Source organism: Carya illinoinensis, chromosome 7 (genome assembly GCF_018687715.1).
Source record: "Carya illinoinensis cultivar Pawnee chromosome 7, C.illinoinensisPawnee_v1, whole genome shotgun sequence".
In the NCBI taxonomy this organism is placed as follows: Eukaryota; Viridiplantae; Streptophyta; class Magnoliopsida; order Fagales; family Juglandaceae; genus Carya; species Carya illinoinensis.
In genome coordinates, this window is record NC_056758.1 from 34,700,660 (window position 1) to 34,769,728 (window position 69,069).

Genomic DNA, 69,069 nt, shown 5'->3' on the forward strand with positions numbered 1-69,069 from the left:
CTATCTTTTCTCAATGGCTTCTCATGTTGAAGGCGAGGTTTCTAAGAGCCCCTTCGCGATCCCGGAGGGCACAGTCTTTGCTGGGTACTGGTGGCGTTCATGCCTCCGAGAGAAAAATCTTCCCACGATTCGGGAGGACTATCGTATTCCTGAGACCGTCATCTTGGGCCTTCCTGAGCATGGGGTTTGTGATAGCGAGGGCTTTGCCCCTAGAGTGGCTATCACTATTTCTCACTTGCAGCACGGGTTGAGGCTCCCTTTCTGCCGCCCTCTCCGCAACATTTTGGATCTTCTCAACCTCGCTCCCTCTCAAATGCATCATTTCACGTTGAGGACATTCCTCTACGCCTGTATAGTGTTTTGCATGGCTTTGGAGCCTCTCGGGGACCCTTACCTTGATCAAACCACTCGGGAGTTTTTGTACTTTTATGGCCTGAGGGAAGCTTCCAAGGGCAATGTCCTTGCCTTCCGTAGGAAAGATGATGGGCAGACGTTGGCCCGGTACGAGACTCGCTACTCCAACGCCAAGGCGTGGACCACTAGGTTCTTTTACATCTCCGGCCAAAATTGGGAATACCCTAATGCGGAAGAAGTTTTTCATGATTTCCCAATAATAACGATATGGCATCCTCTTCCCGATGAGAAGGATCTATGGCGTAAGATGCCAGCCCTGTCACGTCGTGAACTAGGTCGAATCACGGCAGTTGATTTTTGGGCCAAAGCTAATCCAGAGGCCCTCTGGATTGACAATTTTCTGAACACCGTCCACATCGATCGGTTTTTGAAGTCTCCCAACTGGTCTTTTGTTCAAGGGCGCGACTTCATGATTATAGACACCATTCCTCCTCCCCTGTCGAAATTCACTGATAAAACCGCGAGGTCTGAACCCTATAAGCGGAAGAAGCATTCGGGAGAGGAGGAAGAAGAGACTGCTGAGAAGAGGGAAAAAAGGAGCAAAAAGAAGAACGATGGAGAAAGGGAGGTGGCCGCCGAAAGGAGAGAGAATAGGACCAAGAAGAAAAATGAAGCGGGCGGTCACCAGACGAAAGTTCGCTCTAGAAGTCCCTATCCGCCTTCTTTTGCTCTACAGGAGATTCTGGCACCCTCAAGGGGTGCCCAAGACCTGATGCCTCAGGAAGGCACCCTTCTTTTGGGTCTTTGCAGCTGGTCGCCGCCGAGCCCCTATCGCCCCAACCGGAGGTCCTTGCAATATCTTCAGAGGAGGGCCACATCCAGGGCTCTACCTCGCCTAGTACCACTGGGCCCTCCTTGCCGCCGTCATCCCTATCGCCGCCACATTCCAACAGCCTGAGGGACGTGGAGAGTCTAGCCGGCATGGCTCTTTTTGGCCTGTCTTCCTCCCCCCAGGCCGTGTCTGGGACACAACAGTCGGCCCCAACATCTGCTCCTGCCTTCGAGTTTCCAATGTTGGCGGGGCGGGCGAGTCAGTTTGGGTTAAGCGCCAGAGTGGTTGCGGCCCTCAATTTTGACTCAATCACTTCAGTGGGAGCTTGCTCGCCCCCTTCCACTAGTGCTGCCTCTGCAGAGGCAACCACTGTTTTGCCCCCCGGTGGCCATGGGGAAACGCTAGGTGCTTTTCTAGTGGATGAGGTGGAAGGCGCCACAAGGGACGTCCCTCCACGCCCAAATGAGACAGGCACCACAAGGGAAACGCTACGCGCCCTTTTTCATGGCACCACAAGCTGCTAAGGTTTGCCTTTGGTGTTTAAGGTAGGCGTGGTCTGAGGACCTACATGCCCTTTTTTACGGTACCACAAGCTGCTAAGGCTTGCCTTTGGTGTTTAGGGTTAGTGTGGTCTGAGGATCTACGTGCCCTTTTTCACGTCACCATAAGCTGCTAAGGCTTGCCTTTGGTGTTTAGGGTCGGCGTGGTCTGAGAACCTACGCGCCCTTTTTCACAGCATCACAAGCTGCTAAGATTTACTTTTGGTGTTTAGGATTGGCATGGTCTGAGGACCTACGCACCATTTTTCACAGCACCACAAGCTGCTAAGGCTTGCATTTGGTGTTTAGGGTCGGCGTGGTCTGAGGACCTAAGCGCCCTTTTTCACGGCACCACAAGCTGCTAAAGCTTGCCTTTGATGTTTAGGGTCAGTGTGGTCTAAGGACCTACGTGCCCTTTTTCATGGCACCACAAGCTGCTAAGGCTTACCTTTGGTGTTTAGGGTCGGCGTGGTCTAAGGACCTATGTGTCCTTTTTCACGGCACCACAAACTGTTAAGGCTTGAATTTGGTGTTTAGGGTCGGCGTGGTCTGAGGATCTACGCGCCCTTTTTCACGGCACTACAAGCTGCTAAGGCTTGCCTTTAGTGTTTAGGGTCAGCGTGGTCTGAGGACCTACGTGCACTTTTTCATAGCACCACAAGCTGCTAAAACTTGCTTTTGGTGTTTAGGGTAGGCGTGGTCTGAGGACCTACGCGCCCTTTTTCACAGCACCACAAGCTGCTAAGGCTTGCCTTTGGTGTTTAGGGTCGGCGTGGTCTGAGGACCTACGCACCATTTTTCACGACACCACAAGCTGCTAAGACTTGCCTTTGGTGTTTAGGGTCAGCGTGGTCTGAGGACCTACACGCCCATTTTTCATGGCACCACAAGCTGCTAAGACTTACTTTTGGTGTTTAGGATTTGAGTGGTCTGAGGACCTACGCGCCCCTTTTTTTTTCTTGGTGATGATATGTTCCCCTAAGAACGTTCTTCTTTGTACAAAACTTTTTAATGAATGAAATAGAATATATTCATAAATAGTGAAGTGTCAATCATCCAGACAGGAATAAAGATATAGAACTTTAAATCAATAAGTACTACAAAAATTATTGATAAAATTTCTTCAAATGCTCTGCTTTCCATGGGTGCGGTAGGTCCTTGCCCTCGCTATCTTTCAATCTGCACGATCCAGGCCGATTGTTAGCTACAACTACATAAGGACCTTCCCACTGGGGCCCCATTTTTCCTTCGCCTCGGGTAGTTACCCCACTTTTCTTCAAAACCAAGTCGCCCACTTTAAAGGTCCTAGGTCTCACTCTTTTGTTGAAGTTCTGTGCGGCTTTCCTCTTTTCTTGCAGCATTCGAGGCTCGGCTATCTCCCTTTCTTCTTCAAGTAAGTTGAGGTATTCTTCTATCTTTTTTTCACTCTGAGCACCCGAGAAATGGCTTGTTCTGTAGGTTGGCAGCCCTACTTTTGCTACTGTAACCGCCTCGCACCCGTACGCCAGCGTAAACGGGGATTCTCCTGTTGGAGTCTTTGTTGTAGTTATGTATGCCCAAAGTACCCTTGGCTACTCGTCCGCCCAATCCCCTTTCTTCTCCACGACCTTTTTCTTGAGGATTGAGAGTAACGCCTTATTTATTGCCTCAACCTGACCATTTGCTTGGGGGTGGCCTGGGGATGAGTACTTTGCCTTGATCCTTAACTCCGCGCACCATTCTCTATAGTGATCTGAGTCCAATTGGCGTCCATTATTAGTTATAATACTCTGGAAAATTCCAAACCTGTAGAAGACATTCTTCCACAAGAACTTTGTCACGGTTTTGCCTGTGATTGTTGCTAACGGCTCAGCTTCTGCCCATTTTGTAAAATAGTCGACGACAACTATCATGAATTTAACACTGCATTTTCTTGGCGGGAAGGATCCCACTAGATCCACCTTCCACTGGGCAAAAAGCCATGGTGCTGTTACTGATGCTAACTCCTCTGGAGGAGCGTGCGGTACAGGTGCATAAGTCTGGCATTTTGCACACCTTTTAGTGAACTCCCATGCGTCCCTCAGAGCATTAGGCCAATAATAGCCCGTCCGGACCACTTTCCTGGCCAAGGTTCTTCCCCCATTGTCGTTTTCACATATCCCTTCGTGTATCTCAGCCAGGATATACTGTACTTCTTTTGCGGAGATGCATCACAATAAAGGAATAGAGAAACCTCTTTTATAAAAGATTCTATTGATGAGTAAGAACCTGGCCGCCCTTTTCTTTATCTTTTTTGTCTCCTCTCTTACTTCTGGTAATTTTCCTCCATCCAAGTACTCCACTATACTGCTCGCCCAGTCTGGGGTACTTGACCCCAGAAATCCTACTTCGATGCCCACAGCTGGGACCTCGATGACCATTCTCTCGACTGGCCATGGCAGGAGTACTTCCTCTCCTCCTGATGCCGCTCGTGCCAATCTGTCTGCGACCTCGCTGTCCGCCCTGGGTAGTTTAGTTATTGCAAAGTATGAGAAGAGATCACGTATTTCCCAAACTCGTGCCAGATATTTCTTCAACTTTTCGCCCTTCGCAGCGTACACGCCCAAAACTTGATTCACTACTACTTGTGAATCCGACCTGGCGTCTACTTCAGTTGCCCCGATCTGGGCGGCCATAGACAAACCCGCTATCAATGCTTCATACTCAGCTTCGTTGTTTGTTACTTTGAACGCCAGAGTGACCATGTAATACCGTTCCTTACCGTTAGGGCTCAGCAAATTTATTCCCATTCCTCCACCTTTTTGGCAGGACGACCCATCTATAAACAGTACCCAGGGCTTTCCTGTCGGTGCCATCACCTCTTCCTAGGGAAAATCTGAGAATTCTGCTACAAAATTCGTCATTGCTTGCCTTTTATGGCTTTCCTTGGCTCGTAATCTATATCGAACTCACTCAGCTTGATCGACCAACCTATCAGCCTCCCTGTACAATCTGGCTTCCTTAGTATTTTCGCCAATGGTGTTTCTGTCAGTACCTTCACTGCGTGGGCCTGGAAATAAGGACAGAGCTTCCTAGCCGCCACTACCAAGGCAAATGCCAATAACTCGATTCGAGGGTATATGGCCTCTACTCCTCTGAGTGCTCGACTCACATAATATACCGAATGCTGCACGACTTCTTCTTCTTTCACAAGGACGATGGATACAGCGTGCAGAGAGACTGCTAGATATGCATAGAGTACATCTCCGTTCTCTAGTCGCTTTAAAAGAGGCAAACTGGCCAGATACTGTTTTAACTTCTCGAACGCTTCATTGCACTATTCATTCCAAGGATGTAGCTTTCACAGTACTTGGAAAAAGGGAAGGCACTTGTCTGTTGACCTGCCTATGAACCTTCCCAGGGTTGCCACTCTACCCGCCAGTCATTGAGTCTCGTTCAGATTCTTTGGCTGCTTCATATTGCTTAGAGCCTCTATCTTGTCTGTAGAAGCTTCAATCCCTCTCTCCGATACGATGAAACCTAAGAATTTCCCTGACTGGACCCCGAAAGCACACTTTGATGGGTTCAGTCTCATATTGTAAAGATGTAAGACTCCAAACGCCATTCACAAATCCTCAAGGTACTGGGCGGGCTCTTTGCTTTTTACTAGTAGGTCATCCACGTAAACCTTCATAGATTTCTCAATCTGTTCCCTGAGCATCCGGTTTACCAGCCTTGGGTAGGTCGCCCCTACATTCTTCAGTCCAAAGGGCATGACCTGGTAGCAGTACCGCCCTTGGTCTGTGATAAAGATGTATTTTCTTCATCCACCTCGTTCATCCATATCTGGTTGTAACCTGAGTATATGTCCTTGAAGCTCAACATATGATGCCCCGCTGTAGCATCTACAATGACGTCGATGCGTGGTAAGAGGAAGTTATCCTTCGGGCAAGCTTTGTTTAAATCTATGAAGTCTACGCACATTCTCCACTTCTCATTCACCTTTTTCATCATGACAACGTTGGATAACCATTCTGGGTAATGGGGACTCTCTGATGAAGCCGGCCGCAAGCAATTCTTCAACCTCTTTACTAATGGCAGCATACTTCTCTGAACTGAACGATCTCCTCTTCTATCTCACTGCCTTGTGTGACGGGTCCACACCTAAGCAATGCTCAATGATGTCGTTGTCTATACCAGGCATTTCTTCATGACTCCATGCGAAGACATCTCTGTGTTCTATTAATAACTTTACCAGGGCTTCTTTATATGTTGGAGGGACTTATGTCCCAATTCGGGTAGTTGTCCAGGGGCGGTCAGGGTGCAACATCACGAGTTCCAGAGGTTCGTTGACTTCCGCATGTTGTTGAGCCCGGTCATCCCTGACTTTTATATCTCTCTCGTAGGTTACCGACACAGGTGGCGGTAGAGGTGGCAAGGCCCCATCCTGTCCTGCGACCGCACAGACTTCCTTCTTGACTTTCTTTAATTCCTGCACATAACATTCTTGAGCTAGGGCTTTCTCGCCTCTCCCATGCCGCCATCTGTCAGGAACTTCATTTTGAGGTGGTAGGTGGACGTTCCTGCCCTCAAATGGTTGAGGGTTGGTCTGCCCAGTATGGCATTGTAGGAGGAATGAGCTTTCACTACTAAGAAGTCGGTCATTGTGGTTGCTGTTCGCACCCCCGTGCCTGCAGTTACCGGGAGCGTGATCGCCCTACTGGCTGGATGGTATCCCCTGAGAAACCCTTTAACGGCATAGGGGAGAGCCTCAGTTTTCCCACATCAATCCCCATTTTGACAAATGCCTCCCAGAACAGTATATCAGCCGAGCTCCTATTGTCTACTAGTACCCGCCTTGTAGTGTAATTAGCTATTAAGAGTGTTATCACCAGAGCATCGTCATGTGGATATATGATTCGTTCCCTGTTCGCCCCGTCGAAAGATATCACCATTCGCTCATTGCCGAGCTTTGGTTGTTTGTGTACTCTATCTGCCACGAACACCTCTTCATATCTTCCCTTTTGTGCATACGCCTTTCGGCTGGATGTGGAAATACCACCCCCAGCAAAACCTCTGACTATGGTCTTTATTTTCCCTATGGGCGCCCTATTCAGATCACTTCTTGGGGGCGACCTCGCCCTCCTATCCTGGCGATTATTGGCCTGGTGCCTTCTTTCTGGACTAAAACTCCGCTTTGCTTTTTGCCTAGCCTCCTGACGCCTTTTAGGTTTTGACCGCTCTATGACCATTCACTCCAACTCGCCAGTTCCTGCTAACTTAGAGACTTTCTTTCTCATGGTCGTGCAGTCCTCAGTCCAATGCGAGCTCATCTGATGGTACTTGCAGTATCGACCGTCTGTTTTGACAAGGCGCTGGCTTTCCTTTTCTCTTTCTCCTTCCTGTACGCCTAACTTATTGTGTACTAATTCGAGGTTGCGATCTGATCGCCCTTCCCTCGCTCTTTCTCGCCTACTAGGATTACCTTTCTTGTCAGCCCGCTTGTTTCTCCGCTCTACCCGAGTATCTTCTTTAGAAGGGTCCACCAAGACCTGCAAAGTATCTTCTGCATTGACAAAATCATCCGCCCTGTCCATGAACTCCCTAAGGGTGGAAGGAGTCCTCCGGGCTAACTCGACCATGAAGGGACTGCGTGGCCATACCCCTTCTAAGAGGGCAGCCAGAGTGATCTTCTCATCTTGGTCATTTGTCGTCAATCACTCCTTGTTGAAGCGGGCTAAGTAGGCTTTTAAATTCTCATCTTCCCTTTGTTTAACCGTTAACAGGTAGGCGGCTGGGTGTCGACGTCTTCGGCTAGGTATGAACTGAGTCAAGAACTGTTTTGCCAGTTCCTCAAAACTATCTATCGACCTTGGTCTAAGGGTTCCAAACCATCCTCGAGCGATCCCTTTCAGGGTTAGAGGGAAAGTCTAGCATGCAATCTCCCCTTGGAAACCGTGAAGCGTGATGTGAGCTTTAAAGTTTTCCAGATGATCTACCGGGTCCTTGGATCCTTCGTACATATCGATCTGGACAACTTTGAACTTTGGCGAGAGCGGTACAGCCATAATACGGGCATTGTACGGCAAGTCTGTTTGGTAGAGCAGACTTTCCACCAAGGAAGAACCGCCCATCTTCTTCGCCATCTCTTCATATTTCCCCGCTAACTCTTTCAACTCATCATGCATCCTTTCTTTTTCTTCACGTTCAACATCCTTTTTGACCCTGCATTGTGCTTCTTGCTCACCTTACTCACTGTGAGCGGGCACATCTTCATTATGAGAATTGGCATTCCTTCACCTCAGGTTGTCGTTCTCTTTCTGCAAGACTCTCATGGCCTCCAGAGCTTGTTTCAACTTCTCCTCTGCTATTGCTAGTCGCGCTTCCACATATGATAGTCCGGTGTCCATCGTTCGGCTTGCTACTGAGCGTGTTACAATTGGCATGTGAGAATCACGCTGAATCACAAGATCCCACAGATGGCGCCAACTGTTTAGGACGTGTCTCACTTCCAATCTCCCACAGTACAGCCGTTCTTCTTTGTCGAAACTCAAGGGAGCTCCTCCTGCAAACACTCCGATACCAAAATCAGTTTTTCAAGATTATCCTCCTCAAACCTTTAAAGATTATCTGTATATATAGGCTCGTTTGATACACATATCTTTTTCAGGATTTATTGGAACTGATTAGGATTTTGAATAATCCTATCACTTCTTACTGTTTTTATCATTCCGTTAAAGGTGGCGCCATGCATGTTTCTTTTTGAACTCTTTTTAACCATCCCTTCTGATGTTCGGGCTCATGCTGGACCTAAACTCTGGGCTTCTTAGTGTTTAATGTATTATGAGCTTTTTTTTATATGCTCCAGGGCCCTCCGGTTGGAATGGTCCCTCCACATATATCAGATGGGCCTTGGTGGTGGAGAAATTGAAGAACAAAGCTAGCCACCCAGGTTGAAACAGTAATTATATATTTAGAAGAAGAAAAAGACAGTTTCCCAACTGCGCATATATGCATGCAGCTTGTCTGCTTCGCAACTTGCTGATCCCGACACTTAATTAGGTTAAAGAGAAAATATCTTAGAAATTAAAACCTAAAGGATATGTATTGTCCACAAAAAATCTGTTTATCTATATATTAAACTAGCTCACTTTTCAATGCATAGATCGATAAAACATGAGATGAAATGCAAAATGATGTTACATTTCTAAATGAATTGCTCAGAAAATAAAGCAAATAATTGAATGAGATTGTTTTAGAATAATATATATTACGTATTACACCTTCATCTCACTATGATGCTTGGTTCTTATAATTAATGCATGTGGGCCTCCGGATTAATACCCGCTAACCTCCAACTATTTGTGCAGCTAGCTAGTGTATAAGTATCTATCATATATAATTATATATATAGAGAAATGGGTACTTGTTTTCATCCAAAATAATCCTTTTGATTGTAAAATTTTAATCGCAAAAATTCATTTTTCTTATAGTAAGTACTATATTTAATGGATACCTTTCAACAATGGAACTACATAACATAACCTCCTACCATCTGTAAAAGCAAGAGGCTTTAAATTATATGAGACTGATTACTGAAATTAAATTAAATGAAAAACAGTTTTTCTCTCTTTTATGATTAAGTCAAAAGTCTTCTCAGATGTGAGTTAAACATGCATTCACTTAGCTTAACGAGTGAACTTTTTTCTTTTCTTTTCTATTTTTTTAAAGGAGGACGGTATCTTAATTTTATTGATAGTTTTAACTTGTGGTGGAGAAAAATTAGGGGTGTCAAATCGTGTTAACGAGTCGTGTTAAAGCATGTATATTATACTATATAGATTAATCTTAACCAGACCAGTTAACCTTATCGTGTCAAAATCTCAAACCCTAATACGACCCATTAATATAACTGGTCATGTCCTGTCAACTTGTTTTGACCCATTAGTAAATATTATAAAATAAGTTAACGTGACACAATACGATCCGTTTCAAACTGTTTATATAAATGGGTTGAATAGGCCCAAAATTAACTCGTTTGACCTGATTAAATTTAGTATAATTTTATATAAATGTTAAAATCATAATATTTATAAAAAATTATAAAACTAACTACTAGTCCAAAATTACAATCCAAATTATAAAAATATCGAAATTAAAATTCTAACAATTTTACTTTTAGGTATAAAGCCAGTATAATTATAACTTTAACTTTATTAATGTGTCGTAACGAGTTATAACGTGTCAAAACAAGTTGACACATTATCAAACAATTAAGTAATCGTGTCTTAACGAGTCAATCCATTTTGACCCGAACCCGTTAAGACTAAATCCTAACCCGCTATTATCGTGTTGGCTTAACGAGTCGTGTAACAAATTGCCGCTCCTAAAAAAAAAACCATGGTTATAGCCAGATACCTGGAAGTTACGTATACTCATAATGAGTGACTCAATACATAGAATATCCTATTAAATTAGGGGTGAAGAGCCATGAAGTCAGAATATGAATTTGGAAACTCTCACGCTTGGCTGGTATCATGCATGTTAAGTCAATTGTCCAGTACTTAATATTCTAGCCTTTTATCTTTACATGCATGACCTTCGATTATAGTAAAGAAACGCGGTACGTACAACGTCCAGATTATCTTTTTCCTGTCGGTCTTTAATTTATACATAGGAAAGAACATGACACACACATATATATAAGATGGGATCTTAAATTATATATTTGTGTGAATACAAATAATACATCATCATGTATTCGCACGAATGAAAATAGAAAATCGCCGTTGAACTTTAGGGAAAGTGAAAATGCCGGACCAATAGAAAACTGAGTACTGAAGTAGCTTTGGTATAAATAATCTTGAAGAAACTTAGCGCAGTTCATGAATTTCAATTAGGTCAGCTGCATGCATGCCTCAGAAGAAGCTAGGGAGATACTTTTGGAGGATTTGATCAATAAGGGTCTTGTATGCTGCTTCCGTGGGATGATAACTATCCCAAAAAACATAATTGGAAGCATTTGTACAGGTGGCAGACGCTTGGTTACAAAGCACAGCTACCTCTATATCCCCTGTACCGCAGCACCCTTTATCCACAAACTCAAACCCTGCGCGCATTATTATATTATATAAATGATTAAAATAAATGGAGTACTAAGAAATTAAATTAATAAAAAAAGGAGATTAATTACGAAAAAAATGATAATTAATGGTTAATTAATTTACCATATTTTTTAGGGTTTTCAATTAGGTCAAGTAGAGAATTGTAAGCATCAATATAGACAAATCTGCTGTTGTGTAGGCTGCTGTTAAGGGAACTGAGTGTCGAAGACAGTTTAGTATTGAACAACTTTGCTGCTTGGTTGTGCTTTTCTGAACACTGTCTCAGTATTCCACCAGCCAGAGTTCTTTGCGACGGCACACATCCAATGGGCGGTGCACCCAATACTCCGATCCTTCGTGCCCCCAGCTCATATATTTCCTTCAAAACACATTGCATTAATTATTTAGCTGATTTTATTTCCTTCAAGTTTTAAATCGTTTTTTTTTTAATAAAAGTGAACGTACGTACTGATCATATACACTAATTCCTCCCCCATTGATTTGTTATTATTTACCTTGGCTCTAATCTTAATTTGGTTTAACAATTAGTACGTGAAAAGTAATAATACAGGACGGAAAACGAACTTATACCTTCAAGAAAATGGCAGCCTGGTCGACCATAAGATCAGCGTAGGAAGGAACATCGTACTGCAATTCCCGTACACGAGCAAGGAAATACGTATTAGCAATGTCGTCGCTGCCGGCCACCACTAGAAAAATACTTTTGGCCAGTATGAAGTTTGTCCTCTCTTCTCCAACAATTCCTTTCAGCTTCGCTATGTATTCTTTGAACATTTCTAATTGATCGGACAATGATATAGCTGACTGTTTTTCTTTTCATATGTTAGAAAAAAGTAGATCGAATGGTGTGTATATATATATATATATATATAACCCCCCCAAAAAAAAGAAAAGAAAAGAGAAAAGAAAAAGTACGTACGTACCACTATTTTTGGTGTCAAGGGATCATAACCTGAGCCACCTGAAGCGAAAGTTACGCCTGTGATCAAGTCTTGAGGAAGCAGAAGTGGATCCAAATATGCTGGCACAATATCTTTAACTCCCAATTCCTCAGCTGAAAAGTGCATGACACACTTAGTTTATTGCATGTAACTTTAATCTAGACAAGGACATCTCGATCTTATATAACTTGGTGTGTTTCTTGCATGAGCACTGATCTTACATCCACAAATTAAGGAATTATCCCACAAACTAATATTATAGTTTCATCTGATCCGATAGATCTATTTTATGATAAAAATAATTTTATAATCTGACAAATTATATTAAGCCATATCAATTGTAAAATTATTTTTATGTAATTACTTTAAAACTATAATATTTTCTTCTTATATATATATATACACACAGCAGGCCGCCACTAAGAGATGCATGCATGCATTAAGATTAATTGGATCCACCATATGTTTAAGATTCGTGGAGTTAAAGGTCATTCTACTGTCTGTAAAGTCAAGTAATTGATTGAAGGTATTAAAAAATGGAAAGAAGAAAATCAAATAAAAGGGAAAAAAAAAAAGACAGAAATTAGTATTTTTTTTTATTTAGATAAATTGACGTGTGGTACGTCATAAAAAATAATGGTACACGTAATGAAGGAGAACACGTAAAGGATCGATAACATATTATATAATATTGGTACTAAAAAGGAAGGGGTGAGACATTTAGGTTAGGTTTGGAAGTATTTTCAAACATAATATTCTTTATCATATCCCATTATTATAATTTTTTTAAATTTTTATATAAAATATAATAAATAATTCAACTTTTTAAATTTTAAAATAATAATAATATTAAAAAATAATATTTTATTTAACTTTTAACTCTCATCTCAAATTAAAAATTCTTATCTCAACGTTCAAACCTAACTAACCACTTAATTAACTGAAAGCTTAGTTAATTTGACTCACTTGGAGAGGCCGGAGCAGGGGGAGAGAGAAATGGCCGGCATCTAGGAGCACGGAAGCAAGAAATATTCCTTCCGATCGAATTACTTTAGTGGATTTTTTTTTTTCCAGATCAAGCCCCAAATTAATACCTTATCAATTTCCAAATACGAGAGAGAGATAGGAATGTTGCAATTACATACGTACGGAAGTGATAAATACCACCCATGCACGCACATGCCTAAAAGTTATATATATACATATATATACATAAAAGAAAAATGACTTTTTACATTATCTAAATCTATTACAAAAAAAATAAAATGAGTCATTAATAAATAATCACGTTAATAAATAATCGCGACCCTTTTATATTTTTTATGAAAAATTTAGGTGGTGTAAAAATCTATTTTTCTTATAATATAAGCTCATTGATTGGGTATGGGAAACTAATACCAAATCTTAAAGTATATAAGTGCTCACGGGCATGAAAAAAAAAAAAAAAAAGTTTCCCATCTACTTACCATTACAGATCAGTAAACTTCCAAGCAAAACATGTAGTTAATAGAAGGTTTTGCACTTTGTGTTGGTTCCAATCCCTGTAATTTTACAAGCTCGAGATCCATGCCTCTAGGAGGCTCTAGCGCATGTGAAACAAACAACATAGTACAGATAGAAAACAAATAAAAAGAAACTCGACCAAGATAATAAAAGCTAGCATGCAGACAGGAGATTAGAAAGGCGAATATTTAATTAAGATCGAGGGCTACCCATCATGTCTGAGGGGACCATTCCGTTGCCAAATCTGCCTGTTGGAACTTTTCCAGGAAAATCCTGTCCATAGGGAGGGAAATTGCACTTGACAAGAGATTTTAGCTGGTTGTTATTGCCCGCATCCACGATTGAATCTCCAAACGCAATTACTGCTGGAATGGTTTCATTTGGTGGTAGATTTATGACAGCCTTGGAATGGCAGAAAAGAACAGACAAAATGAGAGGGAACAATAATACAGCAGAAGCAGAAGAAGAAGAAAGCATTTTGACGAATAGAAAGTGTATTGGTGTCTTCTTCGCTTGCTCTCTCTCTATTTATAAGCTGACAAAAACAAAATGTGATCAGGAATGAAGTGTGCACGTCAGTCTCAGTCAGGTACTTCCCATTGACCTGTGTACATCTAATGCAGCTTTTTAGTTGTCAGTCTCAGTCGGTGATTGGTGCACATACGTCAGCAATAAGGATTGAAATTGTTCGATTATAATTTTGGTAGTTTTTCTTTTATTTATTTTTTTAGTAAGAGTGTTTTCTTTTTAATCGAAATTTAGTCAAATGATTCAGCGAAAATCTAAAATAAGAATTTTCTTAGAATAAGGATGTTTGGATTGATGATGAAATAATTCTTTAACAAATTTTGAAAATTTGAATTAATCAAATAATATAATTATATAAGGCTGTCTCTCTCACTTAATTTAGCTAACAACTAATTAAAATTAATATAACTATTTCACAATTTCTAAATCAAATAATTTTATTTTTTAAATTCAAACTGTCAAAGTCAAATAAAGTTTAAATAGACCCAAAAAATAATAATAGTTTCTAAATTCTTCACCTTTGTTTAATTTTTTATGGTTTGAGCTGAAAAAACAATAAAATTCTTTAAACAATTTGTAGAAATTGTGAAGTAATCGTTTCAATATTATTTTTTTGATATGATCACTCTCAATCATATATAAGAAAAAAGTACCGGTCTAGCTACTAACATAAAGACCCCTTGACATTTATATATTGTTCCCTTTTTTGGTTATCCTTGGAAATAAAATATCAAACTTCCATCTCGAATATCCTTGATTGTGATGATCAAATCATACCGTATATCCCTGATCAATCTCGTCGATTGGCGCTAAAATTGGTGTTGTGCCAACTCAATAATCATCTCGATCGAATACTGTCATCGCTTGTGGTCCTAGAGACACTTTTTTTTTTTTTTTTGGGAAAGACTTAGTGATTTATTTTTTATGTGGGACATATACATATTTCTTAGTGGTTACGTCATGTGTATATGTTACAAAAAAAATTTATTAAACCGAATCCAAATTAATAGAAAAGCTATAGATCTCGTGCTGCATGCATGTTAAAAAGGGAAAGTAAACCATTTTCATGCAAGTTTGGTCGGCAACCTCCTTAATACGCCAACTGATATAGGGGCAATTACACTGATCATGTACTCTTGCTTAATGGCCGACGATCAATTCGTGTTATTATATAGTTGGAACATTAATTTATATAATAAATGCACGTACAAATTGTATGACTAAGATTAAGTTATTTGAATTTTAAACTATTCAATTATTTGAAAGTCGAGCTTGCCCATATAATTTAACAGTGACTTCAATAGTGAGGTAAATAGTAATAGGTACTGTAGGGATAATATACTTTTGGTCGACGAACCGTAGAGGGTTCACCTAATTCTTTGATAAAACCTTTAAGCATGAGCTAGCAGCTAGTAGCATATCAACTTATATCATGTGTAGGCTAGGGACGTACTTTTTTTATTTAATTTTTTTTTTTTTTTTAATCTTCATTTTGCTTTTGTTTTTTATACCAAAAGATGAAACTTGTGAACAACTATCCTCAAGCTGGCAATGGTCACTAAACATTAGACCTCCATATATATAACAAATGTCGACTAGTTAAATATGAATCCAGCTGATTCTCTACATTTCTCGATCGGTACTTCAAATAATTTTATGTAATTCTGTTAAATATTTTATTTATAGAGGGTTGGGTAGATTACAGATTTTTTATAGTTTAAGAGGGAGATTAATGCAAATTAGGTTATACTCTAAGAGGATCGGAGTTTGTCTATGTTTCCTTAAGATTAAACTTGAAAGCTTATATATACCAACTACCATTCGACCAATTATTGCATGCGGAATTAAAGTGTTGATGAGTTTTTTTATTTTTTTTTTATTTTTATTATTATTATTTTTTCTCCGGCAAGCAAAGCATTTTATAGATAAATTAAGTGGTTATAATGATACAAGATTCAGTGAAATGAGAGTCCCCAACAGTCATCCCAAAACAAACAAAAATAGCACTAAAATGAAAAACAACAAAATAAATTATCTCGTACTTGTTCACGTACGTGGCAAGCTCTAGGTTGTAGAATAATAATGCTTGTTCGGTGAACTACCCCCGCAACTGATATAGGGGGCGCAATTACACTCATGTACTCTTGCTTAATGGCCGACGATCAATTCGTGTTATTATATAGTTGGAACATTAATTTATATAATAAATACACAAATTGTATGACTAAGATTAAGATATTTGAATTTTAACCTATTAAATTATTTGAAAGTTGAGCTTGACCATATAATACGACTTGAATACGAAACGACTATATACACGAATCCGATGCATATAACCAGGCCAAGGATTGACTTCAACAGTGATGTAATTAGTAATTGGTACTGTAGGGATAATATACTTTTGGTCGATGAACCGTAGAGGGTTCATTCACCTAATTCTTTGATAAAACCTATAAGCATGAGCTAGCAGATAGTAGCATATCAACTTATATCATGTCATGTAGGGACGTCTTTTTATTTATTTATTTATTTTTAAAAAAATCTTCATTTTGTTTTTGTTTTTTATACCAAAAGATGAAATTTGTTAACAACGATCCTCAAGCTGCTGGCAATGGTCACTAAACATTAGACCTCCATATATAAAAGAAATGTCGACTTAAATATATATGAATCCAGCTGATTCTCTACATATCTCAATCGGTACTTCAAACAATTTTACGTAATTCTGTTAAATCACTATAAGAAAAATGAGTTTTTGTAACTAATCTATTGCAACTAAAAAACTATTTGTAATTAATTTTAGTTGAAAATAGTCATTTCGCTTGAATTAATTGATCCCAAATAACTCATTACCCTTGAAAAATGGGGAAAGAATCCTTATTTGCTAAGGAAATTTTCTCAACCTAATTATGACCTCATTCTTTGATTACTACTATTACATGGATAAAAACCTTTTAAAGTATTAAGTATTTTCAAACTATGGATGTTGTTATTAATATAAGAGTAATGATATATACAGAGTCTTTTGCCCAACCATGTTTTAAGGTTTAAAAAAAAAAAAAATTAATACGTGCAATATTTATGTAAAGTGACATTATTTTCATAAATTATTTTATAAAAATACCCTTGATTTAAAATATAATTGTGTAAAGAGTTGTAAAAAAATTATATGTCTATAATTTTCCTTAATATAATTACTAAAAATTAATAACAAAAAATCTTATAATAGAACGAGAATATTGTATCTCACATTATGAAAATTTATTTAATAATCACTCACTGCAACAATCGTGTTGGACGAAATATAAAGAGAAATTATTTGTATAAATTTCAAATAGATTAATCCTCCACAAATCTTTGTAAAAAAATTTATCTCACCTTAAAAAAATATATAAAAAATAATTTTTAATCAGACCCATTTTATCACAAAACACTCGCCCAAAATATGTCTATTAAAATTTGTACCTAACGTTATCAAGATAAAACAGCACACGTCATGCATGACACCCAGGCATCCGCAGTCGTCTCATTCCAAGAGAAAGCGGAAATGGATCGGTATCCTTAGGCCGCACCCACGTTCAATTTACTAGACCTGAGTGTGCCTATTTCTTTGGGCCCATCAGGCTCCGAAATTGTAACAGCTCTTCTTATTGTTTTTCGCTCGGCCCATAAACCTATTAACATACTATAAATGTTTTATTAATAAAGAGATCATGTAAAAATAAATTTAAAAATTAACGTAACTTGATATGATAGGTTAGATTATAGATCTTCTTTTATTATAAAGTATATTTAACGTATCATATAAAACTATGTCAGTTTATGACATTAATTTTAAGAAATTTCTTTACTATGGCACTTCTCTTAACTTTTTTGAATTTTTATGCTTGTGAGGCCCTAGGGCTGCATGGCTGTCATCGAGGCACTGGCTAGTCTTATGGCGCCTGGGATCCTGGTGACTCCTTTTCTATTATGGTGATGCATACACCACAACCTCTTCCAGAGGTGGTGGTTCCGTGGCATGCTCCAAAGATGGTGGACGGGAAATTCTGTGTGGTTTTCTTCAAAGAATAGATTTCTCTATTGGCTCAACCATTTAAGTATTCCTTGGTGATGATATTTCTTCAGCAAAGGCCTTCTCTGGATGTTATCAGGTCTTTTATCAAGTCTCGCTGGGGTCTTCTAAATCAGCCGGTGGTTTCTTCTATGAGAAGGCCAAGAAATCTATTTGTTAGGTTTGCTAATATAGAAGATTTTATGAAAGCTTTTGCATGTGAATCTTGTGAGGTGAATGGTGTTCATTATAGGGTTTTCCATTGGACTACAGATTTCTACAAAGAGACTAAACCTTCTTTGGTGCTGGTACGAGTTTTCCTTTATAGGTTACCACCGAATTTTTATCACGAGGCATTCCTTCGTAATGTTGTTAGCCCTCTTGGTAAATTTTTATGTCGAAATAATAGTATTAAATGTGCTACTAGAAAGGATGGAGCTCGAATTTGTATTGAAATGGCTACATCGATTGGAAAGAGGAAAAACTACATCATTCCATGCATAGACGATACATTGTAGGAGAACTCACCAAAAAAATCTCCTCATTTATATATACACACATTCTTACATATTATATATATATATATATATATTTATATATATGAGTTTTGTTATTCATCATTTTTATAACACATTGATAAATAAATAAAAAATTATGTGTGTGAAACAATAAGAATAAGAAAACTTATTTAGGAAATCAAAGATGTTAAAACAGTACCTATTTTCACATTCTTTTTGGTAGCTAGATACCTACATACTAATTAAACTAGATACCTACATACTAATTAAACAAAGATCACGACGTCAGTACTGCCCGTACTGTAGATATTTTTGTATGACAATTGTACCACTGTAGAATTGTATTGACGGTGTGTTGAGTACTATGGAGTCTGGTCCACATCGCTCGAGCGGAGGCATTGGCCGCTCGAGCGAAATCAAGCAGAGTCGAACGTTCGAAAATAGCACGACGGTGAGCTCAAGCGATTGCAGGAAGGAAGTTCGCTCGACGCGCTACTCAAGCAAACATTGATTTTACACAGATTTTAGGGTTTTTCTACCGTTTGAGTATATATATATATGTTATTTTTGATATATGGTCGAACTGTAGAAGAACAGTAATCGTCTCACCATTGTATTATGATTCCTCAATAATAAAAATCATTTGCAGCTCTCGTAAACGTAGGCAATTTGCCGAACCACGTAAATCTTTATGTCATGTGAGACTGATTTCTCTTTCGTTTTATTTTTCATTTTATTGTCATCGTTTTTCACAACAATTAGTATCAGAGCCAAGTTTGGGTCTGAGGGAAAACGATGGCTGGAGACGAAGTGAAGGTATCGGGGATCGAGAAGTTTGATGACACGAATTGTGAATATTGGAGGATGCAGATAGAGGACTACCTCTATGGGAAGAAACTTCATCTTCCACTATTGGGAAAGTGATCGGAAAAAATGGCTGAGGCTGATTGGAACATATTGGATCGACAGGTTCTGGGGTTATTCGATTAACCCTGTCGAGATCCGTTACCAAGGAGAAGACGACTGTGGATCTCATGGCGGCTTTGTTAGATATGTATGAAAAGCTGTCAGCGAATAATAAGGTACATTTGATAAAAAAAGTTATTTAATTTGAATATGAAAGATGGTATGTCTGTTGCACAACATCTGAATGATTTTAATACTATCATAAATCAATTGTCGTTTGTTGAAATTGAATTTGATGATGAGATACATGCACTGATATGATTGGCTTCACTACTAAATAGCTGGAAAGTCATGACAATGGCTGTCAGTAATTCTGCTGATAAATCTAAATTGAAATATAATGATATTCATGATTTGATTTGGCTGAGGAAGTGCGTAGGAAAGATTCAGGCGAGACCTTGGGTTTGAGTTCAGCTCTAAGTATTGATTCTCAAGGGAGATCACAAGACATGAACTCAAACAAAGGAAAATCAAAATCAAAGCACAGGGACAAGAGCAAGTCGAGGCCTGGTCAACAGGCAACTTGCTGGAATTATGGCAAATCTAGCCACATAAAGAAGAACTGTAAAAATCCTAAGAAGATCGAGAATGATAGTGCTAATGTGGTAACTGAAGAAGTACAGGATGCACAATTGTTTGCAGTTCATAGTCCAGTTGATGACTGGATATTGGATTCAGGGGCTTCCTTCCATACATCTTCCCACTGGGAGCTAATGCAGAACTATGTTGCAGGTGATTTTGGAAAAGTGTATCTGGATGATGGGGGGCTTTAAACATAGTGGGGATGTGAGACATTGACATTGCACTCCCTAACAAGAACAAATGGACCTTGCAAAAGGTCATACACATTCCTAAGTTAAAGAAAAGCCTCATTTATGTTGGGCAGTTCGATAAATGTGGTCATTCAGTAGTGTTCTCAGATAGCACTTGGAAGGTCACAAAAAGAGCATTGGTACTTGCTCGGAGTAAGAAAACTGGTACACTATATATGACTACCGGTTTGATTAATACTATTGCTACTACCGTTGTAGAGATCACAACAGATTTGTGGCATTGCAGGCTTGACCAAATGAGTCAGAAGGGTATGAAAGAACTTCTGTTCAGAGGCAAGCTACCAAAACTAAAGTCAGTTGATCTCAATATGTGTGAGAGTTGCATTATAGGGAAACAAAAGAATGTCAGCTTCTTGAAAAGTGGCAAAATGCCTAAGACAGGAAAACTGGATCTAGTCCACACAAATGTGTGGGGACCTTCCCCAGTGACATCTCTTAGAAGTTCTCGTTACTATATCACGTTCATTGATGACCATAGTAGGAAGGTATGGGTTTATTTTAAATATGATGTATTTAATGTGTTCAAAACTTGGAAGGCCATGGTTGAGACAGAGACAGACTTGAAACTGAAATGTTTGAGGTTTGACAATGGTGGTGAGTATATTGATGGTGGGTTCAAGGAGTATTGTGCAAATCTGAGTATCAGAACGGAGAAGATCATTCCTGGGACACCACAACAAAATGGAGTTGCTAATCGTATGAATAGAACCATAAATGAGCGTGCTAGAAGCATGAGGTTGCACGCTGGATTACCACCTATTTTCTGGGCAGATGCAGTCAGCACTGCCGTCTACTTGATAAACAAAGGGCCATCAGTTCCATTAGATTGTGGATTGCCTGAGGAGGTTTGGAGCGGGAAAGAGGTCAAATTTTCTCACCTTAAAACTTTTGGCTGTCTTTCTTATGTTTTTATTGACTCTGATGCTCATAGTAAACTTGAGACTAAGTTAAATAAATGTTATTTCATTAGCTATGGAGACGGAACATTTGGCTATCGTTTCTGGGATAATTAAGGTCGGAAGATCATAAGAAGCAGGAATGTGATTTTCAATGAGAAGATTGTGTACAAGGATAAGTCTAGTGAAGCTGAAGTAGCTCTTTAGGAGTCCAAGTTCGTAAAATTGGATGACCTACCAGAAGTTACAGTGCAATGTAGAGATGTGAGTGACGGAGAGAATCGGTCCAGTGCACCCATTCCTATTATTCCGTAGTCAATTTCAGAGCCGTCCACTCCTACAGTTACAGTTCGCAGGTTAGTTAGAACTATACGTCCTACACAGTGTTTCTCACCTATTTTGAATTATATTCTGTTGAAAGATGGTGGAGAACCGCAGAGTTACGAAGAAACTTGCAAAATGAAAATTCTAACAAGTGGGAGCTGGTCATGAAAGATGAGATGGATTCCTTATTAGGGAATCGGACATGAGAGTTGACAGAACTTCCATAAGGGAAGAAAGCATTACACAACAAGTGGTGTACCGGGTGAAAACTGAGCATGATGGCAGTAAAAGGTACAAGGCCAGACTTGTTGTAAAAGACTTTAAGCAAAAGTAGGGTATTGATTATTCTGAGATCTTTTCTCCTATGGTGAAGATCACAACCATCAAGATGGTATTGTCTATAGTTGCTATTAAAAATTTATTTCTTGAGTAGTTAGATGTGAAGACAGCCTTTCTTCATAGAGACCTTGAAGAAGACATCTACATACACGAGCCTGAGGGGTTTGTAGTACAGGAAAATGAAAGTTTAGTTTGTAGATTAAAGAAGAGGTTGTATGGCCTGAAGCAAGCTCCTAGACAATGGTATAAAAAATTTGATAACTTCATGCTTAATGCAGGGTACATCAGATGTTAGGCAGATCACTGTTGCTATGTCAGGCACCTTGACAATTCTTACATTATTCTGTTGTTGTATGTGGATGACATGCTTATTGTAGGGGCTAGTATTGATGAGATCAATAATCTGAAGAAGTAGATATTAGAGCACTTTACAATGAATGATTTGGGAGCTGCAAAGCAAATTCTTGGCATGAGAAGTCAGAGATAGAGTCAGAGGTACGTTGAGACTCTCACAGACTGAGTATGTGAAAAATATACTTAGCAGGTTCAATATAGACAAGGCTAAACCAGTTGGCACACCCTTGGGCAGTCACTTTAGACTCAATAAGAATTAGTCACCTGAGTCAGAGGAGGAACAAGATTACATGAGTAGGGTTCCTTATGCCTCAGCTATTGGTTCACTTATATATATTATGGTTTGCACAAGACTGGATATTGCTCATGCAGTGAGACTTGTGAGTAGATACATGAGTAATCCAGGAAAACAACATTAGGAAGCAGTGAAATGGATTTTGACGTACCTAAAAGGCTCCTCAGAAACGTGCTTGTGTTTCTCAGGAGAGAGCTTAAAGATGCAGGGCTATGTTGATGCTGATTTAGCTGGAAATATTGATAGCAGAAAGAGTATCACGGGTTTTGTTTATACTCCTGGTGGTACTGCAGTGTCATAAGGTTCTAATCTACAGAAAACAATTTCTTTGTCTACTACAAAAGTTGAGTACATTGCAGTGTCAGAGGCTGCAAAGGAGATAATATGGTTACAGGGCTTCTTGGAGGAATTGGGTAAAAAGAATAAAAAATGCACTCTCTACAGTGATAGTCAGAGTGCCATATTCCTTACCAAGAATCCAGTATTTTATTCTAAGACCAAGCACATTCAGATCAGGTATCACTTCATACGATTATTGTTAGATGACGGACAGTTGTTACTTGAAAAGATTTGTGAAAGCAAGAACCCTGCTGATATATTGACAAAAGGTGTTACACTTGAGAAATTGAAGTTGTGCGCAACTTCAGTTGGTCTTCTAGCATGAAGACATGGACAATGAGTTGCAGAGGTGAATGATATCATGTTTGAGGAAAAGGGCAATGCAGTGAGTGTACCAGTCTCTAAGTGGAAGTATTGTTGAGTACTGTGGAGTCTGGTCCACATCGCTCGAGCGGAGGCATTAACCGCTCAAGCGAAATTATGCAAAGTCGAATGCTCGAAGACAACTCGATAGTGAGCTCGAGCGGTTGCGGGAAGGAAATTCACTCGACATGCCGCTCGAGCGAATATTAATTTTACACGAATTTTAGAGTTTTTCTGCTGTTTGAATATATATATATATATATATATATTATTTTTGACATATGATCGTACTATAGAAGAACAGTAATCACCTCACCAGTGTATTATGATTCTTCAGTAATAAAAATCCTCTACAGCTCTTGTGGACGTAAGTAATTTGTGGAACCACGTAAATTTTTGTGTCATGTATGATTAATTTCTCTTTCGTATTTATTTTTTACTTTATTATCATCGTTTTTGACAAATGGTGGACGAGAATGCTCAGCCTCGTTGATGAGTGCCATCAGGTAGCAAACGTGCGAGATAATTTATTCATGGATAATGTGAATACTACGACGACGTACGGAATATTCACATTTTCAAATATTATAAGATTTTCATAATGTGATGATTACGGATCAATTTAAAAATTAAAATAAATTATAAATTAATTGGAATAAATTGTAAATGGAAAATCTTGTCGCCTGGTTAAAAAGCTATCACAAAACTGCTTGATAAAAAATACATTAAGAACAACACTAACTATTGTTGCTTCCTTGACAGAGACAGAAACCTCAAATCAGGTTGCATATGCTTCCAGCATCCCTTTATGCAACTAAACTAGCTAGTAAGCTTGGTTGGGATCCATGTCGCAGAAGAAGATCGTTGCAGTAACTACGTGGGAAGAGAGGATCAGAGCCGTCCACGTATAAGTCCACGCGTACAAAACTGGTCTCAGAAGAAGCCAGACCGAGCGAGGAATAAAGGGAGGCGGTAGAAAGACAACTCAATTGGTGTCGGACTCTTTTGGTCGAACTTAACTCAATTGATTGCAAATCACCGTCGCAGTTTTTGCTGCATTAGATCTCGACAATAACAAAGGAAAAAGTAAGAAGAAAAAACTAAACCATTACAATCCATTGGAAACGGTTTTCTGATACGCATTGTGGATCCCACTCAAGAATATCAAACATGTCGGATATAAACCGAAGTACCAAAATCCAAGTTGGGGGGACCCACGTGTTTCATAGGACCGACTGCTCCCAGAAGACAACAGACTCGGGAAAGCAGAGAGCCATATATGGGGGAAAAAACAGAGAAATTGCAATATGTGACAAACAATTAATGAGAAAAGCAATAATCCATGCATATAGGCTTTTGAGTTGATTTGAGGGTGTATGAAGATGCAAAGAGATGGGGCCTCGCGCGGTTCTTCTGCATATCTGTTTTTTGTTTTTGCGATTGTGTAAAATAAAAGCAAGAGGAGTGCGCGCGGGTTGTTCAGAATTGAAGTCATGGCAAGGGAAGGCTCGTGTATGAAAGTTGAAGTTCTTAGATTGAGTACTGTCAGTAGCTCGATGGGGCTTTTAGCTCAAATCTCAGCCGTTGCTTTTCCTTCTTTTACAGTCCGGTACTTGATATATGGCTCGTTGGGAACTTGGGAGCAATAAATAGAAGACCTCAGTGGCGGTGAAAGTGGCAGTCTAACTTGTCAAACTTTGTTTTCAAATCTCTTTTGTCAGCTAAAACAGCACACTGCTACGGCTAGGAAGGAGAGCTGGCATTTTGTATTTTATTTTTTGTGAAACACACAGAACCCCATCAATCTCTCGAGGAAATTAAGCTAAATCAGGAAAAAGTATGATAGACCCAGAAGAGGAAAAAGGAGAAGATTCTTTACTATACTGTCATCATCATTTCGATACATGTACAACTGTTGCAGTACAAAAGAATCCGATATTGGACCCGGGAAACAAGTAGAGAAAACATAAAACGATAAATATGATATGATGACGGTACAGGTATCCGTATCAACGTGTGAGTTCTTCTCAAACATTTTCATTTCCATCATCTTCGATCCTTTTGTTTTTCCTTTTTTGTTCGGTGGTTCCTTGTTTTAGGCCAAGAAAATCTCCATGCTCTCGTCCTTCACAGTGTTACACACGGGACAATATTCAAGAAAAGCTTCACAATACTTGCAGGAACAGAGGTGTCTGCAAGGAAGAAAAAGAACACACGAGCTACGAGAGTAACAGCTCTTACAAGTCATACTTTTGATATTCCTTTTTACCTCTTTTTGTCCTATATCCTCTCCCTCACATGAACCACAAAACGACGCTGCATCTTCGGCTGTATTCCTCTCCAAAACCACTCTCTCTTTGACCTGCTCGAGCCTGTTGTTTAGATCTACGACCGTGACTTCGCTTGCTTTGGCTATCCTTCGCCATGTTTCGCTATCCGTTTCGGCTTTTCTCACGCATTCTTGGAGCTCCATAGTTCTCATTGTTGCTCGTGCCAAGTCGTCTTCTTTTTGCCTAATCAAACTCGACGTTTTCGATTCGATATTACTCAAGATGACTGCAAGTTCTTGCTTCCTTTGCTCGTGCAGAGCTAGTCTCAACCTTTCATACTGTTCATAGAGGGAAAAAAAAGGATAATGAGAGAGAAACAGTAGACGTTCCATCGATAATAAAAGCACGGAAACCCCATAAATGAACCTTCACGACCCAAAAAACAATTCCACGGGCTCCACAAAATTTTATTTCAAATAAAAGCGTATGAGATATGACGGGTTATTACCTGTAAATGAAGAATGTGGTCTATCCCCTGGCTCTCCAACTTAAACTGAGCATCCAAAGATTGAAAAAAGGCCATTGGAGGGAAGCTATTGCAACTCGAAGACGATGTAACCCCTTCGTTGCTATCAAAATTACACAACTTTTGAGTGCTCCGCTGAAGAGGAAACTGACTGTGTTGAGGATATTGATGAAGGATAAAACGAAAGTCGTCAACAAACCCAAAAGGTGGATCCTGTTGGCCAGTCATGGGAAAACCTGTAGTTTCTTGGTAAAACTGTCCCTGAACAGCCATCCTAACCATCGATCGCCAGAATTAAGAACAGAAACCAAAACGTACCCTTCTTTTCACATATTTCATGGGTTGCATTAAAAGGGAACGAGAAGTGAAACGAGACGAGGTAGGTTTGAAGCTAGAGGATTGGTGTTCTTGTTATATCAGAAAAGATGCATGACCTTTTCTCTTTCTAGATCCTCTCTTTATTTGGCATAACCCTTGCCTCCTTTGTTGCTGTGGTTTCTGGTTTAACTGAAAGAGAGACCACTTTGAAAGAAACCCGTGCATGGGTGGTTTTATATAGAGTAGGAAAAATGACAAACGCATTAATAATATGCATTTATCGTTGCTTAATGGGATTTTTTAATTTTTATGGGTAATAACTCGTTTGCATGAACATAATTAATTACGAATCTAAAAACAGAAAAGAAAGAGTGCCAAGAAAAAACAACTCCGAAATTAACAATACCACAAAGTTATATAGCTATTAGAAAAATAAATTACGTGTAATAACATTGACGAACAGTGTGTTTATATAATGATTAAGTGCTTCATTTTTTCTTAGTTTTGTCTACGAAATGATTAAATTGTTTTTCTGAGAAATTGACGATTTTAATAATTTGCATTCAAATGGGAAAAAAAAATAATCAAGGAAAAGACAGAAAGAGCCTCTAGCTTCTTTTGTGAACTCCCAAACGCTCGCAACCAATAGCTAGCATTTATGAGAGAGAGATACAGGGGTGGCGCGCAAACGACGACGTACACATGCAGATTTTGTGACAGGGAGTCACAGAACTCTCGAGTCAGAGATTTTCATCGATAGAGAGAGGAGAGAGAGAGCGGTGTTGGTGAAAGAGAAATCACTCAATCGCGACGTGAAAGGGTCAGACGTTATGGAGCGAATTCAGAAATCGGAGCAACTTGTCATTTTTGTCAGTTTGGTCATTGGGAAAGGCTGAATAATAGCCAAAAAGATGGAGGATAAAGGGTTTGAATTCTACGTAAGGTCATATTTGTTGTGTCCGTTCAGAAACGACAAAAATCCACGTAAGACTACTGTATATATGGACCCTGTATAGTACTGCTGGCCTCTTGATTACAAATGGTTTTTCTAAATCCACGTCGACACTTGAGGGGCCCAACAACCGTCAATTAACAGCCTAAAGATTAGGAATTTGACAGTAAAAGTATTTCTTTTTATTAATAATTATAATTTTTTAAATTCGTATATAAAATATAATAAATAATTAAAATTTAAATAAAATATTATTATAAATAATATTTTATTTAAATTTCAATTATTATATCAACTTATTTTATCCCAATTTACTATCCAAAATTCTTTTAATTATTGTAATATTTTAAAATTTTTATATAAAATATAATAAATATTTTTTTTTTAATTTTTAAAAAATAATAATATTTTATTTAATTTTCGCTCCAAACTTATCCCAACCTTCCCGAGTCCATACTACTACAATCTAAACTGAAAGAAACGTAGGATAAGCTTCGAACACTGAAAAATAGGGGCTGCAATTCCATAAATTGCAATGTGTTTGTTTTCTTTCTTTTATGTTCTGAATTCCAGTCAGGCTGTAATCAGCAAGGCATCATTCTAAATTCGAAAGAACTCCAATAATAATAAAGAAAATTATACTTATATGAGTCATATTTGCAAGCGGATATAATATATTTAACAAAAAATTATATCTACAAATTGATATAATAATATTTGCAAGCCTATATATAATCAATCCAACTACAAACTTTGAGGCCATTTAAGATCATTACGAGGTTTTTAACTGCATAATATCATTCCAACCGTCAAATACCTATCTTCCTAGTACCTACCAAAAATAGAAGACGGGAAAAAAAATCAACAAAGAGAAAAGATAGTCGCTAATCAGCAAAAACAAGTATCCCATGCGGCGACAACTTATACACAACATCAAGATTCAAAGGTTAAACCTTCCCGCCTACATAAAGAGTTTGCATTTTGTTTCAGTGTTTTGTATAATAATTTATTCGTAATGCCGCATACCAAGATTTAAGACTCACCAAACCCAGCGGCTCAAGCTGATAGCAAAGTCCAAACCCAATAACAAATCTTTTCTACTTGTCTGTCTTGATTCTAGCAGATTCTCCTACTGCACTTTCCATTCTAGCATACCAATCACCAATCCTCGTATGCTCAACCATGTCTCTGCCTGACCTGAGGTGTCGGATGGGCCTCAGGACACCGAAGACAGCTAGATCGGCCAGATTAGGATTTAACCCACCTGTATAACATAGGAAATAAGAAATAAGTCGATATTTCTTAAAAATAGCTTATACCACACAATGCGAATTTGACTACATCATGATGCCAGTCAAACATACCAAGAAACTGCCGGCCCTTCAGACCATCTACCCATGTTTCTGCAGCTTCATACAGGGCTGCACGTTCATTTGTGATGTTGTGTTTCTTCTTCAATTTCTTTGACACAAAATACATAGCTGCAGCTCCAGCATACTTCGCAATTATCCTCTCAGTGAAACTGAAATTGCCTAAGTATAAGAGGGACCAGCAAAAGAATTTGAGGTTGTCAGCAAAATTTAGGTCTAAAACAGTTTAAACATGTTGAGGGACAAAAGCAAGGAGATATTTTATAGATTACAAATATCCATGCTCTAGGCTAATTGAGGAGAGGATCTCCCCATATAAAGTCCTTTAAAACTTTCAAATTAACCAATCAGTGAAGCGTCAATACAATTCAAAAGTGATTATATTCTCTATGAGAGAGAAGTGTTACAATATATATCTATGATGGACTCCCCACGTCTTTAAGTACATATACTCCATATTAAGAGTGAAAATAAAAACACACAAACGGAAGTAATGTAAGTTGTGAAGGCTAATGTAATACCATACCGTGAGTGGTGATATAGTCAAATGACTCGAGAGATTCAGAAGTAGTTCGATAAATATTTGGAGATAAGACATGCACCAAGTGATTATCCACCCACCTACAGCATCATCAATTCATCTGTCAAAGGCTGCTTTACAGCAACACATAAGCTCAATCTTATGGGATGAATCGGATGATGGATGGAATGCAGTAGGACAAACAATTTGACTTAATGCAACAACAAACAACAGTTAGTGATTTGTACAATTATTCAAAGTGGAAGTCTTCCTTATAATATAACTAAACTGATGATACCCATCTCCGGACTCTTTTTATTCAACTAAAACCATATTCGTTCACAAAAGAATATAGGAATTGGGAAAAATACACTTTTCAGTCACAAATTACTTCCCATTTTTCACTCTGCGCCCTAAAGTATAAGAAGTTTCAATTTGCAGCCTCAACTACCCAGGGTTCTCAATTTTCACCTCCGGTTTAGATCTGCAACATTAAAATGAACGAAAATTTGGCCATGTAGCACAACCATGATGGTCCAATTTTATTTGATGGTGCAAAGTGAGACCTATTGGTAGTTAGCTGCAAGATAAAAACTTGGTAGTTTATGATACAAAATGGAAAAATATGGTAGTTTATGAGTGAAAAAGACAATTTTCCCATAGGAATTTTGGCTACGAATGTTTCCAAAAGTTATAGACGGTTTAGGTTGAAAATTGGCTTTTTGTAGTTTATGATGCAAAGTGAATAAAAATGGAAGGTATTTTATGAGTAAAAAATATAACTGCCTCATAAGAATCTCAACTGTACAAGTTAACAAAGAACAACAAACATACCCACGCCATTTCCGTTCTTCATCACCATCCACGACAGGGTTATCGAGATGAATCTTTTGGAACAACTTATCAATTATGTCTGCACATTTAAAATGAGCTGAATTAACGAAAACCATCACAGAATATATTAAGCGAACTTCGTAGATTAATCTTATATTCATACTTAAGTCATAAAACATCAGGGGAAGTAAAAAAACCTGAAGAATCGACCATCTGTTCACCATCAACCTTCAGTATAGGCACCTTTTTGTAATCAGACCACTTGATCTCCTTTTTGTTGATGGGGTTAACCTCCACTACTTCGTAGGGAATTTTGTAATAATCCAAGAAAGCTGAAAGGAAATCAAATTAATAAGAAAATCATGGAAATAAGTCAAGAAATTACATTTTGGTAGAAATCTATTAATATTTTCATAAGTATGCTTTGGTAATGACTTGTGCATGCAGTCGAGCACACTAACATATTTATTAGCTTAAAAATAAATTTAAAATTATTTAACATAACACCAAACCCAAAGATTATACTACTAAAAGAAACCATTTTTCAGACTTATATATAATATTTTTCCCATATCCATCATTAAAAGCCAATTACCGAGCAAGTTAATGAATAGAGACAGCAAATAACTATTATTGTGTAAAGATTGAAACTGAAGCTCATTCTTTTTGCTAGGAATCAAACATCAATTACTCATTCCTTTTAGATAATCTAAGGACTGTAACAGAGCAACATCCATTCCAAAACGAAGTTACTTGAAATCTCGCACTGTGAGCGCATTAATTTTATTTTAATTTTTACCTTTGATTTTATTGCAGAAAGGGCAAGCTTCGTACTGGTAAAGAACCACGTCTTTGGGGGAGAATTTTTCGGGACGAAGTGACTCCTTCGCTAGAGATGTGGCCGCGGCAGAGAAGAACCTGGTCCCCGCGACGCCGTTTGCGACAGATGGACCCGATGAGCCAAAGCAATCGACGAGTCCTCGCGACATGAGCCACTGTGGATTGGAGCTGGCCTTTAAATCCGAAGTGCCGTAGAGCGCCAATCGAAGCAGTCGCTGGTCAGCTGCGGTGGCGACGGCAGCGCCTCCTCCGATGGATCGACTGAGAATGGCGAGCTCGTTGACATTAACCCTTCTCATCATCATCACTAGCGAAGTCAAAACTAATTTGGGTCTGTCCGTCACTCTTTGATTTAGGGTTCAGGGTTTTGGCTGAAATTGAACGCACGACGCTTCAACCATTTCCGTAGCCACAACAACCGTAAAGATCATGTGTGTGAACGACCACGGTGGTCGAGCGGCTGGAAACGAATCTTCAGAGACACGTGTCGAAATCAGGTCGACCCATTCGTTCTTTAGCCGCGGTGCACCCGCTTGGTGTTCGATTCCTATTGGAGCGTAAGAGAAAACGTAACAACGACGTAACGCGGTTCTAAGTAGTGCGCCTTCCCAGAAAGAGCCACAACAAACTAAGAAACTCCGAGAAAATACGCATATACAGAAGAGAATTTAAGTCAAATATAAGGGCATTATCGGAATAAGGAATCTACTTCGATGCCAACTAATTTCAGTCTCGCATTATATATAGCCCCACAAGGATTACTCCATGCTTATATTTTTCTCCTCGTGCTCTCGTTCGCAGCCTTGGAGATTGTCAGAAAGCCGTAAACCTAGGGTTTCATTCTTCGATTCTTTCGTCTTCGATTTAGAGTAAAAATTGTTTGTGCCAAAATCTTTGCCTTCGCTTCCTTCTTTAAGGAACCTAATCGCGATCCGGAGAATCACCGAACCGTGGGGGGATTTCTCGTAATCGGGGATGTCTCGGTGCTATCCGTACCCCCCTCCGGGGTATGTGAAGAGCGGGGAGCCATGGATCGATTGGACTAAGGTTTGTTGAGCAATCTGGTTTTTGCGTTTATGCTCAACTGCATAATTGTAAATAATTGATGTGCAAGGGCTTTCTGTATATGATACAAGCTTATCCTTGTATTCGAGAATCGATGTTTCTTGTAGTGTAGATTATTTTGTATACATGAATGAACAATGAGCAAGAATTGGGTATATACGTGAGGGAGATTTGAATCATGAGATGATGTGAGAATCATTCTTTTTATAGACTGAATGGGATAAAGATTCTGATTAAGACTGACCGTCACTAGTATTTGGTTTTGTTGGTAATTCGCGACTTATTGTACCACTCGTTGGACCTAACTGTAATAATCTTGGTCTGGGTTGAAGAGACTCTAAGGACTTGAATTTTGAAAGGATTGAACCTCTTGATTTGCGCTGCGGGATGGGATGGTATGAGTTGGATGAAGACTGGGTCAGTGGATTTTCAAGAATGTGGGTAGAAGGAAAACGAGGCAAAGCGTCTGTCGATCATTGTAAAAAGGGTTTGTATGAAGGGGAATGAAAATTGGAGCTTTTCTCGAGTTTAATTATGTCCAAGTTTGATATTGCACTTGTGTTGGTATTTTCTTTTCTTGATCAGTTTCTTCAGGGAGATTTCTCGCTAGTGAACTTAAATTCTGGTTGAGATAGACTAGATCTGGGATTACTGATCACACTTTGGGGTATCGATCTATGATTAGGTTTTAGGAAAATGATACTCTCATACCATTTGACAACCCAACTTGATCAAATTGATTTTTTTCCAAAATTTTGCGGTTTCTTAAATAAAAATGATAACTTTTCTTCTTATAAAATCAAAATGTTGAAAAAAGGGAAAAAAACAATTTCGTTAATTTGGTCAAGCTAAATTGTCAAATGGTATGCTCAGTAGCAGGGTCCTAGGTCGTAAAACAGGGGACTTCATTAAAGTTCAATTTATAATGCACAACCTACTTGTGGAGTGAGTAGTTGAAAATATGAAGTCATAACATTTATGGTATATAATTAATCCCACTACCATGTGATTTCATTCCCGTCAATTGTTACTCATTGATTCTATAAATACAGAAAACTATTAATAGCATTAGTCTTTTGTTTGAAATCAATAACTGATAGAATCAGATGTGAAAAAGTTTGTCTGAATTAATCTTGTAAGACACCCGCTGACAAGAATCTTCTGATTAATGTCTAAGTTCTGGGTTTTTACCTTAGTCACAGGGAGGTAGAACGAATTTTCCCTTTCAATTATTAAACATTCCTTAAAGACCGTTGTTCATGTTGTACACAATCTTTTAGACCATGTTTCAAGGTAGAGGCTGCATATATCTGGACCAAATCTTGAACCAGAGGCAGTGCATGTTGGTTTAGATTATATGCTGCTTTGTAACAACTGCCTGACAACATGATCAATCTCTGCTTGCTTCTTTAGATGATCACTTCTTCTAGTAGATGATATAACCTTGAAGAATGGTGTAAGGGTGGTAAAAGTGCTAGTGCTTTTATTATCAGTTTATTTTCCATGTTCTTGGTTTTATTAGCCTGGATGGTGCTTGCTTCTTTCCTAGCCCTCTATTTTAAAATTATTGTAATGGTGCTATTTATAGCTCCAAAGAGAAAGGGAGAAGGTCAAAACAGATATTAAGAAAGAGAAGAAGAGGGAGGAGAAGAAGAAGAGAAGGAAAGCACATAGAGGAAAAGAGAAACCCACTGTTATTGGCGACGACAAAAAAAGAAAGCTCAATTATCAGAAGTATGTGCAACTAGAGAAAACTAGAGCAGAGCCATGTGGTGAATATTTTCAAAAGCAAATTGAAGCCGAGGCTGAACAATTTGAAAAGAGTGATCTTACTGAAGAACAGGAGCGGCCAATTTGCTCTCCAAACATATGCTCCGACAGCTCTCAAAGAAGCAACAAGAGGAAAAGGGATACCTCACCAACTAGTGGCTTTCGCAGTCATGGTGAGTTTGGGGTGCCCATTCATTTGGGGATGCCTTCAAACCACAAGATGGACATTTTTCACTTATAAAAGAATTTTAGATGGATTTTATTAGTTCTTTATGTGGGCTTTATTTTAATTTGCTTTTTTTTTTTAAATTATTATTATTATTATCATGAAATAGGAACTATTGTCCGGATTCGGCTGCCATCGAGAAAGGACCGAGATGATGAGAAGTCGTGCTCCACTTCTGGAAGGGTAGATTTTCATGCTCAACAGAAGAATGGAAGTGTCGATGTTCCCAATCAAGTGCTTTTATGCTCTTCTAATGGAAGGGAAAATATACTTGCTGAGATGCTCACAACTGAGCAAAAAAAAGAACTCCCCTGTCCAGTGCCAGAGAGGATTGAAACATCGTACAAAAGTGAGACTGAGAGGACAGAATATCTATATAAAGCTTTGATTGAGGACTGGGTGCCGCCTCGCACTCAGATTCATGAAAATTTATTAAGTGATGAAGAGTGGCTCTTTAAGAAGAAGAAGCAGGAAGAAAGACGTGCGTCTCAAAAATTTGAAGCCGGTAATGATGTCATATCTTGTAGTCGCAAGTTGTGGCCACAAGGCCATTACTTGCCTGAGGCTGACATGTATGCATTACCCTATACTGTTCCGTTTTGATTATTTTTCCATTTGTATTCGGTAGCTTGTACAGTTATATTGAGGATTATACAGGAAGTTTTGATAATTCGATTGTTCCCAACTAATTTTGCAGTGATTAGCCGAAGTCCATTAGTGCCTTTTTTGGGTTTTTTTTGGTCTGCATATAGAATGGATGTCAGAGCATACACATACAGAGATTGTGGTTGGAATGGATCGAGTAGAGCCATAATTTAGGGACGCCCAATGTTTTGATGATATTACGCAATATTACGCAGTATTGGAAGTTGTAAGATTTTAAAAGAAAAATGCTAAAAGTATGTTCAATAGTATTTATCAATTTTAATGGACAAAGCGGTGGTGATAATAAAATTCTTGTTTCAGTCCAAGCGGTGCTTTAGTCGGAAACAAACCACCTTGCTTTATATCTACATATCGTTGCTTACAACATCCTACATTGATGATCACGATCAGTGTCGCCGTTGTTTCAAGTAGTCCTTTAACATAAAGTGTCTAGGCTTTTCTGCATTACTTAGACATGTCTCAGTATCCCCACTACTTGGGGAGTTGTTGTCATTTTCTGTCTGAAGCAATGCAGAGTCACTTTGTCGCTTGCAACCAAATTCCGGATAAAGGTCATCTTCATCTTGATTTCCCAATTCTTTCGTATCAATATTATGGGGGACACAATCTTCAGCACCTTTCTCCCCTTTTAATATCTTCAGTATCTGCACCAGGGAACACAAACGATCAATTTCCTTTTTGCTACTTCTTAAATGTCAATCAAAGAGAGCAATGACAAATCGTAACATATTTTTTGGGCAACATGTTTCTTATTAAAATAACAAGCAACGGCATTTGAAGCAGAAAATGGAACAGTGCTCCAAAGAAAACAGCAGTCGTAATGAGCTTCGACTTTGGGCCTAGCTTTTGAAAAATCAGGATGCTATCCGAAATTGTTGGAGCTAAAAGTGTATAATCTATGTATCATATATACAAGAAAAATAAATGTGGCAAGTCGAATGATATTTCCGTACCTGGCTCATTTTTGGACGAAGTCGAGCTGACTGGCTAACGCAGAGGCTTGCTGCCAATACCATTTTATGCATTTGATCGACATCGAAGTCCTCCTCTAACTTTGGGTCCAACAATGCTTTAACATCTCCACTCTTCAATAATGGTTTTGCCTAGATGAATATATAATTTGATCATGCAGCTCAGGGCTTAGAAGTTTATAAAAAACAGAGGCGTGAAAATAAAAATTCATAAATTATCGATGAAATATCGGCAATAGAAAGTAGGTAATGAAGAATGTTCTTACCCATTTGACCAAACTTATTTGGTCTTTCAGGGTATGATAATCAATTGGCTTTCTTCCTGATATAAGCTCGAGCAGAACCACACCGAAGGAGTATACATCAATTTTATTACTCACCCTTCCTCGCATGAAATATTCAGGAGCAATATACCCAAAAGTCCCTACCACGTCACTGTGTATCTCATAAGTTGAATCCGTGGGTCCCCATATAGAAAGCCCGAAGTCAGATAGCTGCCATCAAGAAATTAAAGCTGCATTAGTAGAATGTCGATCTCCTAAGTTCTAAGAGAAATGAGTCCTAAAACCTTTTTTCAGAAAAGGAATGTCAAATTTCATTCTACTGGCTCACAAATTTCAAAACGTCAACCAGAAGAACATAGATTGAAAATAAAGAGGATTCGCACACTGGCTTGGACTCAGAGACACCAATTGGCCTCGTTTGGTTATATAGTTCAATGAGATGTTTTGTTGAAAGTTGAATAAAATATTATTATAATATAATTTTTTAATATTAGTTTTGTTTTAGTATTAGAAAACTTGAATTGTTTATTATATTTTAGGTGAAAATTTGATAAAATTGTAATGATATGAGATGAGATGTAATAGCCTTCCGACTCCTAATAAAGATCACTACTGCATGCTAAAGAAGTACCTGTGGCTGAAACTCATTCGAAAGAAGAATGTTTGAAGATTTTACATCTCTGTGAATAACTGGCCTAGGACATTCTTTGTGGAGGTAATTTAAAGCCTCAGCAACTGCAACAGCCAATTTAAACCTCACTTCCCATGGCAACACAGATCTGTTCCCATGACCTGCATAACAGATAAATAAATAAATAAAATGCATATTAATGATTTGAATGGAAATTCTAGAGGGAAGAATGTCAACTTGTTTTGTCACAGAAGATCACCGTGTAAGTTGTCCTCTAAATTCCCCACGGAAAAGAAGTCATAGACAGAGATGAGATAGTCATCTTCGAGACATACACCAATAAGAGGTGAAATGTTCTTGTGCTTCAATGTAGAGATGATATCCATTTCTCTGTAGAAGTCATTCCAAGCCTTCTCATACGATTTTAATACCTTTACTGCCACTGATCTGCCACCTGGAAGACATCCTCTGTAAACTTTGCTGCACCCTCCCTCTCCAACAAGATTTTCTGTAAAATCAAAAATATATTTAGATAGAGAATTAGGCAAAGAGATCAAGATCATCTTTGCTCAAGCTACGAAGCTTATATGCCCAGTAAAAGAGAAAGGAATAAACCTGAGGAGAAATTGGACGTTGCACTATTCAGCTCCTTGTAACTGAACCACCTACAACCGGTAAAGTTTGTTCTCATGAGAAATTCGAACTCCTTGAGAAGACTTTCTGTATCTGTCGAATTATTTTCAGTATCTAAATCCTCAGAAAAACATCTCTCTCTTTCAATATGACTTTCTATTTTATTTGAAACTACACCAGTCTGGGTTTGTGGAATTACTGAATTTGACAGGTTAGGCAGGCTCATCAACCCTTGAACAACAGACATATTTCTATCTTCAGAATCTCTTGAGAAATCAAAACTAGCAGAAGCTGAATTCTTAAGAAGCGGCCAGCCAGGCCTCGATTGTGGAGAATCCTTCATAAGGAAAGAAGCAGAACTCGAAGAAACTTCCTCTTTATATTCACAAACGAGGCCAGAATTTTCTTCTGGTTTCCTGCGACTGCCAACTGTTTCGTCTTCAGCCCCAACCGCTTGGGGCAGTGTTCCGTCTTCATTATCTCCTTCCTCAAAGGTAGAGTTGACAGCCTGCCTCTCGGAAGGTATATCAGTTCTATTCACATCCAAAGCAGTATGATCTTGCAAAATTAGAGACGTGGATCGAGTAGGTAGGCTCATTACCCATTCAACAACAGACAAATTCCTACCTTTAGATTTTCTCAGAGCTTTCTGATTCGCATGTGCTGTTTTCCGGAGAAGTGGCCAACCAAGTGTTGATTCTGGTAGCTCTTTTTGGAAAAGAGAAATCGAGTTCAAAGGAGCTTCCTGATCATTTAGGCCGCAATCCCCAGTTTTCAAGGCCCCATGATTATCTCCCAGGACACGTTCAGCTGTATGAATTGCATGTAAAATCTCCGGTGCCTCTCCGTCTCTTAAGCTAATATATTCTTCCATCCTTGTGAGTTTGTAGCTCAACTTAATACGGAGAAAACTCAAAACTTCTCCGGTTTGTTTTCGAAATCACTGACTTGGCAGCAGAATGCTTTCAGCCTCCCTAAAACTTAATCAAACGGACTTCCTCGTGTTCTTGCAAAATTGATACTAATTTGAAAATAAAAAATAAAAAATTTGAAGCATGATCAGAAGCTGATGCCAAACCTTCTTTAACAGTAGGAAAGGCTTTGAAGTTTTCCGGACGACCTGGAAATCGGAAAGTTGGTAGCAATCAAAGAGATTCTTGCATAAACCAAGTCAACAAGCTTTTTAAGAAAGAAACATATGCAGAGGAGAGGAGGCTAGAAAACGGGGTGTAAAATTCCAGTATTTGAATCAGAAGAGTGTTACTGCCAATTCCTAACATGGGATATTTTAGTGAAAAAGTAGTTTATCAGATAAACCTGAAAAAAGTTCTAAACAAATTATTTGAAAAACAATCTTCTCTTTCATTAATAGCTAATATCTCTTAAAGACTTTTATCATAAACTAGGACTAGGACTCGAGACTTTACACAAGAATTCTCCACCTATTGTTCGTTAAAGTTTTCTATCTTTTTTAATTACAACTGCTTCTTTTTCAAAGTTTTTGGTCCCAATTTTTTCGGTTTTTCCTCTTAATCATCATATTTGCTTTGACACCCCTTAAAAAGTAGCTGACTTCCCAGTAATCTACATTGTATGAAATAACAACAGCGCCTACCATTACTGTTGCATCCATAAATTCGCTTCAAAGAAAAGCACCTGCCCGAAGGCCATCCATTGGCAGGATCGAGCTGCACATCTTAGACAAATCCCAAGAAGATTGTTGACCATTTCATCGATTCATTTAGAAGGAGAAAAAAACAAAGTCGGTCCAGGTGGAGGATAGAGAGGTAAAGAATATGAACAAATTTTATATTATGAAAAATAGTAACTAGTAAGGCAAAAGACGCCCATATGTTTGATTTAAGTTTAATAAGAAATATATGCGCGGAGAAAGGCACAGAAGACACGTACCTTCCTTAGTTTCAATGCTTTTCAGCTGTGGTAAGGTTCGTTCCTTGGTGAGAAACCTTTACGAGATTCTATCAAACCTACCAAACTATCTTTCAAAACACGTAATGGCTGCTATAATCGATTTTAAACAAATAATTTCAGTGAAGTCAACGTTGTTCCATTTTTGACTGGAGCCAATAGAATAAGGGCCAGAAAAAAAGTAAAAAATAAAATAAAATAAAATTTAACAAAAAAAAACGTTCAGTCAAACATTCAGTCTATAATTTGAGCACCAAAATTGGAACACGGGATCATGGTACGGTTAAATGAAAGAAAAAAAAAAAATCTATTTTTTTAATATTTATCTTCTCATCATTACTTATAAATTTATTATCTAATACTACATTATAAAATAATAAAAAAATAATAAAAATTAAAATAATGAGTTGCATTACTTACAACAAGTGATGATCAGGCTAAATTAATAACTTCGATTATTTGATACGAATAATAAATTTGAGGGGATAAAATATGATTTTATTTCCAAAATCCTATCAATATAAAAAACTTCCTAAAGCCGCCTTGCTTTTCACCAAGAAAGCCTCCAAAGCGGAAACGCACAGCGCATTTGGATTTGGCTGGTTGTCAATGCTGACTCAGAAGTCTTACGTAGGCGATTAAATTCTATAAAAATAAATTTATAAATTAACATAATTTTATATAAAATATTAGATTTATTTTATAATAAAAATAATTTTATAAACTAATATATCATATCAAATTATATTAATTTATAAAATCATTTTTATAAGATTTCTATGTGGCTAAAGTATTTCTCGAATTTGGTAATTATTTTTTTGAATAAATAATCAGAACTATAACACATCAAAAAACTTATTACTCTTTAAAAGGCTTTAAAAATAGTAAGTGTACTAAAATGATAAATGCCTGATTTGAACATGGTACGTGATAAAATTAAGAATAAATATTTGATAGGTAGATCATAATGTCGTACAATATGGACCATCTATTTTTTAAAAAAATAGTTGCAATTTAAAGCTCCCGTTTGGATGTTAAATTAAGTTAAGATGAATTAAATTATTTATGAATAATATTAAATCGAGATTGAATGAATTTTGTGAAACTCATTTAAGATTAGTTAATATTTGTTTTGATATTAAGATAAGTTTAAATGTATTTAAAAGAAATCGAAAAAAATTATAAACCCCTCCTATAAGGAAGTATTGAATTGAAAAAAATTATAAGCTCACATATAAAAAAATTTTGAATTGAGATGAATTTATGATTTGAGCGTTTGATGTATTAAATTCCCAAATGGGGCCTAAGAAATCCACCCAAGGAAGCGCCTAGACAATCCAGGCAACACACCATTTCGAATTTCATTTTTTCAGTTTTAAGGCAATGGTGACTAGAATTTGACCGTCAAATTCAGGCGCGCCTTACTCCCTTTCCGTTTTTACTTTTTGATTGCTTACACATATACAAACTCATTAATAAGTACCTTAAAAAAGCATATTATGCATAATCATATATACATCTACCTCATTTGTGTGATGACGGTATCTGTCAACAAAATGAAACCATATAAAGCAATCCAAACTTTGCAGTACCATTACATACTAGGGATCTTCATCGCATCTGGTAAATGCGGGAGAAAAATTTTAAACACCACCACTCCCACTTGTACATGAGTCAACATGGAAGGCTAGTACTAATCAGAGTTACATATCGTGTGTAAACAGGTAAAGCCACAAACTAATAATCTCATTGATCCCTAGCATGTTGGTCAAGACTATACACAACCAGCTTGCTGCTTCCTTACAGCGGACGTGGAATAGGAAAGGACATAAACAGACAGACAGATACACTGCAATGAGAGGCTGACGAGTCATTGTCTCCTATAATAGAATCCCTCCTAGATCACAGAATGGAGCAAGCCTTTTGTGCCTTTCTCTTCTTCTTCTTTTGCTTCGGAGGCTGCAGCACGACCTTAATGGCTGCATCAAATACTGCCTTGACATTCTGCAATTATATGATGACTGATTCTAATCAATAACACAGCATAAAGACCATTTCCACAATTAGTCTTGAAGAAATGAAGAGAGGCATACCTGCTGTGTTTTTGAACTACACTCGATGTAGGCAGGAGCGCCAATCAGTTTCCTAAGCTCTTCTCCCTTAAGCAAAAGGTGAGAGTCAAACTACAAGTTGGACATCATAGCCCCACGAAAACAAATGTCTATGGGGAATAAAATACAAAGACGAGAGGTGCAGTTAACTTTACCTGAGGCGTAGCAATGGGCACTGCACCAGGATGATCTATAAAGAACTGCTTATCATCTCGAAGATCTGCAGATAGATATGGAACTTCTAATAAAAACGAGTTCATCTTTTATATATAAGGCAAAATATCAAGGCAACTAACCTGCGTGCTTACAAGTGTTATGTACCACATAAAATATTCAAACTATAGTGTTCCAGGGACTTGTCAACTAAATAAATATGTTCAACACCAATATGATCATGTATAGGAATGTCATTTGATTGCTCGCTTTCTCAGATATAAATGTAAATGAGCTATATTTTAGGAATGGCATTGAGTTACTCTTTAACATTGTTCAATGGTTTGAAATGAAAAATCAATGTCAAGTACGTTTGTCAAACCAATATGAATATCTTTGACTCAGAACCTCCCCAATCTACTTTGTGTATACCCATTGCCACAACCTCTTTAGCTGGAAGCCTGGTAGACTGTACACCGCAAGAATCATACTAGATGCCATAGTAAACAAGAGAACTTAGGGATGGCAAACACCATGGAAAAATAATTTACTTATACAGTAGCAGATAATAACAAAGATATACACTATTACAAATAGCTGGGAAAAATCTACAAGGCAAGAAAACATCCTGCTAACAAAGATGACTGTCTAAACAAAAGTTAGATAAAAGAAGGTGCAAGAATGCCAAAATGCAAAGGAATAAAGACTTGACCTAGTCACCATCCACATTACACAAACACAAAACTGATTACAATTACACAGCAATGAAAAACAGAACAATGTATGTCGCAATAAGGGATGAGAATAAATCCTACCAAGCTTTGTTCCAACAAGAATTATTGGAACACCAGGTGCGTAATGCCTTAATTCAGGAATCCACTGAAAATGGAAAGTAAAACAGAAAACAAGTTATCAGCCCACACAAATGCAGACATGACTTAAAAAATAACACATTTTCTTAAACAAAGAAGAAGTTTAAACCTTCTTAGCAACATTTTCATAGCTAGCCTTGCTTATGAGAGAGAAAGCAAGTATAAAGACATCTGCGCCTCGATAGCTCAAAGGCCTTAATCTATTGTAATCCTCCTGACCTGTACAAAAAATCATGGATTCAGAAACCCCCAAGTCAGGAACAAAACAGATAAGAAAATCCCGGCAATCCGAACGATCATTATATGATTACCAGCAGTATCCCATAACCCTAGGTTAACAGTGCTACCATCCACGACAACATTAGCACTGAAATTGTCAAAAACAGTCGGCACATAGTCCTATCATCAATGAGAAATGAACAAACTAGTTAGCAACCAATAGCTTCTGACCAAAGCACATTTATGGAAAGCAGACAATGTAAAACTAAACTGGGAAATAAATAATCTTACAGGAAAAATGATTCACAAACAAAACATCGGACTATACATTTTAAAACCAAAACAGTGACGTTGGTTACAAATAATTTCCCACCACATAAAACAAAGAACGAAGAAATCTAATCCACAAGACCGTGGAGCCATTTAGCACAGAGCGACAGGGTATCTTGAGGAATCAAGGACAGATGTACCATCGTGTAGACATAACAAGGTATAAGCTAGCTGTCTGAATCCGCATAACTAGAGGGTAACCGTTGGAGTCCAACTTCTTAAAGCATTGCCTTGCTTATGCAGGGTGCGAAAACCTAGCATTTTTGTCTATTGCTAAGTATGAATGATAATTTATTTTCTTATGGGAACTAATGGAATAGCCCAATAAGCAATAAAGGTTTTCCACCATTCCAACATTTCTAAGACAATTGATCAATTATTGCTAACTCCAGATCTTTAATTAGCGACTTCCTGAAATCAAGCTTGGGGTATGAAATTAATCGGGTTGAAATTAATTTGAGAATATCACACTGATCCAAGCGCCATGATCTGAAAACCATTATTTTTCTAACATTCCGAAGCCATAAATACGATATCATTAAGAATTCCCGAATTCAACATGGCAAGCAACACTTTCTCTCTAACATGATGCAAATTAGTCCAAAACATAAAAGAGGGGAAAAATCCTTCAATTTAATAAGCATATTCTTCTGTTTTTATTTTCTTTTGGCAAAAAGAAATGGAAGGTTATATAAAGGACTTCTCCCAGAAAGATCCATCCAAGAACAAGGGCGTACAGAAAAGAAGTAAATTTCCCAATAATCGAAACTAAAAGGACCAAATTAAAGGCATACATTGAGAGATAAGAACTCACCGTAGGGAATGTATTGCTCGTGTAGGATATCAACATACAGGTTTTACCGACAGCGCCGTCACCGACGGTGACGCACTTAATGAATCTAGACGCACTCATTTCCGACAGAGAAGCACCGGATCTGCACCCGTAACGTACAAACTCCAACAATGCCCGGTCCTCTCTCCTCGAGTCTCAGTCTTGCAGTTCTTCCTGCTTCAGAAGGGAGTTCACAAAGACTCCATCTCCGGCAAAGAAAAACCCTACAGCGGAAGATTCAAATATCTTGAAATTTTGAAATTGAAATTCAGAGTGTAGCTCAAATTGCAGAGAGAGAGAGAGAGAGAGAGAGAGAGAATGGGGAAAATGAATCGAAAGAGAGAGGACGAGAGGGTGGGGACCTGAGCTTTGAGACGGGGAAAAAATTGCGGTTGAAGCGTTCGCTGACCTAGCCAACCTGTTGCCAGCTTATCCCTTTACTCACACCTCCCCTACCTCCTTATCACATCCCGCTATTCCAAATTAAAAACCATTTTTCCCACTTTCTTTCTCTTTTTACCCAACTCTTTCTTTCTAGCTTTTGTTTCCTTTCAACTTTTAGGATTCTCGCAATTCTTTTCTCTTAAAAGTTGTTATCTGCTGGTTTAAACAGTAAATTGAGTTAGGATGGAAGTTAAAAATTAAATTAAATATTATTTTTTAATATTATTATTTTAAAATTAAAAAAAATAAATTATTTATTTTATTTTATATTAAAAATTAAAAAAATTATAATAATTAAATAAAATAAATTAAAATGAGTGTTATAACCAAACGTGACTTTAAAGCAGGCGAGAAATTGTACATGTACTATATAATAGTTGCCTATAAAATAAATCTTGTAATATTGATTTATAATAAATAAGATCAATGCACTATAATATCTGCCTATAAATTGTACATATAATGTAGAATTCACTTAATATATTTAAAAAGCATTGATCTTTTTTTTTTTATTACTCTTTTTGTTAAAGCATAAATCTTCTTCAATATAATTTTATTTTTTTAAAAAGCTTACTTGGATTGATCCTCAGCCAAATCGTCCGTGAGGAAAGAAGTCTCTGGACTGTCAGTGCTTGAGCTTCTTCTCTCAACATGCTCACGGGCTTTTTCTCGAAGCTGTCATGGAATTAAAAGATCGTTAGAATTACAGAAAACGCATTGTCTCGTTATTTATCGACACTAATTACGTACTCCTCTGTCTAGTAAGTGTATTACATCTACGATAACAAAAGGGTAAAATACTAAAAGAACAAGATCAGCCCGGGATTAGCAGCTGCTTAAGTTCTGTCGCGATATTGGAGCCTTTGGCTTATGCTAACGAGCACAATTTTAGTATATTCAGGATATTTATTTTAAATGTCCTTTTTATTCGAGACATACAATTTTTTTTTTACAACTTTTTATATAATTCTGTTTCAAATCAGTGATATTTTTATTAAATAACTTATAAAAATAATATTATTTTATTAAAATACTCCCAATTTAAAACATTGTTATATAAAGAATTATAGTAATTATAAAGAATTATTTTATTAAAATACTCCCAATCCGATTGAATATGTTGGATGGAGCTTCTAATTAGTAATTATGACTAACTTGGGTGGCCCTATGGATAATGATATTAGCTATGAAGTAGAAGAAAGAAGAAGAAGACCACGACGACTCCATCCAAAGTCTTCTCTCTCATGCTCGTTCTATATTTTCTATTTATTGGTGAGAATAATTAATGCCTTCGATGATTGATCTGTTTTGAAACTTTAAACTTTTCTTTTATCATTCCACCAAATAATAATAAAGAGAAAAAATGTATTTATTGTCTTTTTATTATTTTATAATGTGATATTAGATAATAGATTCACAAGTAAAATATAATAAAAAGTTTTCAATCATCTAATGTCATATTATGAAATGATGAGAATTGAGATAATGAGTGACATTACTCTATTAAAGAAATATTTTGAAATTTTTTTAGTTTCTATTTCTATTTTGGGTAACAATTTTAACCGTCGAAGAAGATAGAAAAACAACATTAATCAATAAGTTGAAAACAAAAAGGAATAATAATTTATATGAGAATGGGAGTCGGACCAGTACGTGGGTAGCAGAATTGTTTGGTTATTCTTTATGCAATCGTCTGGGTGTATGGAATCAAATAGACGTGCCAAATTGTATGTTGGCCTGTACATATGGGTCAGCCTCATGCATAAAACAAGGGAAGATAACGGCAATTAATTATGAACAGACAGGATTTGAAGATGCCGCACATGGGAAATAGCTTTCCAGTTTTAGTACCCCCCGCCACCAGTTGGTCCAGTTGCATGTGCTTTCGGCCTATCTCGTACCAGCCCTGCAACTGCTTATTAATATCCTGTTGGCAAATATTACATGTACTGCGTTCTTCAATCTACCTTATCTTTTTACTAAATTAATTGGACAAATGAATAAAATACTCTTTTGTTTCATTTGAATTTGAGAACAATTTTACGTTAGGTTGACAAGTGATATGAATTAAAGGGACGATCATTTAGAAAGATTTATTTAATGCTGACTGTTGAACTGAGTGGTCAGTTCTCTTTTATTAAAAAATTTGTGTAGGGGTATTCATCCGGACTAAATTGTTTTTCGGTCCGATCTAAAAATTCAGAATTCAGATAGATAACTGCTCAGATTACACTCGGGAGGTTTAGAAAAACCTGAATCCGGTTGCGGATTCGGTTTTATAACCCAGTTATCCGTAACCGGATTATACACCCGGTTTTTTTAAAACTAAGATTAGTGACATTGTATTAGGTTAATTAGTTGTGATGTATTATTATTTATTTCTTTTTTTGTAAATTTATGTTTTGCATTGTGATGGAACAACAATATTACCTATTTTGCATTTTTTTTAATTTTGTTCTTCAATTTATTTTTTAAAAACATTTTTTAAAAGTGTTTAAATTATTTTATTTAAAAAAATCTAGGCAATTTGAACATGATATTAGTTTTTTTTTTAAGTGCTATAAAACTTTTTTTTTTGTTCGGTTATAACCCGGATTCGGCTTTTATCCTAAAAAAGAAACAAACAATCTAGATATTCAATTAAAATCCGAATATCCGGATTGAATCAGGTTATCTGCCCGGATTGAGTCCGGATTCAATCCGGGCGGATAACCGTCCGGGTTTAGAAATCCGGATCCGGATGCACACCCCTAAATTTGTGTATGTTTAACTCGTGCAAGTCTTGTGCGGTTTATTTGGGTGTGGTTTGCAACTCAATTAAATATTGGGTTGTGCAGTGGCTGAGAAGGTTTCTAAGGTCAATCGTCTGTCTAGTTCAGATGTCGCTATATTGAATCGTTTAGACATTTGGATTGTAGAAAAATGTCAAGTTAACACTCGAGTTGTACGTTGGTCTAAGTCTAGCCCTAGCAAATTTTAATTAAATGTAGATGAAAGTAGTTTGGAAAATCTAGATAGCGGTGGTGGGGGAGGTGTTTTAAGAGATAGTACGAGAAAGATGGTGTTTGCTTTCTCTAAATCTTTGATTATTGTTCCAATTATAAAGCTGAATTGAGGGCGGTATTAGAGGATTTGATATTATGCCAACAGATGGAGTGTTTAGCGGTAGATATTGAATGTGATTTCTTGATAGTAATAAATTGGGTTTTGTCTAAAAAGTATACAATTTGGTATCTTTAAGATTTTTGGAAAAAATTATTGATTCTTTTAGAAAAGTTTGATTTTACTATTCATCATTGTTTTATAGAAGCAAATAATGTTGCAGATTATTTGACAAAAAGTGGTGCTAAGGGGGAGACTAAGAGCATTGGCATTGGCTTCATCAAAAGCCAATGCATCTTTATAATTTGATGAATATAAATAAAACTAACCTGCATTGGATTCGGTAAAGGTAATTCGCTCAAGTTTTGAGCTACAGTAATTCGGAGACTTCCTTCATATTTGAAAGACTACTGTTTTACATTCATCCTTCTATTTTATTGTAATTTTAATACATAGCCGGCTTATTTTCTCTCTCTCTCCTTTCCCTCCCGCGTCTTTCTCCCCCCCTTCTCTCTTTCTCTCGTTTTCGTCCGAGCTCAAAAAATCGAAAGGGACTCTTCTCCTCCACGCAAAATCAAAGCAAATCCATGGTTTCTCTCCAATAATCAGGTGCGATCTTCTTCTCCATTTTCTTCCCATGTTTTTTGCTCTCTCCCTTTCTCTATTTCTCTCTGTAACGGTATTTCCTCACCGATTCTTCCCCTTCTCTTTTCTTCATGTAGAAGCAGAGTGATTTATTGGGTTGCTTCCTTCAGCACTTGGCGCAACCTTCTGCTCCCTTCAGGTTCGTCTCCTCTCCAAATTTCTGCAACCCTAGGTCTATTTTTTTTTTTTTTTTGTTCGTTTGTTTGTTTTGTTTTGTTTTAAGAGTGGTGGCTATTGAGAGTGAAGAAGAGGAGAGGAGAAGAAGGGAGCGGCGGGTGAGTGGGATTTTGGGGTTGAGGTGGAGCGAAGGGTGGTTTTTGTGGTGGTGGGTCTGGGAGAGGATGGGTTGGGGATAACGGGGTCTTAGAGAGTGGGTCATGATGCAGTGAACATGTTCACTTTTCAGCGTATGGATCGGAGAGAGAGGGTGAGGTTGAGAGAGGAGGCGAGAATAGGATAGACCCTGTTTGGAGGAAAAGAAAGGAAAAAGGGGCTACGAATTTATATGTGGATATGTATGTTTGAACGTACAAATTTATATGTGGATATGTATGTATTTTTCCATATCATTAAATGGTATGTGGTGGCCACTCTGACTTTTAATCTTGAGCAAAGTACTTCTGTTCTTCATGCCATGTTATATCCCTAGTGAATCATGCAAGCAATTATTCATGCCTAGCTAGTGAGGAGTAGCAAGATTATTGGTGTTACACAGGTCAGCTTGGAGCGAAAATTTTCTGGCTTGAGTAAATTTTTTTGGCTCAGAATATGATATAAATGAACTGTGCAGAATAGTCTCCTTAAGGCAAAAATATGCCCTGTTTCTTTTCTTGTCCATGTTTTATTCGACACTACATACCATTGTGTGAGGTTGATTGGATATTAGATTTATTTGGTCACATGGTAGATGCTAACATTGCTTAACTAGAAAATTGTTTGGTCACATGGTAGATGCTGACCATGCTTAAAAACAACCTTCAAGAGTAAAACATCATTTGTGTCAAAGGGAAAACAAAAATTTTGTTAAACAAAGGAACATGTGGAGCATGTCAAAGGTAACTGAATTGTATGGTTATGAAGATTGCAACTGCCTCCAAAATAAACTGCTTCTATTTCAATCTTTTTATATATAGTTAAATATTTCCTAAGCTACAAGCTAAAATCTAAATCTATTTACACCAAACCTGCTGGATCCAGAACAAAGCACAAGATATGGTGTTCAAAATAAGAACTTTCTGTCTCTTCACAAAAGGTTTACCATGCCAACTTAGGAAATCAATAACTGCAAAGGAGTAACTTGAAAATGGACAGAAAGCAAAATGATTGATCTTTTCTTTTCTTTTTCTTTTTTTCAAGTAGAAGAGCTGCTACATATATAAAGCATTTTAACCAGGTCACAGACTAATACTAATTTCATTATACCAACACAAGAAGTATTTATTTCCTCTCTATTTTGGGTCAAGGCAGGGCCAGTCAGTTTGCTTTGCTTACTGCACTTTACTTTGCTTTTTTCCAATGCATATGACTGACTTTGGTGTTATTTATTTTGTGATTTTCTAAGGTGCACTCAGTCTTGCTTTTGGCTCTAGCAACCAACACAGATTCTGGTATTACATTTTCTGGATCCATAAGGTCTGAAAACCAACTCATGTTTGCTTATAACCAACTCATCTGAAAACCAACTCATGTTTGCTTAAATGGTAACCTGTTTTGTAGTTTAAAAAATAAAAATGTTATAGTTGGTTTAGAAAATTTTACAATAACTTCAGAAGATAAAATGTACTTCAAAGACTGCTATTTATGTAGAATTTCAGATTTAAGTAGAATTTCAATGAGGTATTCTGTTTTTATTAGTCAAAAATCTCTATGAGGTGGTACTGTTTTTGTGTCTTAGTAGCAGATTTAAGACAAATTTCAAACTTAAATTCTCAAAAGTGTTCTGTTTTTTTTATTTCAATCTTTTTGTGTCATACTAGCAGATTTTTTCGTGTCAATTGTAGTCATATACTGCTATATATGCTGATGTTAAAAACTTGAAATGTACTGCCTTGTTTATTGTGCTGTGTTGTATGTGCTGCTTTGTCTGACAAGTTAATAATTATAATTCTCCTAGGATGGACAATATGTTGGATGAGGACCCATTCTTCACCACTCTCTTACAAAGTGGAGGAGAAGGTCCTATTACCACTCCAACATTCTCACAGCATTCTAATGTTGTGGTCGCTTCAACCCCCCTTCACGGTGAAAAGAGGCCTCCAACAAAAAAAGTTCAAAGAGGAGCTTCTTTCACTGTTGAGGAGGATAATGCACTTGTCTCTGGTTGGCTCAACATTAGTATTGATGCCATTAGGGGAACTGATCAGAAATCCACTCAAATGTGGGAGAGGATTTCTGAATTTTATCACGAATATAAAAAACCACAAACTATGAACCGTTCGGTTGGATCATTGATCAATCGTTGGTCCATAATTCAGAAATGCACAAATAAGTTTTGTGCATATCTAGCTCAAGTAGAGTCATTGCACCCGAGTGGTGCAACCGAACAGGATAAGGTATGTACACTTTTCCTTTAATAATATGGTCTATTTATGTAAAATTAAATTATTTGACACTATTCTTTAAAACTTTTTTCAGATTGAAAAGGCAAAAATATTGTACAAAATGATGGAACGAGGAAATTTCACAATGGACCATTCTTGGAATCTTTTGAGACACCAACCCAAATGGCATCAACATATAAATACGCTGAATACGAGGAGAAAGCCACATGATAAACGTCCTTCAAATGAGCAGTCAAGTGAAGTTTTAGGCGATGTTGTGGAGGAGCATGTTGAAAGGCCTGCTGGAAAAAAGGCTGAAAAGGAAAACTTGAGGAAGCGAAAGGCTCAAGAATCATCTGATGCTGAGTTCAACATGGCATTAGGAGCAATGACCAAAGATAGACAATTGTTCATGGCGGAGAGAAGAGAATGGCAGACGAAGGCTGATCACGATAGAGGTGCACAACTGGAGCTTGATAAAAGAAAGTTCGATGCTGAGATGATGAGCAAGGATCTTTCTGGTATGAATGCCATGCAGCAAGCCTACTTCCATAAAGTTCAAAAAAAAATTTGGGAAGAGTCAATGAGTGATTCAGATGGTATATCCGAATGACCCTTCACAATTATCCAGCTTCTAGTGGCTGCTTAGCCACAAGACTTCCTGAGGAAGCATGTGGCTGGCAGCCACTATGAATGGATTTTATTCTATTTGTTTTGAATGGAAATCTTTGAATGAATTTGTGGTTGGAAAATCTGAATGTTAGTTTAGTTTTTGGCAATGTTTGTGGATAGAAAATCACTCAAGTACTCATCTTTTTGGAAGTGTTTGTGGATGGAAGTTGTATTTGCTGGAAGTATTTGGTGAATGGAAGTTGTATTTTTAAACTTGTCTTTTGGACCTGTAAAGTGGACATTAAAATGATAATGCAAGTTGTTTATAGATGTCATTTAGTAAGGCTGATTTTGTACACTGTTATGTGGCTGGATTTTTCTGTTTTGAGAGATGTGTAGCTTTTAAAGAAGCTGAATTTGTCTTGCTTTTAAAAAGATGTTGCAGCTGTTATGTGGTTGGATTTTTCTGTTTTGAGGCTCCAAAATAACTTAAGAAGCTGAATTTGTGTAGTGATGATTTTAGCTCCAGATGTTGCAGCTGTATTTTTTAACTTAATAGTATAGTTTGTAGATATATGTAGCTTTTAAGAAGCTTTGGTGTAGAGATGTGTATTGATGAAGCTGAATTTGTCTTGCTTTTAAGAAGATGTTGCAGCTGTTATGTGGTTGGATTTTTCTGTTTTGAGGCTCCAAAATAACTTAAGAAGCTGAATTTGTGTAGAGATGATTTTAGCTCCAGATGTTGCAGCTGTATTTTTTAACTTAATAGTAATAGTTTGTAGAGATGTGTAGCTTTTAAGAAGCTTTGGTGTAGAGATGTGTATTGATGAAGTTGATTTTGTCTTGCTTTTAAGAAGATGTTGCAGTTGTTATGTGGTTGAATTTTTCTGTTTTGAGGCTCCAAAATAACTTAAGAAGCTGAAATTGTGTAGAGATGATTTTAGCTCCAGATATTGCAGCTGTATTTTTTAACTTAATAGTATAGTTTGTAGAGATGTGTAGCTTTTAAGAAGCTTTGGTGTAGAGATGTGTATTGATGAAGCTAAATTTGTCTTGCTTTTAAGAAGATGTTGCAGCTGAATACGAGATTTAGCTCCATATAATTATTTGTGATATTGCCTTCAATATAAATAAATATAAATATATCCATATAAAGTTAATAAAAGGCACAATTGTCTCTGCCTTCAATATTAACACATATATATATATATATATATATATATATATATATATGTATATGTGTGTAGGTCCATATAAGTTAATAAAAGACACAATATATACTGCCTTCAAATTAAATGGAAATCAATAATTTAAATATTAAATTAAATTATTAATTTACATATAGTAGCAAAATATGAAAAAAAAAATATTATTAAAAAAATAATATTATATTATTATTTTGATGAATCTAATGGCTAATCCAATGTGGGATTATGGATAAGAAGATTTTAGAATTATGAAAAACTTGTACTTTTCATCAAAATTTAAAGATAGCTTTGATGAAGCCAATGTGAATGCTCTAAAATGTTCCGAATGGACAGCTGCCCAAAGATGTAAGATGTTTGTATACATTGGATAAATTAGGAATAGCTTATTTGCGGGAGAAATAAGTGATTTCGGTTAGCAGTGCTGCTGTTTTTTGGGTCATTTTTTTCGTATAGGTGCTGTTTTTATTTTTTCGTTGGAGTGGAGAATACGGATAGTTTTGGTTATTGTTTATTTGTTAATTCCTTGGGGCTTGGCTGTTACTACAGTATTCCTTCACTATAAATAAGAATTTTTAATAAAATTAAGAGGGAGTCACTCATAAACATGTGACATGTGACATTGTCTATTTAAAATATATATATTATAAAAAATTAATTTTTTCATAATAGAACATACTATTTTTTAAAGAAACTGCACGTCTTCAATATATCTGTATCTAACATTACTCTCGCTTTATATATAAAATCCATGTAATGGTGTTATATGCTGATTGGACGCACAAACACTACTATAGTAATTATTTGTATAATCATCATTTATCTACCTCACACAAGTGAATTAAGTTCAAGACTGTTGAGAGAGAGAGGTGGACTCCGTTTCTGACTTTCTGGGCCTGGATGCAAATTTGACAAATAATTTTAAGGGCTCAATTAATATCATTTAAGAACCTTAAAAACTATATTTGTTCAGAGTTTATTCCATCTCTTCACCTAAAGGAATTCCAAAAATTACACTTCTAAGACGCTTCTCTGAAACCCTGAACAAAACTATATGTATATAGTAAAATATCTAACGTCTGATGAACATATACTACATCCTTTAAGATTCGGCAGAGTTCCTGATCGGGGAGACTCTTGCCAACATTCAATAACAGGAAGCAAAATATCATGTTAAGCTTCCAAATCTTATTGCCCTCATCTCCAGTTTTTGTGCTAACAGATTTAATCAAGCAGTACTTGTACTTTTTATTCCTGTTGTAGACTGACTAGTTGTCCATAGATACTACCCGGCTTTCTACTGAGGTGCTCATGGCTGCCAATTTCAATCACCCTGCCATTTTGCAGCACAGCAATACGGTCTGCATCACGAATGGTTGACAATCTATGTGCCACCAGAATTGTTGTTCGGCCCTCCATAAGCTTGTTAAGAGCCTCTTGGACCAGCTTCTCTGATGCAGTGTCCAATGCACTTGTTGCTTCATCCAAGAGAAGAATGGCCGGGTCTTTCAGCATTGATCTGGCAATTGCTACCCTTTGTTTCTGGCCACCTGATAACTGAACTCCCTTCTCACCAACTTGAGTTTTGTAACCTTCAGGCATTCTACTGATGAATTCATGGGCACTTGCTGCTTTTGCTGCCTTCATTACCTCAATTTCTGATGCCTGCTCATTCCCATACTTGATGTTCTCGTAAATTGTTGTGGAGAACAATGCTGGCTCTTGCTGAACCAAACCTATTTTCCGCCTTAAGGATTTCAAGTTCAAGCGTTTAATGTCATATCCATCAATCAAGACTGTTCCGAAAGTGGGGTCGTAGAATCTCATTACCAGTGCAATCACAGTACTCTTCCCCGAGCCACTTTGTCCCACTACAGCAAGACTCTTTCCCGATGAGACTCTCAAGTTCAAGTCCTCAAAAATGGTGATATCAGGCCTTGCCGGATACTTGAAACACACATTCCTGAATTCTATATTCCCCTTGACATGAGTTACCATTTTTGAGGTCGGATTATTGGAGTCGATAGCTGTTTTCCTTTTAAGAATACCGAAAACTGACCCCAGTGCTTGCGACCCTTTCACAATGTCAGGTGTAAGAGCAAGTGTTTCTGCTATTGCCAATGCAGTGATTATCAAAACCATGAAAGATTTCATGATGTCTCCAAAGTTTGCATCTTTATGCTTGATTAGAATTGACGCATACCAAAGGCCAAGTGCATATGAACAATATGCAAAGAACTGCGATAAAGCATAGCCAAAACCGGATATATGGCCTCGTACAAGTGCTTGTTTTTTTGGTTGGTTTAGTTCAGAAGCAAACTGCATCGAGATCTCATCTTCAGCACCAAATGCCGCAACAGTGCGTATATTGGCAATTGCTTCACGTGCCACAGCAGTTGCTCTAGAATAGGCACGGGTGTAGTCTCCTCCAAATCCCTTGAGAAATAGTTGCTGTAGATATAAAGAAAAGTGTGGGGTTGAGAACCACGAAAAACTAAAAAGAAAGAAACCACTACCTAAAATAGGTAGCACGAGGTGATCAATGAGTTCCATCAAAAGCTTACCTCAGTAATCGAAGCTCCAATAAGTAGGGGGAGGGAGGCAACAACGACAGATGCTATGCGCCAACTTAACATAAAGGCAATTACAAATGCAGTCACAGCGAGTGCTACATTCTGCACAATTGTTGATAGACGGTCAGCAAGAGCACTTCTGACTAATGTTGCATCGGCTGCTAAAATAGAAGTCAGTAAGCCCGTATTATTCTCATCCAAATCAAACCAGCCAACTTCGTTGGAAAGGATAGCTGCAACGTAGAGAGTTACACAATTCTTAGAATGAGTTTTTGTATTTCAAATATGTGTGCAGCAGCTGGGAAAAATTATCCTGAGTTTTGATATTTGTAGTTGTGTGGTGAAAAGATAAGAACCTGAGAACATTGATAAGCGCACACGGGTAGTGAGACGCTCTCCCATCAACGTGTAGAAGTAGTGTTGCAGCAGGTATATGGGAATAGTAACAACTGCCACTCCAACAAATATAAGAGCCATCCGTTCAACTTCATGTTTCATTTGAGAAACATCAGGGGAGTAAAATGTAGTCAAGATATGTGTGATTCCAAAGGCAAACAGGGGAGCTTCCATGCCAGCCAGAACTGCACCCACTGAGCCAAGTACTGCGTAGGGCCACTCAGGTGCATTTAGTGTAAGTAGTTCCCAAATTGAGGGAGTGCGCTTTATTGGTAACAGATTTTGATCACTTGTGCTAATCAACTTTGATTCCAGCTGACGGGGTAGGTCTCGAAAGCTTGAATTTCTCGAGCTTACTGAGCCTCTAAAGCTTGAATTGTTTGAGCTTCCATAGCCAGATAATAAACTGGACTCTTTAACATGTTCTGATACTTGCAAGCTCACTAGAGTTGCATACTCGCCATTCTTAGATATCAAGTCTGAGTGCGTCCCACTTTCTACAACCTGGCCGTTCTTCAACACTATAATTGTATCAGCATTTCGTACGGTGGATAGCCGATGTGCAACGATAATTGTAGTCCGATGGGACATGATTTCATCTAGTGCCTGCTGAACTAAAAATTCTGATTCTGCATCAAGAGCACTGCTGGCTTCATCTAGAAGTAGTATCTTTGGGTTTCTCAGCACTGCTCTTGCAATAGCAATTCTCTGCTTTTGCCCTCCTGAAAGCTGAGTTCCAGCCTCTCCTACCTGAAATTCAATAAACTATCAAACATCAACCTCAAGGTAGGATTACAAATTTGTCAAAGATCATGATGAAAATGAACAGGGGAAACTCGGCAGTACGCTTGATTTGTAGTTACGTACCTGAGTATCGTAATCGCCAGGTAAGCCTTGAATGAAAGAGTGGGCATTTGCAGCTTTAGCAGCTTGTATGACATCATCCATGTCTGCATCTCGTTTACCAAACAGAATATTGCTAGCTATGGTTGTGGCGAATAGTGCTGGCTCTTGGCTAACCAATCCCATCTGTTCCCTCAACCATTTCAAGTCAAGACTTTTAAGATCGCGTCCATCCAACAGTATTCTACCTTTACATATGCAGGCATAAGCCAAATAAGCTTTTGAAGTCAAGTAATTTGCATCCAAATGTTCAACTAATGAATTTCCCTTCATAATAGTTTCTGATACGGAGGTATTACTTACCTGAAGTGGGTTCATAGAAACGTTGAACCATGGAAATGATAGTGCTCTTTCCGGAGCCGCTTGGACCAACTACAGCAAAGGTCTTGCCAGCGCTGATTGAAAAGCTCAACTTGTTGAAAACCAAATTTCGTCGTGAAGGATAAGCAAAACAGACCTCGCTAAAGTCGATTTGACCAGCGATTTCTGGCAATACCAATCCGGTATCTGATGTCTTAGAAGACTTGGAATCTGTTTCAATCATGCTTATGATATTGGCTGCAGCTGCCCTTCCTTTAGCAATGCCAGCAAGGTTTGGAGTAGCTTGGCCTAGAGCACTGCAAAGAAACATAGTCTGTTTGCAATCAGGAAAAGATATGATCAATTATAAATTGAGTCCTCCCAAACATCTTTCAAAGTAGACTTACAATCCACTGAAGATGACATTGATAATTGTAGTGAAAGCCTTCCCTCCATTCGTGTCCCGATGCCTGACAAGTATACCGGCATACCAGAGAAGCAATGCCCACGCACAAAATAAAAGCCCATACGTGAAGCCTACACCCACTCCTTTTGCCAACCCGCTTTTCTTCCCCAGTTTTAGAGCTTTCTTTAGTGACTTAGAGTATGCTTCAACTGCTTTATCCTCTCCTACAAACGAGTAAACTGTACGAACCTGCGAAATAACCTAATCCAGAACACAAGAAAATCAGCTCAAACAATATATTTCACAATAGTCAGCAAACATGAAAGTGGCTAAACAAGAAAATATATATGTTGAAAATATATATGTTGAAGACCAGTGCTTACCTCTTCTGCAACCTTTCCAGCTTCAGCATACGCAGCCTCACCTTTTTCTGATAAGGTAGACATGATAACGGTATAAGCTCCCCCTGCGAAAGCTATCAATGGAACAACAGCCAAGGTGAGAAGTGAAAGCTGCCACACCGATGTAAATCCAATGGAAAACCCAACAATGAACTGAGAAAGGTAACGCAGAGTATGGCCTGTCTGCATAAGATACAAGATAATGGTATTCCTTTAGTACACCAGCCTAAATTTTGCTCAAATACAACATCAATCATAAATAGCCGTTGTTGGCTGAAATACGTACCTTGTCACCAATTGCATCTTGCACTAGTATTGCATCACTAGAAATGTGGTAAATAATATTAGTAACTCCGGCATCAGTGTCAAAAAAATCGATATCCTTCTTTAATACTGACTGGAGATACTTCAGTCTCAAACGAGCAGTCTGCCTCTCTCCAGTTTGCATCCAGAGTGCGACGCCTGAAAAAATGAATTAAACAACAATATTGCTAGCTGATGCTCAAACAGGTGAAGAAACCTAGACGGTAGATTGGACTGATTAGGCTTAAAATTGTCAAACTTGCCTATCCATGCTGATGCCAAAACTACGAGTCCAAGATAGATCAAGTACAGAGAATACTGCAAAAGGACGCAAGTTTAGATACATACAACTGTGACTTTTCAAGAAGAATAAGTCAATATAGAAAATAACAAGACAAGTACGTACACACATAACTGCAGAGTATATCATACAAATAATGTTATCTTTCTGCGCGCGTATATCTTTCAATTTAGAGGAAGCTAGAAATGTTGACTAACGATACAAAATTTCGAAATCAGGGTATTACGACGCCACTCAGGGATTCGTGTTGCCTTCGATATTCCAAAGATGTCATTGCATAAAAATCCTTGTAACATTTTTGCAAGCATCGTTAAAGAGGCGCGAGCTCGGTCGCTTCTATAAGTACTTTCCGTGATGCTTTTATTTTTTTATTTTTTATTTTTTGTTGCAGTATGTGAGTACTATTACGACGGAAATTATGGGAAGTCCACAAGGCATCTCATTCTCTCCTTGAATAAGTGATGCCGAGAATGTTGCGCCCCTACTCTACTAAATACCTAATTTAACTGCAACTGACTTTCACTCTGCTCGTAGCCTTCCCACCTAACACTTGATAGCATTAGGCGTTGCTGTCTGACCAATGATATTATCATCTTGAGAACCACATTTGACTAGAAGGCAATATTAGAATATTTGGATAACACTATAATATTATTTATTATTTTATTATTATTATTATCTACTTTTTATTATTATTATTATTTAATATTTTATTATTATTTTTTAAATATCTTATATCACTTCATTATCCAAACACGATCTAACTCAATGAAAAATATTTTTCTTTTGATACAAAAGTTTAAGTCACAAAAAGGTTACATTTAATTTTTTAACCATTTCATAATTTCCCTCCACGTGTGAGCCAAAATTTTTATTTTTCAACTGTTTGAAAATATTTTTGGCTGATGACTATCAAGTATAATCGTGGGTGCTTCCGTCATCACTTAGAACCCATTGATCATGCAAACCGGTTTCTGTTCTTTTCCTTTTTCTTCCTAGATTTTATTGTTGCACGAACTGAGACACCCATTTGCAGATAGATTGATGCGAACAAAATTTTATGCCAATATGCATGATTCATACGTTACCAAACTGAACAAAAAAGACAACTCTTCTGCACAACAGTATAGGATACATATACACAACGAAGCAATGAAAACAAAAAGAAATTTTCAAAATGAGAGCGTCTAAAGTTGCAATAATCTTGTACCTCGGAAACCCGCGAAGACAACATGTGAGGATGCTCGGATAGATGTCCCAAAGAATCAATCATACGACCGAACAACACAAAGAACACAGGAAGAGCAGCGCCATGGATGCATGCCCCGATACTTCCGAAGAACATCAATACATAGTCAATTGAATCAGCAGCAGAAAATAGGCCAAGAAACGAAATGCTCTTCTTTTTGCTTGAATTACTTGGCTCTCCCATTTCCGGAGCTGGATTCTGGTGCATAAGTGTAGGCCCATTATTGGTTGCAAGCTCTACTTCTTCCATGGAGACCAAAGTTTCTGAGACTGCAATGAAAAGGGAAAATGCGCTAAGATATGTTGGAAATTGTGAACCTTAATTTCTTTTCATGGGGGAACTATTAAGCAGTACGAACGGTCCATTCAAGCCAATAAATGTAAAGGTGGAACTAATTGAGCAACCCAACAAACAATTCGGCTCCTTTAACTGTGTTTTGAATTTTATGAGCAAACTCCCAAGTCCCATCCGCTTCCCATCCCTTTCAGTTTTCACAACTCGATCCAGCTACAACTTTCTTTAACGCATTCGTAGTTAGTTACAGTTGTGAGGTCCCACTTTACCATACTAAAAGGTATTGGGTCATGGGCACTGCTACATCCGGGCGGAATCAAAAAATCTGATTTGGGGGACAAATTACAAAAAAATAATTTAGGAGGGTCAATTACTAATTTTCATATAGTTTACTTTATAAAAACACTTATAAAATTTTAATTTTCATCAGATTTTGAAAATTTTGGTTCTTTATAGTTCCGCCCCTGCCTACATCTCCCAAAAATGTAGTCAGAATATCCACCGAAAGGCAAAATTTTTGTTTTATTTTTTTAATTTATTTTTTATATTTTTAAATATATTTTTTAAAAAAATTCACATTATTTTAAAAAAATACTTTCTTAATCACTAAATAAAAAATATTTTTTTAAAAAAATAATAATAATAAAAACTTTCGGCACACTCTGGGTCCATTTCCCTTGTATCATTTGCAAACAAACAAAAAAATAAAATAAAATAAAATAATATCATATAATCATGTTTTATGCAAGTGATGCATATTATTTTTAAAAGAGAATAAAATTTATTATTAAAAAATTAATTTATTATATAAAATCTATATTTATTTATTTTTTTAAAATAAATATATTACGCTTACTTTAAGGCTATAAATTTCATTTCACTTTTAAAAAAATAATAGCTCGACAATTGAAAGAAAAATTGATCACTTGGGTGACTGAGTCCGTCTCTTTGCATCACGGTTGTCATCTTGGACCACCATATCTAGATAATAAAAATAATAATGGGTTATCCATGGGATTAGGTATAATGCTCTACGACTAATGCTAAATACTAGATTTTGTAAATGTTGCGTATTTCTTTTAAAAACATGTGAAGTCTACTATTAAATAAATAATTTTTTTTATGTGAATCTAATATTTATTTATTTATTTATAAAAATATGTGACGTTTATACTAATCATTTATTGTGAAAATTATGGAGAATCTGCTGACATTCATGTAAGTGGTAGAAAATTGTAGATCTCGATTCACTGGTGGCATTAAAACTAGAAGTGTATGCTGCCCAATATATAACATGACCCCGTAATCAAACTCAAACCAAAGAATGCAAAGAGACATCTCATAATTCAGTTTTGTTGATTTATTTTATGCAATGGAGTCTCCTATTTACGTGGCGTCGCGAAAATTTAATCGATCCAGACTCTGACAGAGAAGGGGGGATGTGAATACGTACTGGTTCGTTACTGTCATCAAGCATGACAACAAGCAGGACGGTTGGTTCGTGCTCGATTACGTGGGGAACTTTAAGAAGCTGTACGTACGTACATGTGCCTGAAATTAAAGATGACGTGGATTGAAGGGTGGAGATGATTAATCAGTTTAGATCGAAGGCATTATATACACAAAACCATGCAAATTGACCATTGTCATCAGTTTGGTTCGCTAATATGTTTTTGCATAGAATTTTGGCACGTATAAATAAATTTTAATATCGATTTATATATTAATATTATTATTTTCATATTCAAAATTTAAATTGATATTATTTTCATTAAAATTTAAGTTTTTGATCAATCATATTAATACGCATATTAGAACGTAGAATCATTCACAATTAAATTTATTTTTTGGACATATATACCTTGGCATGTTATATATGTGCGATCATACCCTATTGATTGCGTTAGTAGTTAGTATTCACTATAGAAGTATTAAAGTGACAAAAAGATTTTATAAAAAATTCATAAATTGACATGTTTTTAAATGTTACGTTAGATTTACTCTACAATAAAATTAATTTTACAATTTGATAAACCACATTAAAATACATTAATTTTTAGTAAGTTTATGGCAGAAGCCAAAAAAACCAAGCACACTAAGTACTCGAAGAAAAGCCTCAATGGAGGCGGAGCTTTTTTTTCATTCGTATTTCTCGGTATATCTGATTTACAGTGCATTTCCGATCCATATTTATACAAGTACACCAAGGAGAACAATCTAATTACAATTTGATCATACGTTGTACAATTTCTCAGTTGGTTGTATGAGAATCTTCTGGATATGAGATAGGTGTCATATCCTCATTTGTGCTTGGAAGATTCCTTCTGAAATCTGTTAGGATATTCAAGTTCTGCTCACAAGTCACAAGTGCTGTGATGCTCATGGGAGCAATCTGTTGCAGTGGCTGCTGCATGACCTTAATAATTTGTAAGTCTATTTTTTATGAAAAGTCTTTGTTGGTAAAGCATTTCTCAGATATTATCTAGCAAGTAATGGTACCGTACAAGAACGAGATTGTTGGTATTCAAAAATCGGCAGTTTAATTTTGTCTTAGGTTAAGCCCATGCAATTATGCAAACGGAAAAAAATTGAAGGAACACTCGTTTTTTTACCCCTCTTGGGATGTAAGGAGTTTCAGACTCCTCCCCGTCCCATTCATCGACACTAATTTCTGTCGTCAAGCTTCAAATACAACATTAACCACCCGGTTGGGCTGGCTGCCCTGCTCCTTTCGTTTCTCCCCTTCGGCCGTTACACATGCTAACTCCAGTGAGCTCCACTGCATTCAGGCTAACAGTTCTTCTACGTACAAGCGGGTTGCTTACCAACCCGCGTACTAAATTATTTTAATATTTTTTTTATGCTTTTTTTCATTATTAAAAGAAAAAAGGAAAACACAAATAAAAGTGAAAAGAGTAACAGCAAGGCTTTGGTGGAGCCTGAGCGCAGCCGCAAGAAGACGAAAAATATTAGGTATAGAGTTTTGTTAAATATAAATAAAATTACATATTAATTTATGGAAAAATATAATTACAAGTATAATTATTTACTAATCTATACATCAATATGATGTGATTAATCAAAAAGTAGATTTTATTGAAAACAGTGTTAATTTAAATTTTAAGTATGAATAAATCAGTATTGGTATACAGATTAGTGCGCGACTGTACTTATATGTAACAAAACTCCTAATTTATATATCAATACTGATTACTTCATATTCAAAATTTAAATTAGTACTATTTTCAATAAAATTTACTTTTTGATCAATTACATTATATTAATATACATATTAATATATAATTGTACTTACAATTATATTTTTCCTTAACCATAATGGCAACATATCCCTCGACAACGTCATCGAGATTGCCAAGGTTATGCGTCACATGTCCATGGCTAAGGACCTCAGTGGCACCATTAAGGAGAGATACTCAGCACCTGCGTCTACGTTGGCTGTACGGTCAACGAAAATGACCCCCAAGATCTGCAACAAGAGATCACCGACGAAGACGGCGAGCTTTCCCTAGATTGAGAAAATTGTGAGGGTTAATTTTAGTACTCAGTTTTGGATTTTGAAATGAATTTTTATCGGTTGTTTTCTTCAATCATGTATCCGGAATCTAAGGTTTTACATCTGGAACTTGAGTTATTTACATGGAAAAAAAAATTTAAAAAGAAGAAAACACAAATCTCTTCTTCTAACTTTCGGATGGTCTCAGATACTCCCTCCATCTTTCTCTTGCATTGTTTGACTAATCTGACATCTTGGGTACCGAATCATTGACAGGATTGTTGGATTTTGTGTTTCGATTCTAGTCCTTCAGAGGCAAATATTGTATCTGGATGCTCTTCACTACAAATTGAAGTTCTAACAAAAACAGCCTTCCTAATTAGATCATCTCCTACATCCAGATAGACCAAAACTTTCGGCTTCTATACTTTCAGACAATTCTATTACTGCATTTAAACTACTCTTTGGAAGGTAAGCAACCATAGTCTTAAAGCTGACAATAGAGTTTTGTGCAAGCTGTGTTGAATCAAGATTAATGAAAAATGCCGAAATTTCAACCATTTTTATATAGCAAAATAAGCTCTTTAAATCATCGGAAAGGAAAAAGAAATCAGCTAAGAGAAACAAAACAGAAAATAACAGAAACCCAGAAAGTAAAATCTGATTTTTCTCTCAGATGAGCAATGTTGAGGAAACCCTTTCTCGAGCAGCATTGTTGTGGAAGTTGAGGAAGCCCTTTCTTAGCAATCAAACACATTTTCTCAGCCACTTTGTAGAAAGCCATTTCTCAACTATAATGAGTTTTGAAGTTCTTAACTTCTTGAAGACGCTAGATGAAGCATGTCTAAGAGCCAATGAGTTTCAGTTTTCACCATAAAATTAAAACGCTCCGTTTCGGTCTCTTCCTTCAAACCACTTTAAATTGGAAAATTTTTTTTATCATCTTCACACTTCACACACCACACTTATTTTATTTTTTTTTCATTTTTTCTATAATAAATATGTAGTGTGTGGATGATAAATAGAATAATTCAATTAGTTTAATAAAAATAAAATGAAATAAAAAAATAATAAAAAATAATATTTTAATATATAAAATATGTAGTATAGGATGTTGTGTAACATTCTTCCTTTAAATTTCATCTCCCCCACCTCACTTGTACGCACTGTTTTATTAATCAAATTCCACGTCAGCTTTGGTGCGCATGAGTGCATGCAAGAAGACTTTTCCAAAATAAAAAGGTGAATTATAGTCCAGTTTTGGGGCGGGAAAGTTTCGACTAAGGAAAATTCTTCTTATCATCCTCACACTTCACACATTATATTTATTTTAAACTTTTTATTATTTTTTCTATAATAAATATGTAATGTGTAGATGATAAATATAATAATTTAATTAGTTTAATAAGAATAAAATGAAATAAAAAATAAAAAAAAAATATTATTTTAATATATAAAGTGTGTGGTGTGGGAGGATGTGTAGCATTTCCCTTCAACTAATTGTACCAAACCAAAGCGTCAACCTTGGACACGTCATATTTATTTTTCTTTTTTATTTTATTTTTTAAAAATTAATTAAATGTTTGTACTCATCATTTATATACTATATATTTAATAAGAAAAAAATTTAAATTTAAAAAATTATATATAATATATGACATAAAGATAATGAATATAATTTTTATATTAATTTACTCTTAACTATCCACCAAAGTTTCTAGTAGAAAATCAAGGACGGCCACCCAAGACTCTCACTCCTTGTAATTGATCTGTCGATCCTCTCCTACACTAGAGCCCGCCGGCTCGCTGTGGACGGTCCCGATAGAAAAAGACAGCTGCTAACACAGAACGAGCCTCTCTTCCCTTGCTAGCTGGATAAGGTGGGTTGCTTTGATAATTTGCTTTCCATATTTGTTTTCTTACTGCGTAAATTGATTTAGTTGGTAGGGTTTATGTATTGGTGAAGTAGGTTAAGGTCCAATAAGGTTCATGAATAATCCCAATGAAGTCTGGACTGGGTTTTCCAATCTTTCACTTTCTCGCGGTAATATGAGGTGATTTTAATTGTTTTCTCATATTTTAAGTAGTTTTTTCACTATATATTTTGTTGGAGCAATACTATATATAGTCACTTTTACGTATTCTCTGCACACTCCACTGATATGATTGGCTGGATTAATTTTTTTTTAATATCCAACTAATCATATCACTAGAGTGCACAAAAGAGTGCACAAAAATTACTGTACATAGAATTTTTGATTTTATTGTGAAGTTCAATTTCTTCATTTTCTATAGATGTTTTGTAACTTTTTATCCTCCCACTCACGTGCTTAGTCTACAAGTCTTGAATCCATGCTTGGTCAACGTACGTGCCTAAACAAATGCTGGCTTGCCCCTCTTCCTATATAATTAACCTTCGATATGATTTTTGATATCTCTGTTTTTACTCGTGTTTACTCCTTTGAGATCACAGCTCTCTAGATGCCTTGCTTTATGGTTTTAGTTATTTTGAGTCTCATGAGAACTGGACGGTGAATAAATTGGCACATGAAGTTTTTGATAAAGGTCTATATAAAACTTATCTATTTAAAATTTATACAAATTATTACTTTACATCGATCTTTAACATCTTGATTATAAATAACAGTTTTTGTGAACAATGTGAAGATGGACCCAAGAGAGGGCGGATCCATGGCTTACCATATAGAGATATTGGGCTTCTAAAGCAACAATGAAAGTGTTGCCTATGTATGTAATTAAAAAATCCAGCAAGAAACCCTTTCCTGTCCTGCTTTTTTGGCTGAATGGAGCACAAAAATGCCTCTTTTGTTTCGTTTGACAACAGAACTCTTGCCTTTGTTGCAGCTAGTATTGGGTCTTTGAAACATTACACCGAACTAAATGTTGTCTGCACCACATTGTACATTGTACGATGATGCATCCTGATGGCTAAACAAACGGAAGATTCTCCTTTAGCCAAATAGGACCAAGCTTACAATAAAAGTGAGGAAATTAATTATTAATGCGCACAACAAGGCAACTGTAAAAGTAAGACTACTTTTTATTTTGGTTGTTCGGTATTAATTTTAGCTTTAATAAAACTAAAAAGTTGGGCAAGTTATAATGGGTTTCTCTAGCCACTTGAACTGAGATGATGCGTTATGATTAATAAATCACTGCTGGAAATCTATATTGTCTATAGAAAAATTTTATTCATCACACATCATTCATAATTTTTTATTTATCTTTTTATTTTTTTCTTAGCAATTATATAATGTAGAGATGATGAATAGAAGAACTAAATTAATATAACACAAGTAAAAAAAACAAATATAATATATAATATATAAAATAATAAAATTTTATGTGCTATTACTTTTATTTACTCTTTTACATATCCTACTGATATAATTAATTGTGTATTAAAAAATAATTAATATAATTAATTATATAATAAATATGTAAAAGTAACTTACTCATAAAATGATCCGGGCCGGCGGGCAATTTTTTCTCGCAATTTTTGTTGCCTTGTAATGGTAAGAGCACTAATAATGGTTTATTTATCTTCATTTTTGAAATTAAATTTGAATAAACTTGTCACAATTTCATCTACATTAGTTTATTTATCTTCATAATTTTAAATAACTATGAATAGTTGTTATTCATGTTTGAAGAAGGAAAAAGATGTCTTTTTCCTTCTTTAAATATTATTTTATTGTTTTTTCTCTCTCCTCCCAACTCTTTCTTTTTTCTCTCTTTTCTTTTTTCTCTTCTCTCTCTTTATTATTTTATTATTATTTGATCAAAAAATACATAATCTAATATAAAAATTTTTTTTCATATTCAAAATCAATCTTCAAAATATGTAATTTTATATATAAAAATAAAGAAACTATTACCAATGCTCTAGGTAATGTAATGATCCGGGCCGAATTACGACCAAGCCCACCCCGTCACAAGCCCTACCTCTTCCACATCCTTTTCTTTTTCAGAACAACTTCAGCCTCTTCAGGCCGGTCGGGTGTGTAATTGCATTTTACACCAACAAATCACAAGCTTCCACATAGGGAATGCAACTTTAGACAAGCTAAACTCGCACACAGGTATTTCTTTTTTCCTAGATCTTTCCCCCTCTCTCTCCCTCCCAGCTCCCGTGACCTAACTGCTCTCCCCCACCCTTCGTTGCTCTTTCTCTCCCTCTAGAAATTCATTTCAGCCCAAAATCATGACATACAACTAAGAACCTTGCTGCATTTTCTCTCTGTCTCCTCCGATTGTTGCTCTCCTCAAGGACCAAGAAAGCTGTGGCCATCGACAAGAGATTTGTGAGGGTATTGTCTGTGTTTCTATCTGATTTCATTGCCTTTAATTTTATGTTTGGATGCTGAGAAAGGTGCTGCCCTAAAACGTTGTTCTTCAGATATCACAATTTTGCCCTAAAACTGACGTCGGTTTCAATTTTAGTACCATGTAAACTTTTTTTATTATTTTTATTTTATCGTGCCCAATATTGCAAACCACGCTTTCTATAAACCAGTTTTGTTAGGGTGCAGAGTGTGCGTGCCCAGTATTGCAAACCAGTTCATTCATTAGCTTTGTTAGGGTGCAAAGTGTGCGTGCCCAGTATTGCAAGCCAGATTTTAGAGTGATATAAATGAGGAGCATCGAAACAAATATTATAATAGGAAGGAACTATATTCTAGTATGGACCACATCTGGAAGTGAAGTATTTATCATGTATTGAACAAAGATTTGGAGTTGCTATCCCTATGATTTGTAGAATAATCGCAGATCTGTGCTCTACACAAAAATCGGAGGAGAAGAGAAGAAGAAATTTGGAGGAGTGGAGAAGAACAAATTCGGGAGGGAAGAAGTGCTAGGGAGGAGAGAAGATGAAAGAGATAAGAGAGAGGGAAAAGAGAGGGGGTTTACCTGATGCACACCCCCACCGTAATTTCTACAAGTCTACTGCGTGTTTGTCTTTCACTAGTGGGCGTAAAAAACAATTAACACCCGACCGACTTTAAGGTTTTCCCTTTCTTTTTCCCCCGTGCTTCTCTGCGCAGCCCCCCTGCCCTCCTCTCTGCTCTGTTTCCTCTCATGGTCGCTCCCTCTCTCCTCTGTGATTGCCACTCGCCATCGCGCCCAGCTCCACGCCGTCCATCCTGGTTCGTGACGCGCCGCTCTCCACAGTTTCGAGTGGTTCCATCCCCGTCTCTCTCTCCCTCTTACGGTCTATCTCCCTCTCTCTCTTCTCCCCGTTGTGTCACAGCCTGTCGCGCACTGCCGCTGCCAAGGCCTTGCTCCACAGGCCGCTTCGCCAGTTGCTACTCGTCACGCCGATAAGTTTTCGTTTGTCCCTCTCACTCCTCTGCGTCTCTTTCTCTCTCTCTCTCTCTCTCTCTCTCTCTCTCTCTTCGTGGTAGGACAGCCCCTGAGACCTGTGGAGACCAACGGAGGTAGCCGCACCGCCTCACTTGCCAAATGTTTCAGATCACCACGAACCATCTCCAAGCAGCGTCACCTCACTGTCGAACTGATTAACCACCACTCTGAGTTGAGTAAGGTACCCCCGAGCATTAGCCTTGTAATCGCACTGAAGTTTCCTTGATTGTTGCGTTTGGTGCTTACTAGAAATTGGGTTGTCTTTGTTCGTATGCTGGAAATTGTAGAGATTGTGAATTCGTGTTTGGTTGGTGTTTGGAGGGTCTCTTGTTTGAATTGTTGTGGACAGAGAGACTTGAAAGCGTAGGCTGTATGTTAGACATGTTCGGAATAAGTGGTGGGCTGTTTGTATGTTTGATATGTCGGGAGTAAGTTTGTTTGACTTGAAAGTGTGGGCTGTTTGTTTGACGTGTGTGTGGCGAATGTTTAAGGGAATTCGAAGACGTTGTGTTAATCTATTGGTGAAGTAGTGCGTGGGTGTTACCTATTAAAAAAAAAAAGTAGTTCCTGGGTGTTGCACTCGGGCCTTTATCAACCCAAGGCACCAGGTTGAACTATTTTGTTTATGGGCTCATTTTGAGCTATAGTTTTGGTTTATAGAATTTTGTTAGTTAGTCAGTTTTGTACTTGTATGAGTTATTATATGTTATTGATATTTTTTTGGATTAGGTTGTAATATTGCTATGGTGCAAGTTGAAGGCTTAGATAGTACTCTGTCAAAGTCAGGTAAGTGGTGTTCTTATACTAGACTTTGCTTAAAACGGACTGAGGTTGATTTTGTGAAAACCTACATAATTTGTATGAAAACAACCTCGGTTGTTTCTGCACTAGTCTCTGTTCTGAACTTTGAAATCTGACATTTTATTATGATTGGCTCATGTTTACGCACTAGTACAGGTTCGTTGTTTACTGAATTTTTGATAACTCATCCAATTATCTCCACTATTTTTCAGATGATTTGGATGTTTCTACTTAGGATCTAAAATAGAAAGAATGGGCAAGATTAGTTGAGCATTGTGGAATAAGCGCCAAAGGTTACAAGAGTCTATAAGT

General features: G+C 37.1%; 9 protein-coding genes across 16 annotated transcripts in view; 3 read left to right on the forward strand and 6 right to left on the reverse strand.

The window, feature by feature from the left end:
• Nucleotides 1-10,452: 10,452 nt before the first annotated feature.
• On the reverse strand, nucleotides 10,453-13,729 carry LOC122315070 (GDSL esterase/lipase EXL3-like). Its single transcript, XM_043130786.1, has 5 exons — nucleotides 13,462-13,729; nucleotides 11,732-11,862; nucleotides 11,379-11,612; nucleotides 10,911-11,166; nucleotides 10,453-10,792 (listed from the first exon to the last, which is right to left on the reverse strand). Exons 1-5 carry the CDS (start codon nucleotides 13,727-13,729, stop codon nucleotides 10,602-10,604), a joined length of 1,080 nt encoding a protein of 359 aa, XP_042986720.1. The 3' UTR covers nucleotides 10,453-10,601.
• Nucleotides 13,730-24,906: 11,177 nt separating this feature from the next.
• LOC122317018 (BOI-related E3 ubiquitin-protein ligase 1-like) lies at nucleotides 24,907-27,321 on the reverse strand. Its single transcript, XM_043133906.1, has 2 exons — nucleotides 25,840-27,321; nucleotides 24,907-25,669 (listed from the first exon to the last, which is right to left on the reverse strand). Exons 1-2 carry the CDS (start codon nucleotides 26,137-26,139, stop codon nucleotides 25,157-25,159), a joined length of 813 nt encoding a protein of 270 aa, XP_042989840.1. The 5' UTR covers nucleotides 26,140-27,321; the 3' UTR covers nucleotides 24,907-25,156.
• Nucleotides 27,322-27,857: 536 nt separating this feature from the next.
• LOC122315402 (prostaglandin E synthase 2-like) lies at nucleotides 27,858-31,130 on the reverse strand. The gene is made up of 6 exons (XM_043131278.1): nucleotides 30,651-31,130; nucleotides 30,049-30,183; nucleotides 29,852-29,930; nucleotides 29,024-29,118; nucleotides 28,492-28,659; nucleotides 27,858-28,391 (listed from the first exon to the last, which is right to left on the reverse strand). The coding sequence occupies exons 1-6, from the start codon at nucleotides 30,994-30,996 to the stop codon at nucleotides 28,225-28,227; spliced, it is 990 nt and encodes a 329-aa protein (XP_042987212.1). The 5' UTR covers nucleotides 30,997-31,130; the 3' UTR covers nucleotides 27,858-28,224.
• Nucleotides 31,131-31,454: 324 nt separating this feature from the next.
• Nucleotides 31,455-34,422, forward strand: LOC122315403. The gene is made up of 3 exons (XM_043131279.1): nucleotides 31,455-31,738; nucleotides 33,345-33,699; nucleotides 33,862-34,422. Exons 1-3 carry the CDS (start codon nucleotides 31,667-31,669, stop codon nucleotides 34,353-34,355), a joined length of 921 nt encoding a protein of 306 aa, XP_042987213.1. The 5' UTR covers nucleotides 31,455-31,666; the 3' UTR covers nucleotides 34,356-34,422.
• A 221-nt stretch (nucleotides 34,423-34,643) lies between these two features.
• LOC122315401 (probable serine/threonine-protein kinase PBL26) lies at nucleotides 34,644-38,946 on the reverse strand. Of its 4 annotated transcripts, none has more exons than XM_043131276.1 (8): nucleotides 38,849-38,946; nucleotides 38,553-38,625; nucleotides 36,920-38,057; nucleotides 36,564-36,812; nucleotides 36,305-36,465; nucleotides 35,656-35,883; nucleotides 35,372-35,521; nucleotides 34,644-35,062 (listed from the first exon to the last, which is right to left on the reverse strand). In XM_043131276.1, the coding sequence occupies exons 3-8, from the start codon at nucleotides 37,809-37,811 to the stop codon at nucleotides 34,805-34,807; spliced, it is 1,938 nt and encodes a 645-aa protein (XP_042987210.1). In that variant the 5' UTR covers nucleotides 37,812-38,057; nucleotides 38,553-38,625; nucleotides 38,849-38,946; the 3' UTR covers nucleotides 34,644-34,804. The 4 variants fall into 4 exon arrangements, with proteins under 4 accessions (XP_042987210.1, XP_042987209.1, XP_042987211.1 ...); XM_043131275.1 differs by having other exon boundaries at nucleotides 38,553-38,633; nucleotides 38,849-38,940; XM_043131277.1 differs by lacking the exon at nucleotides 38,553-38,625 and having other exon boundaries at nucleotides 38,849-38,935.
• Nucleotides 38,947-40,412: 1,466 nt separating this feature from the next.
• Nucleotides 40,413-43,906, reverse strand: LOC122316802 (rac-like GTP-binding protein 5). 2 transcript variants are annotated; one of them, XM_043133594.1, is made up of 8 exons: nucleotides 43,746-43,906; nucleotides 43,366-43,607; nucleotides 42,314-42,401; nucleotides 42,112-42,221; nucleotides 41,946-42,009; nucleotides 41,133-41,197; nucleotides 40,960-41,025; nucleotides 40,413-40,870 (listed from the first exon to the last, which is right to left on the reverse strand). In XM_043133594.1, exons 2-8 carry the CDS (start codon nucleotides 43,462-43,464, stop codon nucleotides 40,769-40,771), a joined length of 594 nt encoding a protein of 197 aa, XP_042989528.1. In that variant the 5' UTR covers nucleotides 43,465-43,607; nucleotides 43,746-43,906; the 3' UTR covers nucleotides 40,413-40,768. The 2 variants fall into 2 exon arrangements, with proteins under 2 accessions (XP_042989528.1, XP_042989529.1); XM_043133595.1 differs by lacking the exon at nucleotides 43,746-43,906 and having other exon boundaries at nucleotides 43,366-43,735.
• A 5,782-nt stretch (nucleotides 43,907-49,688) lies between these two features.
• LOC122316358 (glutathione S-transferase T3-like) lies at nucleotides 49,689-50,727 on the forward strand. Its single transcript, XM_043132885.1, has 2 exons — nucleotides 49,689-50,126; nucleotides 50,209-50,727. Exons 1-2 carry the CDS (start codon nucleotides 49,689-49,691, stop codon nucleotides 50,725-50,727), a joined length of 957 nt encoding a protein of 318 aa, XP_042988819.1.
• A 2,111-nt stretch (nucleotides 50,728-52,838) lies between these two features.
• LOC122317226 (ABC transporter B family member 13-like) lies at nucleotides 52,839-59,083 on the reverse strand. Its single transcript, XM_043134199.1, has 10 exons — nucleotides 58,725-59,083; nucleotides 57,477-57,531; nucleotides 57,197-57,372; nucleotides 56,893-57,093; nucleotides 56,511-56,770; nucleotides 56,107-56,420; nucleotides 55,768-55,991; nucleotides 54,861-55,650; nucleotides 54,496-54,737; nucleotides 52,839-54,382 (listed from the first exon to the last, which is right to left on the reverse strand). Exons 1-10 carry the CDS (start codon nucleotides 59,010-59,012, stop codon nucleotides 53,180-53,182), a joined length of 3,753 nt encoding a protein of 1,250 aa, XP_042990133.1. The 5' UTR covers nucleotides 59,013-59,083; the 3' UTR covers nucleotides 52,839-53,179.
• A 7,565-nt stretch (nucleotides 59,084-66,648) lies between these two features.
• LOC122316083 (DNA-directed RNA polymerase I subunit RPA12-like) overlaps nucleotides 66,649-69,069 on the forward strand; it is a 4,417-nt gene continuing 1,996 nt past the window's right edge. Inside the window, exons 1-3 of one of the 4 annotated variants that reach the window (XM_043132607.1) lie at nucleotides 66,649-66,902; nucleotides 67,363-68,137; nucleotides 68,686-68,742. The gene's annotated coding sequence lies outside the window, so the exon portion shown is untranslated. The remainder of the gene's footprint in view (nucleotides 66,903-67,362; nucleotides 68,138-68,685; nucleotides 68,743-69,069) is intronic. The other 3 variants (XM_043132608.1, XM_043132606.1, XM_043132604.1) reach the window with 3 other exon arrangements.

Bases quoted from the DNA above. Each gene is read 5' to 3' on its own strand.
- LOC122315070 (XM_043130786.1), bottom strand. From the start codon at position 13,729: ATGCTTTCTTCTTCTTCTGCTTCTGCTGTATTATTGTTCCCTCTCATT. The intron at 11,167-11,378 runs GTATAAGTTCGT...TGTGTTTTGAAG, and splicing joins AGGCTGCCATTTTCTTGAAG to GAAATATATGAGCTGGGGGC. The intron at 10,793-10,910 runs GTAAATTAATTA...TAATGCGCGCAG, and splicing joins TGAAAACCCTAAAAAATATG to GGTTTGAGTTTGTGGATAAA.
- LOC122317018 (XM_043133906.1), bottom strand. From the start codon at position 26,139: ATGGTTAGGATGGCTGTTCAGGGACAGTTTTACCAAGAAACTACAGGT. The intron at 25,670-25,839 runs GTAATAACCCGT...CTCTATGAACAG, and splicing joins ACCACATTCTTCATTTACAG to TATGAAAGGTTGAGACTAGC.
- LOC122315402 (XM_043131278.1), bottom strand. From the start codon at position 30,996: ATGATGATGAGAAGGGTTAATGTCAACGAGCTCGCCATTCTCAGTCGA. The intron at 30,184-30,650 runs GTAAAAATTAAA...ATTTCCTTTCAG, and splicing joins TTTCTGCAATAAAATCAAAG to CTTTCTTGGATTATTACAAA. The intron at 28,392-28,491 runs GTATGTTTGACT...TATGTTATACAG, and splicing joins GAAGGGCCGGCAGTTTCTTG to GTGGGTTAAATCCTAATCTG.
- LOC122315403 (XM_043131279.1), top strand. From the start codon at position 31,667: ATGTCTCGGTGCTATCCGTACCCCCCTCCGGGGTATGTGAAGAGCGGG. The intron at 31,739-33,344 runs GTTTGTTGAGCA...TGCTATTTATAG, and splicing joins CATGGATCGATTGGACTAAG to CTCCAAAGAGAAAGGGAGAA. The intron at 33,700-33,861 runs GTGAGTTTGGGG...ATCATGAAATAG, and splicing joins TAGTGGCTTTCGCAGTCATG to GAACTATTGTCCGGATTCGG.
- LOC122315401 (XM_043131276.1), bottom strand. From the start codon at position 37,811: ATGGAAGAATATATTAGCTTAAGAGACGGAGAGGCACCGGAGATTTTA. The intron at 35,884-36,304 runs GTACTTCTTTAG...TCTTGATGGCAG, and splicing joins CGAATGAGTTTCAGCCACAG to CTATCTGACTTCGGGCTTTC. The intron at 35,522-35,655 runs GTAAGAACATTC...ATATTCATCTAG, and splicing joins AAATAAGTTTGGTCAAATGG to GCAAAACCATTATTGAAGAG.
- LOC122316802 (XM_043133594.1), bottom strand. From the start codon at position 43,464: ATGAGTGCGTCTAGATTCATTAAGTGCGTCACCGTCGGTGACGGCGCT. The intron at 42,222-42,313 runs GTAATCATATAA...TTTTTTGTACAG, and splicing joins AGGGTTATGGGATACTGCTG to GTCAGGAGGATTACAATAGA. The intron at 41,198-41,945 runs GTAGGATTTATT...ATCTATCTGCAG, and splicing joins TCTTGTTGGAACAAAGCTTG to ATCTTCGAGATGATAAGCAG.
- LOC122316358 (XM_043132885.1), top strand. From the start codon at position 49,689: ATGGACAATATGTTGGATGAGGACCCATTCTTCACCACTCTCTTACAA. The intron at 50,127-50,208 runs GTATGTACACTT...AACTTTTTTCAG, and splicing joins GTGCAACCGAACAGGATAAG to ATTGAAAAGGCAAAAATATT.
- LOC122317226 (XM_043134199.1), bottom strand. From the start codon at position 59,012: ATGGAAGAAGTAGAGCTTGCAACCAATAATGGGCCTACACTTATGCAC. The intron at 57,094-57,196 runs GTACGTATTTCA...TATCTTATGCAG, and splicing joins AAGATGCAATTGGTGACAAG to ACAGGCCATACTCTGCGTTA. The intron at 55,992-56,106 runs GTAAGTAATACC...GCATATGTAAAG, and splicing joins TTTCTATGAACCCACTTCAG to GTAGAATACTGTTGGATGGA.